The sequence below is a fragment of the Bufo gargarizans genome, chromosome 6 (genome assembly GCF_014858855.1).
Source record: "Bufo gargarizans isolate SCDJY-AF-19 chromosome 6, ASM1485885v1, whole genome shotgun sequence".
NCBI lineage: Eukaryota > Metazoa > Chordata > Amphibia > Anura > Bufonidae > Bufo > Bufo gargarizans.
In genome coordinates this window covers 292,940,632-293,012,720 of record NC_058085.1, presented here as the reverse complement: position 1 = coordinate 293,012,720, position 72,089 = coordinate 292,940,632, and positions in this window count along the sequence as shown.

The following is a 72,089-nucleotide window of genomic DNA, read 5'->3' as shown; positions in this document are numbered from 1 at the left end:
TACCCCGTTGGTTCCTGATTCCGGCTTCGTCTGACTACCCCGTTGGTTCCTGATTCCGGCTTCGTCTGACTACCCCGTTGGTTCCTGTTCCTGGCTTCGTCTGACTACCCTTCTGGTTCCTGACCTCTGTCTCCGCAAGACCCTGCTTCGGTTTAGCCATCCGTTCGGACTTTGCTACGGCTTGCTCTTCAATAAAACCTTCTTATTTTCCACTTATCTCTTGTTGTACGTCTGGTTCATGGTTCCATGACATTAGGACCAAGCCATGAATTCTGACGGTACAGGGCCACCCTCGCTACCTACGCTGGTTGCCAGACTTGATCAGCAGGATCACCTGTTGGGTCGGTTCGCTGTGGCGTTGCAAACCCTGCTTGAACGCACGGCTCATTTAGCTTCCGTTGCCGATGGGTCGGTTGTCGCTCCTGGGCCCGCTCCTACTGCCGCTCCGGTTGTTGCGCCAGAGTCTACCCTGACACCTGTTGCTGCGCCTGTGGTGTTTCAGGGTATGACCGGTTCTGCCCCCCTTCCACAGCGCTTTGGGGGAGAGCCAACTCAGTGCCGAGGTTTCCTTAACCAGGTGGGCATTTACTTCGAGTTGCTGCCACATGCCTTTCCTACTGAGAGATCAAGGGTGGGCTTCTTGATCTCGCTGCTCTCGGACAAGGCCTTGGCCTGGGCCAGCCCTTTATGGGAGAACAACAATCCGGTGGTTGCCGAGTTTTCCGGTTTTGTTGCTTCTCTTCGGAAGGTATTCGATGTGCCGGCTCGTGCTGCCTCTGCTGCGAAGCTCCTTATGTCCATCAGACAGGGTTCACGATCCGTAGCTGAATACGCCATTGAGTTTCGTACCCTGGCAGCAGAGGTGGGCTGGAATAATGAGGCTCTGGTCGCTGCTTTCTCTCATGGTCTCTCGGATGCCTTGAAGGATGAGGTTGCAGCTAAGGACCTACCAGTGGAGCTCGAGTCTCTTATTTCTTTCCTGATTTTGATTGACACCAGACTCAGGGAGAGACCTTCCTTTAAGGAGAGCCTGCGGAGGTCTCCTAACAGATTGGCGCCTACGTTTGCTGTCCCACCCGTGCCTCCCTCTCCTCCCACGCCTCCTGGGGATGACTTGTCTGGGGGTGAACCCATGCAGCGGGGGTTTGCTCGCCTGTCTGAGGGGGAGAGGGTACTCCGGAGACGCGAGGGCCGATGCATGTACTGTGGTCTCGGTGGGCATTTTCGGTTGGCATGTCCGAACCGTCCGGGAGAACGCTCGCACCTGAGGTCCTGTCGGGGGCAGATCTTGGGTGGAGTCTCCTCGTCCCCGGTTTCCCGTGTTGACAAACCACTGATCACGGTTGTCCTCTCCTGGGTCGGGGGCTCGGTGACGACCCAGGCGTTGGTGGACTCTGGTGCTGGTGGTTTGTTCATTGATAGAGTGTTCGTTGCCGCCAATTCCATTCCTCTGCAGCCTCGAGGTTCCCCACTGGCTCTTGAGGCGATAGACGGCAGACCCCTTCTGCCGCCACACGTGACTCATGAGACCCTTCCAGTGGGGATGGCCATTGGTGCCGTTCACAGAGAGTCGGTCTGTCTCCAGGTTATTTCGTCTCCACACTACTCAGTGGTCTTGGGGTACCCCTGGCTCCAGAAGCATAATCCGACTTTCGATTGGAGATCGGTCGAGATCCTCTCGTGGTCACCGCAGTGTGGGGCTAGTTGCATCCATGGGCCTGTCAAGTTGCTGTGTACTTCCTCGGACTCTCTGTTGCCTCCTGAATACGAAGAGTACCGGGATGTATTCGATAAGGTGCGCGCGGTTGCCCTACCTCCGCACCGCCCATACGATTGTGCCATAGAGTTACAATCCGGTGCCGTTCCTCCTCGTGGCAAAGTCTATCCACTGTCGGTAGCGGAGAATGAGGCCATGGAGGAGTACGTGAGGGAGGCGCTTTCACGCGGACACATTCGCAAATCCTCGTCCCCGGCAGGGGCTGGATTTTTCTTTGTGAAAAAGAAGGGCGGCGAGTTGAGGCCTTGCATCGATTACAGGGGTCTCAATCGCATCACGATCAAGAACGCTTACCCGATACCCTTGATTTCCGAGCTGTTCGATCGCCTCAAAGGGGCCACGGTCTTTACCAAACTCGACCTGAGGGCGGCATATAACCTGGTAAGGATCAAGGCGGGCGATGAGTGGAAGACCGCGTTTAACACCAGGACCGGTCATTATGAATCCTTGGTTATGCCCTTTGGGTTGTGCAATGCGCCCGCAGTCTTCCAGGAATTCATCAACGATGTTTTCCGTGACCTGTTGCAGCAGTGTGTGGTGGTCTATTTGGATGACATCTTGGTATATTCTGCATCCATGGAGGCCCACATTCTGGATGTCAGACGAGTGTTGCAACGCTTACGAGAGAACAAGCTGTTCGGTAAGCTTGAGAAATGCGAATTTCACCGATCCCAGGTAACCTTCTTAGGTTACATCATTTCCGCTGAGGGGTTCTCCATGGATCCTGAGAAGGTTTCGGCTGTCTTACAGTGGCCCCAGCCCAGTGGGCTTCGTGCCCTGCAGCGCTTTTTGGGCTTCGCCAATTATTATCGGAAGTTCATCAGGGACTTTTCCATGCTAGCCAAGCCTCTCACGGATCTGACCAGGAAGGGCAGTAATCCTCAGGTCTGGCCGCTCGAGGCCATCCGAGCTTTTGAGGCTCTAAAGTCCGCCTTTGTGTCGGCTCCGATTCTGTCGCATCCCAACCCTGGGTTGCCTTTTGTCCTCGAGGTGGACGCGTCTGAGACGGGAGTAGGCGCCCTCCTGTCTCAGCGTAGAACACCAGAGGGTCCTCTGCTTCCTTGTGGGTTTTACTCCCGGAAACTGTCTTCCGCGGAGTGCAACTATCAGATTGGTGACAGGGAGTTATTGGCCATCGTGCAGGCCCTTAAAGAATGGAGGCACTTGCTCGAGGGCTCGGTGGTTCCGGTTCTCATCCTGACGGACCACAAGAATCTGACCTACCTCTCTGAGGCCAAGAGATTGACACCACGTCAGGCCAGATGGGCTCTGTTCTTGTCACGTTTTAATTACGTGGTCTCCTACCTACCCGGCTCCAAGAACATCAGAGCGGATGCCTTATCACGGCAGTACTCCGAGCTGTCCGGGGAGGAGTCGATTCCGACTACGGTCATACCCCCGAATCAGATCCTGGCCGCTATTCGCACCAGCCTGACTTCTCCTCTGGGTGAGCAGATTTTGGCGGCTCAATCTGGTGCTCCCTCTGGGAGACCCAACGGCAGATGTTTTGTGCCTGAGGAGTTGCGCACTCGGTTGTTGCGAACCTACCATAACTCCAAGGCCGCGGGGCACCCTGGAAAGAATCAGCTGTCCTGGGCGGTTTCACGTCTGTTCTGGTGGCCTTCTCTACGTTCCGACATCGCCGCATATGTAGCGGCATGCTCCGTTTGTGCCCAGAGTAAGTCCCCTCGGCACCTTCCGTTGGGCCTTTTGCAACCCATAGCCACCGGGGAGCGTCCATGGTCACACCTGGGGATGGATTTCATTGTGGACCTCCCTGCATCCCGAGGCCATACGGTCATTCTCATGATTGTGGATCGGTTTTCCAAAATGTGCCACTGTGTTCCTCTCAAGAAGTTACCCTCTGCACAAGAGTTGGCCTCGATTTTTGCCAGGGAGGTCTTCCGGTTGCACGGTTTGCCCAAGGAGATTGTGTCGGATCGGGGGAGTCAGTTTGTGTCCAGGTTCTGGCGCGCCTTTTGCTCCCAGTTGGGGATTCATCTCTCTTTCTCCTCGGCCTACCACCCTCAGTCCAATGGGGCCGCAGAACGATCCAATCAGGCCTTGGAGCAATTCCTTCGTTGCTATGTCTCCGATCACCAAGACATTTGGGTTGACCTCCTGCCTTGGGCTGAGTTTGCCAGGAACACGGCGGTGAACTCTTCCTCTGGGACGTCTCCCTTCATGGCCAATTATGGGTTCCAACCTGCCGTGTTACCGGAGGTATTCTCTCCCCAGGATATTCCGGCTGTGGAGGATCACCTTTCCGTCCTACGTGCTTCTTGGGTACAGATCCAGAGGTCCCTTGAGGTCTCTGCGCAGCGCCAGAAACTCCAGGCTGATCGCAGACGAGCGCCCGCTCCTTCCTACCAGGTCGGAGACCGCGTATGGTTGTCCACCCGCAACCTCAACCTTCGAGTGCCCACTCCCAAGCTGGCGCCTCGCTTTGTTGGTCCCTTCCGAGTGCTTCGCAGGGTAAACCCGGTAGCCTATGCCCTTGCGCTTCCTCCTGGCATGCGGATCTCCAACGTGTTTCATGTCTCCCTGTTGAAGCCACTGGTGTGTAATCGTTTCACTTCCTCGATTCCTCGGCCTCGTCCGGTCCAAGTGGGCAATCGTGAGGAGTATGAGGTGAGCAATATCCTGGACTCACGCCTGGTCCGCGGCCGGGTGCAGTTTTTGGTCCATTGGCGTGGTTATGGTCCAGAGGAGCGTTCCTGGGTTCCCTCCGCAGATGTCCATGCTCCTGTCTTGCTCCGAGCCTTCCACGCACGCTTCCCTCAGAAACCGTTCCTTACTCCGCGGAGGAGGGGTCCTTGAGGGGGAGGTACTGTCATGGTCTTACCTCCTTGCTGTTCCCTTCGTTTGACATGTGCTGGCGGCCATCTTGGTTTCTGGGTTTTCTTGTAGCCTCCCACCCTGCGGCTCCTCCTTCCCACTGGGAGGAGCTGGATGCCTAGCTCATATATATAGGAGGTCTGTGGCTTCAGTTCCTTGCTTGGTCCTCCTGTGTTCACATGCTTCCAAGACTGCTGCTGCTTCTGGTTCCTGATCCTGGCCTCATCTGACTACCCCGTTGGTTCCTGATTCCGGCTTCGTCTGACTACCCCGTTGGTTCCTGATTCCGGCTTCGTCTGACTACCCCGTTGGTTCCTGTTCCTGGCTTCGTCTGACTACCCTTCTGGTTCCTGACCTCTGTCTCCGCAAGACCCTGCTTCGGTTTAGCCATCCGTTCGGACTTTGCTACGGCTTGCTCTTCAATAAAACCTTCTTATTTTCCACTTATCTCTTGTTGTACGTCTGGTTCATGGTTCCATGACAGTCCTGACTGCATATAGCATCAGGCAGTAGTGCACGTAGGTCCGCACTATGACCTGACGCTATGCAACACAGTGACATGTTGTCACGGAAGGTGTACGGGAAACAAGACAATACAAAATGAATATGAGACTCACTGGATCCAAAACTAAGGAACATAAAGGGAGACCCCTGCATAAGACCTGGCACTCTCCCTGACTGCTCAGCCTATGCGAACACCCCAATGGTGGATGATCGCATATCCTCGTACCTCGACTATATAACACCTGAACACCCTACAATAGTGAGGGGACACGACCACCGGCTCCCTACACTAGACACGGAGGAAGTCAGGGTCACCTGGGATCCAGCAAACAGAAAATCACAAGTTAATGTACAACACTTGTAGAATGTAAACGCTTGTAGAAGACTGGGAAATAGGATCAGCATGCACACACACCCCAGGAAGTTGTATAAGCCGCACACTAATGCATTATGGGGAGGAATTTAAAGGGATGCAATCAGTCCAATTACAAGACAGCTGAGAGAGGCTAACGAGATGAGGAACTGAAAACCCAAACAAAGAAAACTGAAGGAGGAGGTTCTGAAAGGCATCTGTCAGAGCTTCTCAGATGTCTGGTTGTGACACATGTCTGGTCACATTCCTCTCCATTAGTGGTCATCTTATGGATGGGAACTCCATGTATGTAAATGGTCATTAGTATGCAGGAGGCACGGGGAGTGGTGAGCGTAGCGCTGCTAACACTGGCTGTATTCACCTCTCCTGGGTCTTCTCCCGGGCACCACGCTATGTCCTTACTGCATATAGCATCAGGACGTAGTGCACGTAGGTTCGCTGTGCGACACAGTGACACGTCTGGTCACATTCCTCTCCATTAGTGGTCATCTTATAGGTGGGAACTCCATGAATGGAAATGGTCATTAGTATGCAGGAGGCACAGGAAGTGGTGAGCAAAGCGCTGCTAGCACTGGCTGTACTTACCACTCCCGGGTCTTCTCCCTGGCACCACGCTATGTCCTGACTGTGTATAGCATCAGAAAGTAGTGCAAGTAGGTGCGCACTATGACCTGACGCTGTGCGACACAGTGACACGTCTGGTCACATGCCTCTCCACTAATGGTCATCTTATGGATGGGACCTCCGTGTGGATGGCACAGAAGATTTGCTGAACATGGGTGACTTTTAAAATATAGAGATAGCTGGAGAAAATGAACAAAGGCTATATCAATGACTTATATTCATGGTGCATGTCCGTTGGTTAACAGTTAGTGGTCACTCCGTTTAACATGCTTCTGTGGCCTTGATTTCATTACGGTCCTGACCTTGACCTGTCAGAAGCAGAGATTTTGTTACAAAGTACAGATAAAAGCTTTCATCCTGAAGTACAAAAAAAAGTATAAGTTCTGTGCTGCTGCCACGTTCATATCCTGGGGGTCTACACTGATACACTGAGACAAACCCTCAGCACTCCAGATTACACATATGAATAGTTTTTACCTGCAAATGTTCTATAATATAATCTCTTATGTTTTTAATAAATCTCATTCCTTTTTTTTTTTTTTTTTATAAAAAAATCATTTTGTGGAAGCAAATAAATGAGTTCCTCTATCAAATACTTGATGATATAGTCAGCAGTGTGCTTCATGTGTAATGCTGACAAATCGACCTGCCATTACATCACCGCCTTTATTATCCCGGCATTAATTACTTCATGTTGTTGTCTGTCACTTTGACTAAGAAGCCTAATTGCCTCCTGAAGTTTATGTATACTGAATTGTGACATCTTATAGTAATGGCCAGAACTCCCTGTACTAAATGGCGCAATGTATTCCTTTTGCTGTTTTACATATACCAGTAGTGAAAACATCAACGTGAAAGATATATTATATATTATACTACTAGCTGTATTGGACGTGGGCTAGGTAGGTTCATATGGAGATTTTTTGAGGTTTTGAGGTAGATTTTCCTGCAGGTTTTTCAGCCAAAGTCAGAAGTGGATTTGAAAGAAATTGAAAATATATAATAAAGGACTTATACTTCTCCTTCCTACTGGATCCACTTAAAACCTGAAGGAAAATCTGGTGTAAAGTAGAACTGGCTTAGTTGCTCATAGCAACCAATAAGATTCCACCTTTCATTTTTCATCTTTCAGAGCTCCTTTGAAAAATGAGAGGTGGAATCTGATTGGTTGCAATGGACAACTAAGCTTTTTCCCCCCTATACACCAGTTTGAAAAATCAGGGCCTCTGTGTGAACCTTCTTAAAGGGGTTGTCCCACCAAAAATATTCTACAGTTTTTTTTCAAACCAACACCTGGATCTGAATACTTTTGTAATTGTATATAAGGGTGGGTTCACATCATGTTTTATGTGTCCATTTGACGCATAAAAGGATACAAAAATGCAGAAAAGTCCAGTAAAAAAAAAAGGATACTTTTTTTTTTTTTCACAATGAAACTATGCTGAACGGGTGCTACTGTATGGCATCAGTCTGAGGCATCCGTTAAATGTATAGGCTTTTGTATACATTAAACGGATAGGAAAACTTGATGTGGACCCAGCCTAATTAAAAATGTATTATAGCTACTGAGTTATTCAATGAAAGGTATCTGTATAGCACCACCTGCTGTTTGTTTTTCTTATTTCTTTGTCCTGCTCACTGAGATGGCCGCACATGCTCAGTTTCATCCTTCAACTGCCTCCTGAGCTGTGATAGGGAGAGCATGGTCACGCCCCCTGAGAAAGGACACGTCCCCGAGCTGCAAGCTTGATATCAATCTAGTAGAACAATTGGAGCAATGAATGTTGAGATCTCTGGATCCATGTGAGGTACAGGGCTGGTTCTAGCTTTGTTAGAACATTTTGTCATGTCCTATATGATGACCTGATTTTCATGATTTACTTTATTCATGGGATAACCCTTTTAAGAGATCTGCCACACATTCAAGATTTTTTATGCAGTTTTTAAAGCCAAAACCAGAAGTGGATTCGAACAAAGAGAAGAAGTCGTATCTGGTCTTAAAGTTTTTCTCTCATTTTAAGGTACACTCATTTTGTCTTCAAAAACTGCATTGAAAACTTTCACATGTGGAAGCACCTTAAGATATGCACAATCAGAGCTATCACTTGTGCACACGGTTGTATCACAGCTTTGTACTAGCGCTGTCCTAGAAGTCCATGATCCAACTACTCTACCTTTGTTTGCTTCTGTACTTTGTGGAGTGTTCTATACAAATCTGACATAAAAGAATGTTGGCCTACTCCATAGGACTCTGTATATGTATATGTTCGAAGTCCAATGGATCCTGTATGGCAGTGTGCATTGCCGGAAAGGTTCTATATTCAAGTCTCTTCTCTGAGCATGAGTCTATAAAGCAGTTTTCCCACAAGTAATATTTCTCACTTATCCACAGGAGGAATGTCCATGATCAATAGACGAGGAGTCCTGAGCCCCTCCCATCCCTCTTGCATGACCACAGTAAGGAAGAGTTTGCAGTCACTTTATTATCTGTCCCAATCCCCTGAGGGACAAGATATTTAAGTGGTAAGATGATTATGTTTCCTTTTTAAACATGTACTTTAAGCGGACTCAAAATATACAAGATGAAGAATGGGACTATTTTGACTGCTTTGCTTGCCCAACTTTCACACTGCCAGCCCTAGAGCAGTTCATAACTCCAAGGATGTGCACTAGCCCAACAAGTCATAGTTACATACAGTACAGACCAAAAGTTTGGACACACCTTCTCATTCAAAGAGTTTTCTTTATTTTCATGACTATGAAAATTGTAGATTCACACTGAAGGCATCAAAACTATGAATTAACACATGTGGAATTATATACATAACAAAAAGTGTGAAACAACTGAAAATATGTCATATTCTAGGTTCTTCAAAGTAGCCACCTTTTGCTTTGATTACTGCTTTGCACACTCTTGGCATTCTCTTGATGGGCTTCAAGAGGTAGTCACCTGAAATGGTTTTCACTTCACAGGTGTGCCCTGTCAGGTTTAATAAGTGGGATTTCTTGCCTTATAAATGGGCTTGGGACCATCAGTTGCGTTGTGGAGAAGTCAGGTGGATACACACCTGATAGTCCTACTGAATAGACTGTTAGAATTTGTATTATGGCAAGAAAAAAGCAGCTAAGTAAAGAAAAATTTGTGGCCATCATTACTTTAAGAAATGAAGGTCAGTCAGTCCGAAAAATTGGGAAAACTTTGAAAGTGTCCCCAAGTGCAGTCACAAAAACCATCAAGCGCTACAAAGAAACTGGCTCACATGCGGACCGCCCCAGGAAAGGAAGACCAAGAGTCACCTCTGCTGCGGAGGATAAGTTCATCTGAGTCACCAGCCTCAGAAATCGCAGGTTAACAGCAGCTCAGATTAGAGACCAGGTCAATGCCACACAGAGTTCTAGCAGCAGACACATCTCTAGAACTGTTAAGAGGAGACTGTGTGAATCAGGCCTTCATGGTAGAATATCTGCTAGGAAACCACTGCTAAGGACAGGCTGTGTAAGGGCTATTTGACCATGAAGGAGAGTGATGGGGTGCTGCGCCAGATGACCTGGCCTCCACAGTCCCCGGACCTGAACCCAATCGAGATGGTTTGGGATGAGCTAGACTGCAGAGTGAAGGCAAAAGGGCCAACAAGTGCTAAGCATCTCTGGGAACTCCTTCAAGACTTTTGGAAGACCATTTCAGGTGACTACCTCTTGAAGCTCATCAAGAGAATGCCAAGAGTGTGCAAAGCAGTAATCAAAGCAAAAGGTGGCTACTTTGAAGAACCTAGAATATGACATATTTTCAGTTGTTTCACACTTTTTTGTTATGTATATACTTTGTACTTTGTAATTCCACATGTGTTAATTCATAGTTTTGATGCCTTCAGTGTGACTCTACAATTTTCATAGTCATGAAAATAAAGAAAACTCTTTGAATGAGAAGGTGTGTCAAAACTTTTGGTCTGTACTGTAGGTAATACGGTTTCAAAAAGACATAAATCCATCAAGTTCATTATTTAAACCAAGGGATAAGTGAATCCCAGAAGGAAGTGAGACTCAGATTTCTACACATTTTCATAAGCATTAATCTCATTTACTTTTAAAAATTCATCTAAACCCTTTTAAAAACTGTTCCTGCTGTGACCATGTCCTGAGGAAGTCTCTTCCACAGCTTCACAGTTCTTACAGTAAAGAAGCTTTGACGCTTCTGGAACCTGAACTTTTTCTTCTCCAGTCAGATGCAGTGTCCCCGTGTCTTTTGATGGCATTTTACTTGGAATAGCTTTTTAAAGTATTTTTTGTATGGCCCATTTATATATTTGTATAGGTTAATCATGTCCCCCCCTTAGACGTCTCAAGACTAAATACATTTTATTCTTTTAATCTTTCTTCATGACTAAGACTCCCCCTGCTCCTTATCAGTTTAGTCGCTCTCCTCTTAACTTTTTCCAGCTGTAGTGCATCCTTTCTATGTTCTGGTGCCCAGAACTGGACTGCATATTCCAGATGAGGCCGCACCAACGCTTTGTAAAGTGGTAATATCACATCCCTGCCCCGCGAGTCCATGCTTCGTTTAATGCATAACAATATCCTGGTGGCCTTAGAAGCAGCTGATTGACATTGCATGCTGTTATTTAATCTACCATCTACAAGGAAATCTTTATAAAGACCTATCAAATGGTGTACTTCTTTACTAGTCACTTAAGGTTGTCTTGTGGCACCCATAAATGTGAAGACTGTCACATGAGTCTACTGATTCTATTTGATGGATCCAGTAATCATTAAGTATACTAAGGCCTCAGAAAACAACAGGGCACCATAAAGATTTTTTGATGTTTTATGGGAGAGGTCTTGGTGTAGAGGTCCCCCCCCCCCCCCCCCCCCACACACACACACACACACATGCAGTGCTTTTAACACCAGTTTGTTTAAGAAAAATGTTTTCTATAGAATTATTGTGCTCAATCAGTGTCAGTTCTATTGAGTTTCTATTGTGTTGACCGAGAATACTATAGTATGCTACGCTGTTTTATCTTGTAAAAAAAATCTGGAAACTATCAAATCCCATTAAAGTCAATAGGAACAGTTTGCTTCCTCTTTGTTGGAAATAGATATATCATGGATGGTAGAGCGTATCCTCTCTTTGCCATGTTCATTGCTCCATAGAGCTGGGTATTCAGTGATACTTCTTGGAGATGGCTACCAAAAATTGCATTGAAACGCTTTTGTCTTCTAAGGGGTGTTCTTCTCAAAGAGGATGGCTAGTATGCATAATATATTGGGGGAACAGAAAATCTGTCACAGTGGTAAGGGGGTAGTCTCAAAGAGGTGGTCTGTTTATCATTAGGTTTGGTTCACATGAGGGTTTAAAATTCTGGATTTGGCATATATCAGGCACCACCAGTGCCGAACAGATGGCATTACACATGCAAAGGTATTTAGGGCACAATGATGGTATTCATGGCAGAAACCCAGCAGAACCCATTAGGCTGCAGCTACACAGCAAAAAAGTCATGCAACATTGCACCTAATGATTGTCACTGATGTTGCAATGCGACATATGACATGCTACGACTGCAACACGACAGTTTAAAAAAATACAGACCTGATGGATTTTGTTTCAGAGGTTTCGCATTCAGCTTTTTTTCCATTGAGTTTAATGTAATTCATGTGCGACATGTGAATTGCCTATGACTTTTCTGCGACTTGTCTATATTTTACAACCGAATCACAGCTCTAAAATAGTTGCACGACAGCAAAATGTAGACAAGTGGCACATATTTTTTGGTCACTCTACTTTTCCTGTGGCTTGCTGTAGTGAGACACATGTTGTCATAGTCTTACGGAGGATGCGATGGTACCAGATCCAGCAATTCCGGTATTCTGTTTCTGTGCTGGAACATAATGTTGGAATTTAAAACAATATGAACCATTACATAACTTTCATGAGATGTGAAATATATAAATTTTATAGTAAAATAGAGGTCTGGCTCCACAATATATAATTACTTAACCTTTTAATCAGTATATTGTACATTGTTACATCATGATAGGTAATTCATGGGGGGATCTTCTTATTGTTCTTAAATTGCTTCCAAGTGTCAGCAGACGTATCTAACTCATAGATTATTAGATTTGTTTGTAGATTGATCTACTGCAGCAGAAGATACCAGTGTAGTCCACTTAGGTATGTTTTATTGTATTTGCGAATGTCTCACAAAAAAAAAAAAAATATAATCTTTGTGCGACAGTCGCTTTGTGGAGCCCAATTGACTTGAATAATGAAGGCTACCTGTCAGGCACAGATAATGGGGAAACCCTACTGAATGATCTCACAGAACCTGAACAGTCATAATGAGGCAGATTTACTAATGAGCCTTCTCTTTTACAAGTGATATTAATTGTGAGACTGTCACAGGACGTGCACATCCAGATAAAGCAGTCAACGGGAATGATTCTCTTCTGCTTATTCAGTTATGATGCGCACATTAAAGAGAAGGCAGCAATGGATTGCTCTGCTTACAAAATGTTCTTTGTTGTCTTAGAGGTCTATATTCTTTAAGATAGTCCCTGGCAGAGATTTATGAAGCAACTTGCTGCAATTTTCTGGTGGAAAAGTTAGGAAATTTTGGCACACACCTGATCTGCAACGTTTTATTTTTTAAGCAGCTCACCACTCACCACAAAAATTTTTGCTCAAATCTACACATGGCTGGTATAGATTTGATTTTATGGTACATGGAATGCCAGAAGCTCATAATAATTTTGGCGCATCATACTCCAATTTTCTTTTCACTAATTCTGACAAATAAAAAAATGCAAATTGTGTTAACAAATCTGTCCCAATGTTTCTGCAGATATCATTAATCCTTTAGCAGTGAACCAGGGGTCACTGCACACTCCCCAATTTTAACAGAAGCCGTCCCTGGCATCAAACATGCTGATGTCGTGCGACCTATATGTCCAAGCATATGCACACAATTCTTTTCTTCAACTTGCAAGACATAACAGCAAAGCATATGCATATCAACAATGCAAATCAATATAGCAGGTGTGACTAGGGCTCAGAATTTCTCTGGCATGGTGACATGGGGCGATGTTCTCACAGTAGGGTATAGTCCAGGACTATTGCAAAATAGTTAATTGTGAATGCAACAACTGAAACAAATGGGCATAGTTCATGGAAAAAGTTATTGGATAAGGCACAGGGGGCTTATGAGCAAAGTTCATCCCTGAGTACAGGATTTAAACATTGCAGCAAACATCTTCGAGGGGTTTCGTACGTGAAAGTCTCTCTCTGGGCACAAAGTTCTTGAAACGTTGCAGAAACACATAGTCAAAGATGGCTTTAGGGTAGAAAAGTCCTTCTCTGGCCATAGGTACTTGAACATTGCAAAAATATCTCCGATTGGGGCTTTAAACCAGAAAAGGATGGGAAAGTGCAATGGGCACAACTTGGATGAGGGCAACATGAGAGGAATTCCTTGGAGAGAGTCCATGAGGCAGGCTTTAAGGCAGGCAACAGAACACAACATCCCACAGCCAGTCACTTACCCCATGCTCTAGGCTTCAATGTTTTTGCTTGAGTACTTAGGGAGGGGTGGTGTTCCTGGCCTCTGGATGCTCAGCACACTCCTCAGTTGCACAGTCCACTATGTTGGATTTGGCAGTGTCAGCTTTTCCAGGTGTCAGCTGCACAGAGCTGGCGCTCCCTAGTGATCTGGAGGCCTTGCGGGAACAATGGGTCACTTTATTGGAGTGTATTGCACCTTTTCTCCAGGGTGTAGGTTGTGCATATGCTCCAACAGATAGTTTATGTTGACAGAGTAATGGCTGAAAGAGTTCCATAGCAGCATTGTCATCATGGTGGAACCCATAACCCCTCTCTATGGAGAACAACAGGACTTTGCACCTGGAGCACGCCAACCAGGGGACTCCATCCCCGGGTTACTATAGTGGATTGAGCACCCTCCACTCTGCTCTATTTCATCCTCCACAGCATCATCAATCCAAACCTTCATCGGGGCTACAAGTAGGTGGCCCCTTCTTCCAGGGGTAAAATCACATTCAGAGATATGTTTTGGAAGGGTGATCGAGCAGGTGCTCTGAACGCAGCCTAAGCCCCAGCCAGTGCAGGCCTTTTTGGTTGTGCAGGTGGCCAGTCCTCTTCCAAAGCCATGTTTAGCTTCACCATGAAGGTGAGGAGCTCCAGCTCATATCGCCACCATATTTGGGACGATAAGTGTGATGATGGGCTTCCACCATTTTGTCTTACCTCCATCTGCAAGAGACAATATGCCATTGGGGCTGGGTTTGACCCTTATTTAGCGGGCTTCTCCTTGACTTAGTCCTTTTATCCAACAACTTGGTATATTCTACTGTTGTCTCCTTCTTATTTTCAGTGCATTGCTTTTTTAGGGTGATGGTTCATTGCTTGTGCTGAAGAACTCCAAGACTTACTTTCTTGGCAAGTGGGCGCACTCCAAATGGGTGGTGCCCTCTGACTTCCGGCAGGATCCGTCTTGTTCTTAGTTTCCCCTGTGGATGATAGACAGGCGTTTTGGTTTGTTCTTGGTGGGCGGACTGTTCTTTTTCCTACTTCTACTTCGGGCAGGACATGCTCAGCAGTCTTCTCACACTTGACGGAGCGGTTTCACATTGGTGATGGTGCAGCACAAATTCTGATGGCTAACCCTTGTGGGCTGATGATCAGTCTTGTGCGGGTTTCATTTCAGCGACAGCAAGCTGGTTGGTCAATAGTACACTCAGCAGTTATCCACAGCATAGGGTGCCCAGTAGGCTACAAAATAACCATTTAGCTAAAAAAAGTCTCTTTTTAGTGTCTCAGCATGGCATAAGATGTCTTGTTCAGCAGGACACAGAGGAGCAATCTTGTTCATGAAGCCAATTCTTAGGCAGTGTAAAGGCCCACAGGGAGTGGAGAGCAGAGAGAATGGGAGTGGTGGCAATATGGGTGGTTGTAGTCCACACAGCACCTAACCCCTATGTTCAGGGGTTTAGAGAACCACTGAAGATATCTTAAGTGTACACAAACAAGACACAGAATATGCACAAACGAACGCTTTAATAAACAAATGGTATAAGATACAAACATAATCAGAATCAAACTGGACATAAAGGTAGGGAACAGTGCAGACCTAGTCTCACCCAACCACTGTCCCTACCTGCTTGGACAATCTGTCCTAAATGATAGCCCCCAACTAGTCAAAAGTCCCTATGCTGGCTAAACGCAGGGACCTAGTTCAAGCACCTGAAGTTATAACTATAGGGACCTGTTCATACAGCCTGAACCCAAACATACCAAACAGACAAGAATCAAGGTCACAAGCAAACCAGATCAAAGACACAGAATCAGGATTAAGGTATAAACCAGAACCTATGTGGATCAGGATACATACAGGAAGCATGACGTTCACATTCAGAACAGAAAATAAGACATATCAGATGCTGATAAACAATGAGGCTGACCACACAAGTCAGGACAAAGTTACAAACACTCTGGTCAGAATAGCCAGCACCCTGCACACAGCTTTCCTGGAGACAGAAGACAGACTGAACTCCCAGACATACAGCTCACAAGTCTAAATAAAAGAGTGATTAAGACACCTGACCACCTTATGTTCTATAGACCAGAAACATTAAAAGAGACAGAGAGCATACAAGTCACAGGGAACTGTTCAGCCATCCTACATGCCAACACAGTATCACAGTGAACAGCATTTTGACACCCTGTTCCAGTGCTCTTCTAGGCTGGGAGTACAGTGGTTGGAGGGGTGCAAACCTTCTTCCCCTCAGGGCACACCCTGGATTTTGGGGTCTCCTGCCTGCTAGTGGCTAGGGTGCCATTGATGCTGCGTGATTTGGTAGCAGGGTGCAAGGCAGGAGTGAAGTGGACCAGATCGGATGTGGAGACCAATGACCAGGTCAGCTTGGTTATAGTAAAATAAAGTCTCTTTTTTGCCAAATAGATGATGGGTGTCACAGTGCAGATACAAGCAGTAGGCACAGTGCTCAAGTAGATTACAATGTAGACTAGTTATGTCCAGTGATGAGTGGCAGCGGCAATATTCAAATTTGCAATATTTCGCAAATATTTGGGCGAATATTCGTCATATATTAGCGAATTTGAGAATTCGTGATCTCCAGTCATTATTTTCTTGATTGCGAAAATCGGCAATCGTGAAATTAGCGATAAAAAAATCTCTATACGAAAATTTGCGATCAACACTACTCCTAAAGTCAAAGATATTGCAGCCTTCTCATTGGGCCACAAGCAAGAAGCAGTGAGAGATCATGGGTACTGAGGAAATAAAATCTAGAATATTTGCGATTACGAAGATGTAGCACTATATTCTAGGTATTCGCGAATTCTCGAAGTGCCAATATTCGCTATAAAAATTTGCGATCGACACTAGTTATGTCTAGAAAATGGTTATGGTGGTGGTCCTCCCTGAGTCTCTTGCCACAAATACATGCAATCTTCCCAAATGATTAAAGGTATGCAATGACTCTTAATGTCCCTCTGCGATGTCCAACTGCCGGGTGCAGTCCTATATTGAATGTTCAGCCCATCTTGGCAGTGTGGTGGGTGCCAGAAGCAGTATAACCCAAACCATGTCCAGTAAAGTCTACAGTCATATGCATGTGTTACCTTTGCTGTCTCTGTCCAAGCACTGTCCGTTTTGGTCCTCAACCTTCTGTAAAAGTTAGGCTGGTTTCACACAGGCATTGCGGGAAAAGGTGCGGGTGCGTTGCTGGGAACATGCACGATTTTTCCGCGCGAGTGCAAAACATTGTAATGCTTTTTGCACGCGTGTGAGAAAAATCGGCATGTTTGGTACCCAAACCTGAACTTCTTCACAGAAGTTCGGGTTTGGGATCGGGGTTGTGTAGATTGTATTTTTTTCCCTTATAACATGGTTATAAGGGAAAATAATAGCATTCTTAATACAGAATGCATAGTAGCGCTGGAGGGGTTAAAAAATAGTAAATAATTTAACTCACCTTAATCTACTTGCTCGCGCAGCCCGGCATCTCTTCTGTCTACTTCTTTGCTGTGTACAGGAAAAGGACCTGTGGTGACGTCACTCCGGTCATCACATGGTTCATCAGATGATCTTTTACCCCCTCCAGCTCTATTGTACTATGCATTCTGTATTAAGAATGCTATTATTTTCCCTTATAACCATGTTATAAGGGAAAATAATAATGATCGGGTCTCCATCCCGATCGTCTCCTAGCAATAGTGCGTGAAAATATAGAGCATGCTGCGATTTTCATGCAACGCATAAGTGATGCGTGAAAATCACCACTCATGTGCACAGCCCCATAGAAATTAATGAGTCCGGATTCAGTGTGGGTGCAATGCGTTAACCTCACGCATTGCACCCGCGCGGAAAACTCGCCCGTGTGAAAAGGGCCGTAAATGAAAAGCTGAGTGATCATGTACAGATTCATAGAAAGTATATAGTAATAATAAAAATCTCTTAGTATTTTTTTCTAATATGATTTTCTTTTCAGATAATTTTTTTCACATTCAGAAAGCCATAACTTTTTTATTTTTGTGTAGATGCATCTGTTTGTTGTTTTGTTTTTGTGTAATGATTTGTCCAAAGGCACCATTTCAGGGTACATATAACTTATTGACAACTTAATAGTAGCAAGTTACCTTTATTCTGGGGGTTAATACGATTTTGGCAAATGTATTTATGTTTTACTGTGCTTGCACAAAAAATACTTTACAAAAAATGATATTTTTTACTTATATTCTGAAAGCTGGAATGTTAAAATTGTTTTACTTCAATGATGCTGTGTGATGGCTTATTTTTTTGCAGGACAACTTTTAGTTTTCATTGGTACTATACTGGAGTTCATCTGACTGTGATTTTATGACATTTTTGTAGAGTTAAGTACGGGCACAGAAATACTTTTTTTTTTTTTTTTTTACATAATAAAGCATATTATTGAATATTTTACTTTTTTCTGTCCCTTTTGGAGACTTGAACATGCAATTCCAATTGCTGATATACACTACCATACTTCTGTATTACAATGTTTTATTTGTTGACACTTTAGCAGGACCCAGTAGATGTACAAAGATGGCAGAGCCAGGAGCCTTTATCAGGTTTTCTTCAGGTACCGTGATGACCCATCAGCACCCTGCAATTGTATTCCAAGCTCTCATCGATCCTGACCATTGGAAGAGCTGTATGTAACGGTTCAGACCTGTTGCTGATGGCGTGGGCACAGCTCCATCACTGTACAGTGAATGTATGGTGGGTTGTGCAAACTGGCAGCCTCCTGTGCTATACACATATAGTGAAGGTTGTGTAGGAGTTAACCACAATGTAATGTTTAGGCCCCCCAGAGCATTTTGGCTTGGGGGACACATGGGGGCAATGGCACCATTAGTTTTAGTTAGGCAGGGTTTTTTCTGTTTGTGTCTCTGTCCTATCCCCCCGTTCGTTTTCCCGCTTTTTATTTTTCGGATTTACCTGAGGTAATTTGCCTGGTTTACCTGGGACCGGTTCCAGCTGGTTACAGCAAGATGTTTTGAAGCAGCTGAAGACCTGGTACTGATTGGTGGAAGTGGTTGCTGGGGGAGAATACCGCTCCCTGATTCATCTTTTGGCCTGTGGTGGGAAAGCTCTTCCCTTTAAATTGTGGGTCTGGCTGCGCTTCTGGGCCAGTTTAAGAAGACCGGATTCGTCGCTGGACCTGCATGATGGAAGCCACCCTGCGTCGCCAGATTAACAAGGCTGAAAGTCTTGCCTTGAGTTGTCTCCGCTGCTGCCACCTTCAACATTGTCGCTGCCGCTGCCCCTGTCTTCAGCATCGCCGCTGCCTATGATGCCTCTGCTGCCCTCTTCTCAGCCGTCGGTGGAGCTGCCCCTGGATCGCAGCATTCAAGAGCCGGAACTTAGCTTGCTTGCTCCTGGGAGGAGGGGCTGTCAGTGCGCCCATGCAAAAGAGCTAGAAGAGCTAAGGCTGCCTATACCCCTCCCCCGGTATCTGGTCATAGGCAGAGACTCTGGCATACCTCCTTCCTCCAGAAGGCGGAGCCAGCGGTCCTCCAGAGCAAGAGAGCCCAGTGTGCAGAGTGTCCACACCTCCAGGGATAGAGCGTCTATCAGCAACAGCCGGAGTCCTCAGAAAGCCTGCAGCATCCTGTAAGAGCTACAGCCTGAAGCCATTGGGGTTACCTGTTGAGGGGTTTCCACGTTCTGTGGTAGAGCCACCTCCGGGTCCCCATGGAAGTTCAGCCCAGCAATTCTCAACCTCTGGTGGTGTCCAGGAGGATCAGGATTTGGGTTTGGATAAATGTGGGGTCTGATCCCCTGTCGTCTGGTCTTTTTAAATTGATTGTTGATTTAGCTGGAAAGCAATAGGTTAAAGCAGCTTCAGATATAATTCTAGTAAAGCCACTAAATCTCTTAATGCTGATGTGGTTGTTCATAATTTACCATTGCTTGATAAAGGTTCTGGTGTTAAAGACATTTATGTTAAAGAGGCGTTGACGTGTGAGGTCTCCCCTTTAAATATCAGCATTAAGGAGAGGATTTGGCGCTCTGAATACGTGGATATTATGTCACTTTTGCCATCAGCTGAAGAGCAGGTGTCTCGTGCTGGCAAAAAAGATGAAAAGATAGAGGAAGAAAGGAAATGTTTTTTGCCCAGGACATTTAATAATTGGTTACAAGTTTTTTGTGTCAATGTTTAATCATCTAATCCTTCTCAACCTACTATGTTTGTTTTGCCTTTAACGAGTCAACTTGTAAATGGTTAAATAATTGCCGTTGCAAACACGAATGTTCCTTTTGTGGAGGCGGTCACCCCATGGTCCGTTGCTTCAAAAGGAACTCCCAGTCCGGCCAGCAAGAGCTCGGTGCCGGGGAGCAGGTTTTCAAAAGCATTGAGTCCAGTGAATCTGGCCGCAATGCTCCCTTGTTTAGAGCGGTACCCAGACCGCCTGAAAGCTAAATACATTTTTGACGGATTAAATGAAGGTTTCTTTATTCCTGAATTCACTGGTAAGGGTTGTTGCTGGGTTAAAAATCTTAAATCTGTTTTTGTTCATAAAGAGGTTGTAAGTGTTAAGTTACAGAAGGAACTGGACTTAGGCAGGATTGCTGGCCCCTTTAGCAGCCCGCCTTTTAAAAATTTTAGGCTTTCCCTCTAGGGATTGTGCCTAAAAAAGAGGCTGTTGAATTCAGGCTTATCCATCACTTGTCATTTCCCCATAAGGATTCTTTAAATGACATGGTGGATAAGTCTTGTGCCACTGTTGAATACGCCTCTTTTGATAATGCCTTGGACTTATTTAGGCGGTTTGGGGCCTGTGCATTGCTTGCAAAGGCTGATATCAAATCAGCCTTTTGCTTGCTACCAGTTAACCCTTTGGGCTTTAATTCTTTGGGTTTTCAATTCAATGGTTTTTATTATTTTGACAAATGCCTACACATGGGTTTTTCATTATCTTGTTATTATTTTGAGGCTTTTTCGATGTTTGTGCACTGGGTTTTATTATGTTTGTTCCCATTTGGCGGTATTCTGCACTATCTTGATGATTTTTTATTTGTTGGCCCTCCTGAAGTTAGTGTTTGTTCTGAATTGTTGTTTGGGTTCTTAGATATCTGCAAATATGGAATTTAGGTTGTTAGAAGTTAAATTAGATAAAATCAGGTTGTCAATAGTCTCGTTATTAAGAAAAATGAAATGTATATTGAAAGAAATGCAATCGGTTTTGGGGTCATTTAATTTTGCCAGCAGGATAATACCGATGGGTAGAGTTTTTTCTAAGCGCCTTTATTTTGCTACCAGGGGTCTCAAATCCCCCATTTCCCATATTCAAAATGTTTAAAAGAAGATTTATCAATTTGGTATGAATTTTTGGATGTTTTTAATGGTGCGAGTTGTTGGCAGGAAGAATTTGTAGATTCTGTCGCGCTGGGTCTTTTAGCTGCGGTTATGGCGCATTTTGAAATGGTAGTTGGTCAGCGGAAAATGGCCTGTATCCTGGGTTAGTTCTGGTGTTACTACTAACATAGTGCTTTAGAACTTTTTCCTGTGGTGGTAGCAATAGTGATTTGGGGTGCTGAATTCAAAAATAAAAGAATTTTACTCCATGTGGACAATAAAGGGGTTCATTTTGCTATAAATATTTTGTCATCCAAATCTGAGCTAGTAGTGAAATTATTGAGACATCCTTTATTGCATGCAATGTAATATTTGGATTAAGGCAAAATATGTTGCAGGTGCATCCAATAGCTTAGAGGACTCTCATTTTCAGCTCGCAAAATTCCAGGAACTTGCTCCGGATGCAGAGTAGGAAGGAATTCCTTGCCCTTGTCATCTTTGGGACCTTATTTGGGACTAATCTCTGAAAATATTAAAGGTTCACTGGCGTCAAGAACATGGGCTGCCTCTGCAGCCGCATGGAGGGACTGGTTATTGTTTAAAGACTCGTGTCAGGTTGTGGCTAAGTGTGATGATGTTAGTTTAGGTTTGGTATTTGTTGCTAGCTTATGTGAAAGGAATTTGTCGTTTTTTGCAGTTTCTAAATAAGTTTTCTGTGTTTCCTTTTTTCAGAAACTATATGGCATATTACCGTTATCTTCCTATTTTCAGATTAACCAGATGTTAAAAGGATACAAAAAACATTTCTGCAATATTGATGATAGAAGGCCTATATCGATCAAAATATTGTATGATCTGTATAATGTGCTGCCAGAGATTTGTGTTGATTCATTTGAAGTGTTATTGGTAGCTGCTAATAGGTCAGTCTGCTCTTGGTTAGAGTTTTCGGACGTATCAGTTAAATATAGTTTTGTTGAAATTTTTCTTAAGCTTTTAAAAACAGACCAATTTGGTAAGTTTAAAGGATTTAATGAATGGGCTGGTTCAATTCTTTGTCTGGTGGCCATAGCTAGGGCCCGGATGGCTGCTTGTCCATCAAGATCTGGTCCTTTCCTTTTGCATAGTAACGGTTCTCCTTTAACCAGATTCCAATTTTGCGCTGTTCTTAAAAAATGCCTAAATCGGTTGGGTTTGAATGATGTTAAAATATCATCCCACTCATTTAGAATCGGTGCTGCTACTGAGGCAGTAAGATGGGGCTTGGATGAGTCTGCGATCCGTAGAATGCGTTGGGATTCTCATAGCGTTAAGCTGTATGTTAGACCAGATTTAATGTTATAGGACTAAATTAATTTCTATTTCACAGGCAGTCATTGGGTGGTGTGGATTGTGGGCCACTCGTATATGTTTTGGGCACAGAAGGGAGCAGAACAAAGATCTTATGCAGCAAATTTATTATTCAACAGCTCGGCTTTTACAATTCTTTTGGTGGGGTGCTAGGGGACTAGTTTGGAAGCGTTTAATTGTTGAAATCCGTAAATTAATTCAAAGGTGACCCGCTCCTGATCTTTTGCTAATTCATGCGGGAGGTAATGAGATTGGTAAAAGGAAGACATGTGAGTTGTTATGGGAAATAAAAAGAGATTTAGCTTTACTTCACTGCATGCTACCTAATACTAAATTATTTTTTTCAGAGATTGTCCCAAGGCTTGTTTGGGTTAGAGAAGAGTTTAAGTTCTGTAAAAAAATTAGAAAACGGATAAATAGGGCGATGGAAAAATTTCTTCCACTGCTCGGTGGCATTAGTTCTAGGCATGAAGATTTGAAGGGTTTTGTTACGGGTTTGTACAGAGCAGATGAGGTGCATCTGTCTGATATTGGCATCGATATTTTTAATCTCGGCCTGCAAAATGTAATTGAAAAATGGCTGCAATGTTTGTGGGGGGCCTCGCCTTTTAAGGCTTGGCTTGTGGGGCTGTATCACTCAGTGTTTCTGAGTGGATGTCGGTATTTATTTAATGGTTATGATGGGTCATTAATTTATTAATGCTGATGAATTTAAAATATTTATTATATCCCTTAATAAGGCAGGGCTTTTTCTGTTTGTGTTTCCCCCCCCCCCCCCCCCAATTCGTTTTCCCGCTTTTTATTTTTCAGATTTACCTGAGGTAATTTACCAGGGACCGGTTAAAGCTGGTTACAGCAAGATGTTTTGAAGCAGCTGAAGACCCGGCGCTGATTGGTGGAAGCGGTTGCTGGGGGAGAATACCACTCTCTGATTCGTCATCTGGCCTGCTTTGTCACAAAGCGCATTTCTTTGTAAGTAGTGGGTGCAATGACAGGGAGAGGCGATTGCACCGCTCCCCGTCATTGTGCCCCCCAGATGCCGCATTCATACATGTTTGCGGCATTTGATATGCATAACACGGTGTAAAATTAAAAAATAAAACAAAAAGAAAATCATACCTGATCTATTTGCTTGCGATGGGCCTGCGGTCACCATCTTGCTTGGAGATCTGGTGCGAAATCTCGTGCGACCCGAGATATCGTCATACGTCATCGCGCAGGGGATTTCATGAAATATCTTCAAGCAAGATGGCGGTGGCCGGCCCATCATTTTTGCATTTCAGGTCAAATCGATTCGCTACCACAAAGCACGAGGAAATTTGGCTTTGCAGCGAATCAAATTTATCCTGAAATTCAGATTGAAGTCCATTTAGTGGACTTTGATTCGCTCAACACTACTTATATACTTCATGCTAAAATAAAGATATTCTTGAAAAGACAACATCATAGTTATTTCTTTTGTTTTGACATTTTTATGTTTTTTTTTTTTTTTGTGCTTTTCTTGTATGACCAGCAGGCTACGTCTTCCCGCTTTCTTACCATTTTTTTCTAGACTGGAAAATAATCTCAGGGATTCTGCACTCCTTTAATTGTATTGTATTATAATATTGCATGTATTCTAGGGTAAGGATCTCTCACACTTCACAATGAGACTGACTTGTTCACTGAACGAAGTGCACCCACACATGTAATGCATGTTAAAGATAATCCTTTTGTCATTGGCACTCCAGTATCACGCCATACCAAAGGACTGGTTCCATGGTAATTAATCAATGGATGCTCTCACAAATGTGGAAGCCTCTTTTCCCTTTTCATTTCACAGAAAACAAATCCCATCCGAGTTGTTCCTCTGCCCCAACTTAAGTACATCATACAAAGTAAGGGCATTGCAGTTGACATGCAGGTCCACGCAGTCATCACATGGATAGAAAGTTGACTTGTTTTAGGTCTTGAAAAACGTATTTGCATCACTGCATTCCCCATCATGACAGAGGGAAACTGGTAAACCCTAGAGTTGCTCTTTATAATGAGGGAATCTCTCAGACTTTAGTTGTGATGGTAATTAAGCAGCCTGAAGATGATCTGGAACAAAATGAAGCAACGGGATAACGAGAGGGGAACGCTACCCCATCCAACCGCGCTAAAGAGGCATTGGGAGAAGTGAACAGTAAGTCAGCAGGAATAAGTCAGTACAAGCAGGGCAGCTATCGAAGGAGAAGGGTTTGAACCTTTACTTGCCAAAGTATCCAAATGTAGTGTTTCCCCCTTTCTTTAGAGGTGTTGTCCCACAAAAATAGTCACCCAGATCTGAATACTTTGCATGTAATTCAAATGTAGTATAGCCACTGAGTTATTTAATAAAATGTATATGTACAATGCCATCAGCTGTTTAGTCTTTTCCTTATTTGTTTGTCCTCCTCAGTAACATCGCTGAGGTGGACGCACATGCTCAGTTCCATTCTTCAATTGCCAACAGCCCTACCTACCGTGAGAGGACTTGTGACAGTTACAGGAGGAGACATGCAGCAGGAAGGAAACCTTCCGATAAAAGACATGGCCCACGAGAAAGGGCACACCTTCTGGCTGGGTTCTAGGTCAAGGCTCGCTGTCTGTCCCTACCTACAGGAATTACAGACCTGTTTATGAGACAAAAAGATGTCCTTGGCTCCTGTGGAGCATAGAATTAGGGCTCTTTCACATGTCTGTGTCTGTGATGACAAATATTCTAATCGTGAATTTTCGCAAATATTCTAGATTTTGTTTTCATCAGTAACCTCCCTTCTTGCTTGTGGGCCAATGAGAAGGCTGCAATATCTTTGTCAGTGCTTAGCAACATCCCTAGCAACCAATAGGAAAGCTGCCTACCCCTTACTATGTAAGAACCTCCCCAGCAGCCATTTTCTACAGTTTTATTTGCAGTTCTGAGAGAGAGCAGTGACATTGCTGTGCTCTGTGCTGTCATCTGGATCCTATTCCTTATCCAATTACATTAGATAGTTAGTTAGCTCATATATATAATACTGATAGTTAGTGGGAGATAGTCAGTGTAGGTTAGATCGTGATATAGTGTAGCTGGTAGGTTCCAGTGCAGGGTGTTAGGCAGTGTGATAGGTTCTGCTGTCCATACAGACATGCTACAGACATGCTGTGATGTCCCAACAATACTTAGGATCCATTCACACAGATCCGCAAAACACGGACACCGGCAATGTGCGTTACGCATTTTGCGGACCGCGCATTGCTGGCACTAATAGAATATACCTATTCTTGTCCACAATTGCGGACAAGAATAGGACATGTTCTATTTTTTTCGGGAACGGAAATGCGGACCCGGAAATGCACGTCCGCATTTTCGGATCCGGGCCGCACATCGTGCGGCCCCATAGAAATGAAATGGGTCTGCAGTTCCGTTCCGCAAAATGCAGAACAGAATTGCGAACGTGTGAATGGACCCTTAGTGCATCAATCAGTAATATCTACTCAGACCTGATAAAATGTAAAGTTGCATGTATTGCACAAAAAATATGTGCATCATTAGTGCCGATTTGTGCAATCGCGAAAATAATGACTGGAGATCATGAATTCTAGAATTCGTGAATTTATTGTGAATATTAAGCAAAAAATTAGCTAAATATCGCAAAAACGAATATTGCCTATGCCGCACATCACTAGTGATGACATCCGTGACAAGATGCCATCCGTGTTATATCAGTGGATTCTAAGCACCCATAGACTATAATTTGTGTGAAGGATCCGTAATATGGATAGAAATAGGGCATGCTTCTGTGGTATCAACAGGGACCCACGGTCAGTGGATAATCACTGATGTATGAATACATACATTAAACTCAATGGTTACGTGAGCGGGTCACGGAGACCATTGAAAGCAAACATCCACATGTGAAAGAGGAAAAATTATTTGAAGAATCTTTTTTAGGTGGCTTACCTCCCCAGAGTACAGAAGAATGGCCATTTTTAATTCCAACTGCCTTATGCTTCTATTCCCCAACATTACTGTTAGGACAGATTTGTGAGGCCCCAATACACATGAGGTGGATGTTGGGGGAGAGAAGAATCTAATAGTGGGAAATTAAAATGGTAGATCCTCCTTTGGAGTGCGCAATAGTTGGCGTCTTTGTTTACGCCACAAAAGTGGTGTAAAAGCTTAATACACGCGCCTCACTTTGTTCTAAGAATTTATCATGGACAATTCCACATATTCTGATTTATACAGCCAAGTGCATGTAATGAAAAATTTTGCATAGCTAAAATGTATCTGTATAGCTCCACCTGTTGTTTGTTCTTTTCCTCACTTGTTGTCCACCTCACTGAGATGGACGCACGCGCTCAGTTTATTCATCTTTAACTGTCACCAGTCATATCCTCTGTTACAAGCTGTGTCTGTTACAGGAAACGAGCTACAGCAGAAATTACACCCAGTCAGGTTCTAGCTTTGTTAGAAAAAGATTGTCATGTGCTGAATGATCTCTGAATTTTCATTTTTTACATCATGGCATAACCCCTATAAAGAGGAGCTGTTACTTCTCCTGTCATGTCTCAGTCTGTCATGTTTTAGTAACTACTTGCATTCCTCATGTAATAACAATTCTGGATAGCATTTTTTATGACTCTATGTTGTGCTATTACTCATTTGTTCCTAATTGAAATGTATGAATAATTTGCCAGCAGTCTGCAATACAGGCCCAGCTGAGTGTTAATAGATGGTGTGGGCCCCTGCGCAGTCTAACACGCAGTGACAGCACTGATTGAATAGTGTTAGGCCTCTTTTACACAAGCGTGTCCAGATAAGGTCCGCATGCGTTGCGGCAAACCCGCGCGAGTAGGTACCCAATTGCAGTCAGTTTTGACTGCCATTGCGTTCCGTTGTTCAGTTTTTATCGCGCGGGTGCAATGCGTTTTGAACGCGCGTGATAAAAAACTGAATGTGGTACCCAGACCCGAACTTCTTCACAGAAGTTCAGGTTTGGGTTAGGTGTTGTGTAGATTGTATTATTTCCCCTTATAACATGGTTATAAGGGCAAATAATAGCATTCTGAATACAGAATGCATAATACAATAGGGCTGAAGGGGTTAAAAATAAAATAAAATAAAAAATTATTTAACTCATCTTAATCCACTTGTTTGCGCAGCCGGCATCTCTTCTGTCTTCTTCTTTGAGGAATAGGACCTTTGATGATCTCACTGCGCTCATCACATGGTCCATTACATGATCCTTTACCATGGTGATGGATCATGTGACGGACCATGTGATGAGCGTAGTGACATCATCAAAGGTCCTATTCCTCAAAGAAGAAGACAGAAGAGATGCCAGCTGCGCGAACAAGTAGATTAAGGTGAGTTAAATTGCTATTATTTTTTTTAACTCCTCCAGCCCTATTGTACTATGCATTCTGTATTCAGAATGCTATTATTTTCCCTTATAACCATGTTATAAGGGGAAATAATAAAGATCGGGTCCCCAACCCGATCGTGTCCTAGCAACCGTGCGTGAAAATCGCTTGTTTGCGTGAAATTCACTTCTATGAGGCCTGCGTTGCGTGAAAAACGCACAATATAGAACATGCTGTGATTTTCACGTAACTCAAAAGTGATGCACGAAAATCACCGGTCATGTGCACAGCCCCATAGAAATGAATGGGTCCGGATTCAGTACGGGTGCAATGCGTTCACCTCACGCATTGCACCAGCACGGAAATCTCGCCCGTGTGAAAGAGGCCTTAGGCTTCTTGCACACGAACGTTGTGCATCCGTTCCATGCATTGGAATGGGTCCGTGATCTGTCCGCACCGGAAAAAAAATAGAACAAATTCTATTTTTTGCGGAGTGGAGGCACGGAGAGAAACACCACGGAAGCACTCCGTAGTGCTTCCATGGGGTTCTGATCCATACTTCCGTTCCGCATCTCCTTGATTGCGGACCCATTCAAGTGAATGGGTCCGCATCCGTGATGAGCAGTGCACACAGGCCGGTGCCCGTGTATTGCGGACCCGCCGTATGCAGGCCGCAATACTGCCACGGGCACACAACGTTCGTGTGCAAGAGGCCTTAGACTGTACAGGGACACACCCCAAACTGGTAACACCCAGCTGGACCTTTATTGCAGACTGCTAGAAATTCATTCATAACTCCTGGCAGGAATAATAGATTATTAAAACAATACAGAGTCATAAGAATAAATGCTTCACTGTTGTTATTACATGGGGAATGCCAGTAATTACTAAAGCAGACATGTTAGGAGAGATGAAAGGCCATCTTTAAAGTTACTATATCCTGTGTTACTTTTAAGGTGGATTGAAACACAATGGGGGAGAATTATGAAACTGGTGTAAAGTAGAACTGACTTAGTTGCCCATAGCAACAAATCAGATTCCATCTTTCATTTTTTCCCCAGCTCCTTTGGAATATGAAAGGCGGAATCTGGTTGCTATGGGCAACTAAGCCAGTTCTACTTTACACTAGTTTGATAAATCTCCCCCAGTGTTTTTATGAATACACCACAAAATGTTGTGTTTTTTTTTTCTTCAGACTATAGGGAGATTGAAATCTTCTACAAATTAAGGGTACTTTTACACTTGCGTTTTTCTTTTCCGGCATAGAGTTCCGTCACAGGAGCTCTATACCGGAAAAAAACTGATCAGTTTTATCCCCATGCATTCTGAATGGAGAGTAATCCGTTCAGTTTGCATCAGGATGTCTTCAGTTCAGTCGTTTTGACTGATCAGGCAAAAGAGAAAACCGCAGCATGCTACGGTTTTCTCTCCGGCCAAAAAAACTGAATACATGCCTGAACGCCGGATCCGGCATTTTTTCCCATAGGAATGTATTAGCGCCGGATCCGGCATTCAGAATACCGGAATGCCGGATCCGTCGTTCCGGCATGCGCATGCGCAGATCGGGAAAAATGTGAAAAAATGTACAAGACAGATCCGTCTGTCCGCATGACAAGCGGAGAGACGGATCTGTCCTTGCAATGCATTTGTGAGACGGATCCGCATCCGGATCCGTCTCACAAATGCTTTCAGTCAGCGACAGATCGGCGGATCCGGCGGCCAGTTCCGACGACGGAACTGCCCGCCGGATCACACTGCCGCAAGTGTGAAAGTAGCCTAAGCTTATTGTGATGTGTCTGTTTTTTTTTGTTTTTTTTGTTCAAAATGCAGCATTCTCTAGGCATGGAATTTTTTATAGATTTTTCCCTAAGGGTCCATTCACGCGCCCGTTGTTTCTTTCCTGATCTGTTCCGTTTTTTGCAGAACAGATCTGGACCAGATCTGAACCCATTCATTTTCAATGGGTCCTGAAAAAAATCGGACAGCACAATGTCAGATTTTTTTTCAGGACCCATTGAAAATGAATGGGTCCAGATCTGGTCCAGATCTGTTCCGCAAAAAACGGAACAGATCAGGAAAGAAACAACGGACGTGTGAATGGACCCTTATAGGTTTCCCTGTGCAGCAGAAAAGACGCATGTTACAAAAGTTAAAAATAATAACAACACAATAAGCCTACCTGCACACATTGCAGAATATGTGCAATTCCTTGCAGAAAAATGGCAGCATGGTACATTACCAGCAAAGTGTATGAGATTACACAAATGTACAGTTTGCTGATTTTTGCAGAAATTGACCCGCTGTGTGAATTTTCAAATCTGAAGCATGTCGATTATGTTTGCGGTTTTAGCTGCGGATTTCACCCTTTTCAGTGGAAGGGTGAGATTTGTTACAAAACCGCATCTAATCTGCAATTAGAAATTGCATAATTTAGTGCGGATATGCTGCAGAAAAACATATAAATCCCCACGGAAATTCGGATGTTCTGTGTGTTCATCCACATTCGTGTACAAATGGCCTAAAAACTGTTCAAATTTGTGTGTATTTTTTACAAGCAAAATAAGTGTGCGAGGAGCAGTTTTATTTCTATTAAAAATGCACAAAAAACTTTTATGAGCATGATGTAGAAAGTGTGACACTCCACTATACGCTGGTCGTTGGCATATGCTTGAGCGTTATGCCTCAGTATACTTTGTTCTTACTGCTTTGAAAAGTTCACTATCTTTTCCAATACAAAACGACCCCCCGCAAAAGGTTATTTTACAATGAGAGTCAATGGTCAACGTATAGAACTGTATCGTAAACCGTTCTATACATCAGGGCTATATACAGTATTTGATGTACATGTTGAAACATTTTGATGGGTCTGAGTATTTTCTCTCCACATGTATATATTATACACTATATAAATATATATTATACACTATATACAGTATATACATACATTATACACTATATATTTTATACACTATATTCAGTATATATATTATACACATATATATAAATATATTATACACTATATACTGTATATATTATACACTATATACTATATATATTATACTCTCTCTATATATATTATATACTATATATATTATACACTATATACTGTATATATATTATACACTATATATATATATATATATTATAATCTCTATATATATTATATACTATATATATTATACACTATATACTGTATATATATATTATACTCTATATTATACACTGCATACTATATATATATATATATATATATATATATATATAATTCCTTTGTAACCTAAACAGACCCAAATAATTTATTTATTTATTCTACTCATGAAATGGCAATAATTTAAAAATAATATAATTCATCTATTGCTATGGGATATATAGGGGAGTTTGCATCTGAGCCTATACACTCAGTACAAACAGTCAAAGGGGCTCATAGGGCATAAGGAATATCTAGATTTTTTAGCGTAATGAAATCATCATTTTCTGAACAGCTGTGCAAATTCCGCACTGACACCCTTATGAGATTCCCTATAACAATAAACCATCACAAAAGCATGAAAGAGCCGCGCTGTTCACTTAGGCAGAATGTCACCTACGGTAACAATACATAATGTAACCCTGTCAGATTTCCACCCACAAACTTCACTCTAAATTGTGGAAGCAAGCATGCACACTCCCAGGCCTCCTGCTCTCACACAACACCAATTCTTTCAATGCAGTCCGCAGAATATGCCGAGTGCTTTCTTCTCCTCCTTCCATTTCAATACACATTAGTTAAACAGTGCAACTTCTGACAATTTTGCCAAAATGTTCTTCCAACATTAAATTGCACGGAAGTCTTAAGTCTCCTAAAAAGTGGTCATTAAATAACACATCTAACCTTAATTATTCCAAACCAGCTTTATTTCACCCATTGTGCGCAGTAATGAGTAATCTGAGCCATTAGGTTCCCAGGGCATACAGACAATTTCAGTCGAAAGGCTTTTATTTATTTCGTGCAAAATAAATAAACCAGGATTAATGAGCTGCTGAAAGAAATTAAGTAGGCACATTAATCGGAGTGCGTAATTGTTGTTTAGTAAATTACTTGTCATGGTGCAAGTACAAATTGCAGCAAGAGATGTATTCAGCACTTGTAAAGTAGGACATATAAGGCAAGAATGGTCCAAACTGTTTAGTTATGTTTTTCTATTGAGGCAATTACAGAAATAAAAAGAAAAGAAAAAAAATTCTAAAGAAATCATGGCAATTATAGGTGTATTTATGTATAAGTATTACATAAATGCAGACAAAATATATTATAAAAGACGATGAATAGATTCCCCAAAATAAAAAAAATTAATAATATTTATTTTGAAGTTAGGTCATAAATAGTGTGTGTAAGTATATATAGTGGAAAATATATAATACGTAAAGCATATAAAGATATAATAATAATCCACAAATTGAATTTTATATTAAAATCTTTTAACTATTGCCATACAAATAAATAGGAACATAAATAACATCATTAGAAGTAAAAATACAAGAGAAAAAATATATAAAAATAAGGGGCTTACCTATGTACATGCATATGGTGACTGAAGAATTGCAACCCTTGTAGTTGATTTCTCTGCCAACTCCCAGGAATGGATTCTCTCAGCCCTGGACAGAGCAGGCGAATTAACAATCCTGAACACCACACATTTCACTCCGCTCACACCGCCAAGGAGAGTAGTGACTGGATACTACCTTGAAGATAACAAGTACTACACCCTTTATGATAATAGGTTTTGACATTGACATTGTCATGTAAATTGGGCCATTGCAAACAGAAAAAATGAAGGCAACAGAACCTCTTGAAATACAGCCAATGCTTGAATTGTTGCTAAAAAGGCAAAGAGAAAACGCAGAGTCAAAAATTTCACACAAAAGCAATAAATACAGTCAATGCTGAGATGCCTTGTATAGGTTGCTAATAGAATTATCCATTGTCTTTTTATTATGGATTTTCTATATTATTAATCGTGTTTTTTAAGCGGGAAATTATAAAAGCATTTCCTCAGTGTTGACATGTGTGGTATATAATTTGTGAAAGATTCCTGCAAGAGGTGGCGAGTGTTGTTTTTACCATTTCCCATATGTCGTAGAAAACATTTATGGGTTTTTCTGATTTCTAAATGAAATGCCATTTGATTTCGGAATAAAAGACAACCTGACCTATTAACCTGCCGTCTGAGGCCTTTCACATCACCAAAAAAAGTACCCATGTCCTTCCTGCACCCTCTTTTTAAAAGTTTAAAATAAAACGCCCACTCGCACTTCAATGATTTATGATTCCTTCTGGCCTGGCATTCTCTGGAACATACAGTGCACACAAAATTCCCAGTGATCGCTAAGAAGGTCCCTTGCTCCATGCTGGGTTGGACCCTTTACACGTCTGCATGGTGATTAATCAAGACAGGCCCACTCACACTGTTCCCAGTGTCAAACTGGGTGGGCCTTATTAGATGGCGATTCAGAGCACCTGGAAATGCACCCATCCTAGTCTGAAGCTTTGATGTTCCTCACATGTTCCCCATGTTTTGCCCGCCAAGCTAGGAAAGATTTTTGAAACCCATTTGATTTTCACATAAAACTTATTTGCCTGCCAATCTTCCTGGTTGAGTTATTATAGTATGTTAGTTGGATATCGGTTGGACAACGACTTCTCAAGACCCTTTTCGGCCTTTCAGAAGTAGTTGGGAGACCCTATTCAACCTAAAACTTAAAGGATTTTAAAATTGATAACCTGTTCTCAGCCTATGTTATCAATATCTGATTGGTGGGGGTCTGACTCGCAGCACCCCCTGTCTGCCTGCTATTGAAAGGGCCTGCAGTGGTCAGGTAATTGCTGTAGGAAGAGCCTCAACACCACATCAGCCATATCACACCATGTCTACTGGTCACTTGGCCATTCTGAAGCTAAGTCCCATTCAAGTGATTGGGATTGGACTGTAATCTCAAGCACTGCTACTATAGAATGGACAATGCTGACCTTGGTATACTATGAGAAAAAAGAGTCTACAGTGCTGCCCCTTCAAACAGCTGACTGGGGGGAGAACCCATCGATCAGATATTGATGACCTATCCAGAGGATAGTTTATCAATATTTAATTCCTAGAAAGACCCTTCAAGTTGTAGAGTGGTTTGTTGGCACCCTGGCACCTGACACCTAGTATATAATCCCCACCATTCCCTGAAAGCTGCCTTTACTAATTCTAATATTAGCATAAATTTAGGTTAGACAATGGTTAGACGATCTAAAGATGATCCACGTTGCTTGAAGCTAGACACTCTTGTCTAATTTTAATACCACTAACTGATTGCCTTTTAGCAAAATTTTGGTGCAATTTTGGTGCAAATTAACACATTTAAGCCATGCCCTTGTCTAATAAAGTGCAAAGAATGTTTAAATCACATGCTAGGCAAAAAGGAATGCATGCACGTTTTTTAGCGCATACATTTACAGGGCTCTAAAGATGGGGCCGTGTGCCAGCTGTTTTACACAGCACACACCTGGTGGCAGAGTGGTGAATTGAAACCATTGCACCTGAGCGGTCTCCTGGGCACTGAACAGCTCCCCAGCTCCGAAATTTGTTTGGATGCTATGGCAGCCCTGGGCCTTCCTAAAGAGATTGTCTCACTAGGATATGTCACCAATGTCAAATAGGTGCTGGTCACACCTCTGGGACCTGCACCTATCTCTACAACAAAGCCCCTAAAGTCAACGAGAGTGCACCACACATGTCCTCTTGCTCTGCTATTTTCAGAACTCCCTCAGAAATGAATGGAGAGCGTGCTGCACACGTACGATGCACTCTAGTTCACGTTGGAAGCCCCATTCTAGAGATAGATGTAGGTCCCAGACGTGCGACCTATGTGGCATATCCTAGCAATATGCTGCCAATGTGTGACGTCACACAACCTCTTTAAGGCTGTGAGGCCTGTCATAGCTAAGTTCTTATCAATCTCTGCCGGTGGCAAAACTTTATTGGAGTCTGTGGGAGAAGCGATCAGACAATCATATGTTCAAGTCCCCTAGGGGGACAAAAAATTTGAAAATTTAAATAAAATAAAAATATACATAAATTCAAGTCATTCCCTTTTCCCAATTTTAAAAATAAACAATAAAAAAATACCACTTTCCAAAATACCCCTACTATTAAAATATAAAAGTATTTATCCCATACCTCCCACAAAAAATTGAATACAAATTATTCAAAAAGTCATACACCCCCCAAAATGGTATTAATAAAAACTACACATCACCCTGCAAAAAGAGCCCTTAGACATAAACATAAAACAGTTCCAAAAACATAAACATAAAAAAGTTATAGGGGTCAGAATACAGCCAATGTTTCCCCTAAGGCTACATTCACACAACAGTGAAAAAACGGCCATTAAAATTGGTCTTTGCCCGTCTGTTTTAAAGGCCTTATCCATTTTACATCCATTTTTAATGGCTGTTAAAAAAAAGATTACAAATGTATGATTTTTTTATATTTTTGTATATTAGTGCGCCCTAATATTAATAATGGCCCCTATAGTGCCCCCAGTGCGAATAATGGCCCCATAGTGTCACCCAGTATGAAGAATGCCCCCATTAGTGACCCCAAGATTATAAATGCCCGCGTTAGTGGCCCCCAGTATAATAAATACTCCCATTACCATTTGGAGACACCTATGCTTTAACAATGAAGGCATTACGCGAGGCAATCAAAGAAAAACAGTGGGAATTTGTCAGAAGGTGTGTTGCTGCTTCACGACAAGCCTCGCAAATCACAAACAGCTATCAGGGAATGCGGTTTAACCATCCACCCTAAGGTCCAGACCTGGCTCCCTGTGATTACTTTCTCATTCAGAACCTGAAGAAATTTCTGTGCGGGCAACGATTTCCTGATGATAAGGAATCTGCTCCACAAGTTTGCGGAATGGTTGCAGACCCATTCATTTCAACGGGGCTGCAAAAGATGCGGACAGCACACCGTCGGCACGGTCGTCTGAATGCGCTGCAGTCAAAGAAATGTTAAAAGGGTTCCTGCAAGAAGTCTCCTATTCTGAGGGCCTCCAAACACTGGAGGTGGAGTGAAATAAGTGTGATGAAGTCAAGGGGGATTACATTGAAAAGTAGTAAGATCAATTTTCTCACAATTTTTTTTTTCATATTCAGGTAGATAACTTATTGTTTACCCCTCGTAAGAGTGCAGATAATATGGTAAGTTGATGTCACCTGCAGTCCTATGTAACCCCACAGATAACACAATGATAACTCTCTGAGGGCAGATCTCTTGGCCTCTCCCGCAGTGGCGGATCCAGAGCCTGGTCTCGGGAGGGGCACTTTCAGATTATTTTCTGTCCGCCGCCACAAAACAATGGTGCTTATAGAACAGACTACACAGTGTAGGCTATATGTGTATAACAAACATATTCCACATGAACACTTACAGTCACTTGGCCCTTGGGGATCTCGGACGCCACTTCCACACTTTGGCCGGGGGCTCGGCGGAGCTGATGTGTTTTATCCTAATGAGAAAGATTTCATAATAAGTATTTGGAGAAGGGGCAGAGGGAGAGCAGAGCAGGGAGAGGCCGGTGCCGCTACTAGGGGGTCATACCATGGGGGAGTAATAAAGCCCACCATAATGCCCCCCCCCCCAGTAGTAATAATTCTCCTTATAATGTGACAGTGCAAAAAATACCCCCTTGTAATGCCCCCAGTTGAGCTAATGTCCCCATAGTGCCCCCATAATGTGCCAGTATAAAATACCCCTATATAGTGCCCCTAGTAAATGACCCCATAGTGCTCCACACCCTCCTTCCTCCTAGTGCCCCCCATAATGTACCAGTATAAAATGCTCCAGTAGATGCCCTCAGTGTCCCCCATAATTTGCAAGTATAAAATACCCCTTCTTAGTGCCCCCCGTAGATGACCCCATAGTACTCCTCTCCCCCCTTCCCCATAGTACCCACCATAATGTGTCCCAGTATAAAATTGTACTGTACAGAGAGCCCATATAAAATACCCCTTCTTTGTGGCCTCAGTAGATGCCCCTATAGTGCCCCCAATCATGTGCCAGTAATAATAGCCCCCCTGTGCCAGTAATAGCAGCCCCCCTGTGCCAGTAATAGCAGCCCCCAGTAATAACAGCCCCCCCTGTGCCAGTAATAATAGCCCCCCTGTGCCAGTAATAGCAGCCCCCCTGTGCCAGTAATAGCAGCCCCCAGTAATAACAGCCCCCCCTGTGCCAGTAATAACAGCCCCCAGTAATAAGAGCCCCTCTGTGCCAGTAATAACAGCCCCTCTGAGCCAGTAATAAGAGCCTCCAGTAATAACAGCCCCAGTAATAAGAGCCCCCCTTTGCCAGTAATAACAGCCCCCCTTTGCCAGTAATAACAGCCCCCTTTGCCAGTAATAGCTCCCTTTGCCAGTAATAGCCCCCCCTTTGCCAGTAATAGCCCCCCTTTGCCAGTAATAGCCCCCCTTTGCCAGTAATAGCCCCCCCTTTGCCAGTAATAGCCCCCCTTTGCCAGTAATAGCCCCCCCTGCCAGTAATAGCCCCCCCTTTGCCAGTAATAGCCCCCCTTTGCCAGTAATAGCCCCCCTTTGCCAGTAATAGCCCCCCCCTTTGCCAGTAATAGCCCCCCTTTGCCAGTAATAGCCCCCCTTTGCCAGTAATAGCCCCCCCTTTGCCAGTAATAGCCTCCCTTTGCCAGTAATAGCCCCCCTTTGCCAGTAATAGCCCCCCCTTTGCCAGTAATAGCCCCCCTTTGCCAGTAATAGCCCCCCTTTGCCAGTAATAGCCCCCCCTTTGCCAGTAATAGCCCCCCTTTGCCAGTAATAGCCCCCCCTTTGCCAGTAATAGCCCCCCTTTGCCAGTAATAACCGCCCCCAGGTGCCAGTAAAAGTATTGTATATAATGGAAAAAAAAAACACACACATACTTACCTCCATGTCAGCGATGCGATGCAGGCCTCTTCTGGCCTGTGTCCCACGCTGTATGGCTCAGGCAGCGCGATGACGTCATCGCGCCGCCTGCGCCGGCCTCTGATAGGCTGCAGGCACTAGGCCGGCAGCCTATCAGAGGAAGGGAAAGGGACACGCCTCTCCCTTCCCTGCCGCAGCACAGGCAGGCATCTGTATCGCTGTCCTAAGGACGGCGATACAGATGCCTGGAGATGAGCGCTTTCACAATGGAAGCGCTCATCTCCCTGTGCCCAGCCGCCGCCCGCCGCCAGCTCGGGGGGGGGGGGGCAATTGCCCCGTTGCCACCCCCCCCCTGGATCCGCCACTGCTCTCCCGTGGGAGAAGTCTGGGACCTGGCCTGTGGTCTGAAGGAGTGTGCCTACAGAGGCCCTGGTCAGAGGCACAATGAAAGCTGGGCTGCTGCGCAGCTTAAATGGTACAGAGGTTACGGCCACCACTGCAATGCAAATACGCGGTGGCTGGGACAGGAGCTGCTGCGCATGTGCGCAGGGTCCCAACCACCGGAGAGGCTGGAAATTTTTCCTATAGTGTGCAAGCACGACTGCAAATGCTGGCCTGCAGGGTGGTTGTAACCTCTGGATACGAGCAATGTATAATGTGATGGAAAAATGAATCCAGCCAGCAAAGGAGGCAATATGGACAATCACAATACATTAGTAAGTGCCTTGTATTAAAGGGGGTTGTCCGAGTTTTTTTTTTGTTCTTTGTATGTTTCTAACTAGGCAAATGAAAGGACTTTACAATTCACTCACTTTATCTCCAGTTGCTGCTTTCTCAGATTTCACTGAGGGTCACGTGACCTGTAATGTCAGCCTGAAAGAGCAGAGTGTCTGTACACATCACTGTGCTGGCCACACCCCCTTCACTGCCGTCTGTTGCTGTCTGCTCTCTCCCTGGATTCTTAACCCCTTCAGCTGCATAGACTGGAGGCTTTACTGAGTAGCTGCAGGCAGTGAGGAGACAAATGCTGGGCACAGGAGCTCACAGACTAGAGGAGTTCTGCACAAGAACAGGTAGAGGGACAATCCTGTGTGTATCAGCAGTGTCATTGTACAGCTGGGACTTGTAGTCCTACACATACAACATGCTGGGGAGTCTCCCAGCAGGCAGACATGTCACTCAGGGCAGTACTTGTATTCACTCCCTTAGCAGGTTCATTATACAGCTGGGACTTGTAGTCCTACACATACAACATGCTGCTGAGTCTCCCAGCAGGCAGACATGTCACTCAGGGCAGACTTATTCACTCCCTTAGCAGTGCAGGGGGAGGTGCAGAGATTGTTGTTATTGCAGGTAAACAAAGGGCCAGAAGAGAACTAGGAAAATGAGGAAATATATCTATTTTTTACCTAAAACTTTCTTAGCTCGGTTATATATTGCTGCCCATCAGATTTACAGTTCTATATATTTTTTTTTTTCATAATTCGGACAACCCCTTTAACTTTCTCTACATAATAAATGTCACTTGCTGAAATGAGAAAACCCCTTTAACATGTAATTTTTAGCTCATAAGGAAAACCAAAACCTATAAAACTATGTCGGAATTGCATTATTTTCCCAGCTTTCCACTACATTGTACGCAATACTAAATGGTGACATTAGAGAGAACAACTTGTCGTGCGAAAAACAAGCCCTCATACGGCTATGTTAATGGAAAATTAAAAAGTTATGACTCTAGGAAGGCAGGGAGTCAAACATGAACAGAAAAGGAAGGGTATAAACGCTTTGTGTCTGAGCTGCAGGCAGTATGAGCAGGAGGAGCTGAGCAGATTGATACATGGTTTTATGGGAAAAGATTCAGTAAAACTTGTATTTTATACATTAAAATTCCTGCTCATTCTGGGATTTGAAGTCAAGGTCCTATCAGTGATTCACAGCCTGCCCTCTATGACTGTGTATACAGAGAGAGCTGTCAATCACTGATAGGACCGCCTCCTGGACTTCAAAGCTCAGAATTAGCAGGAATTTAAATCAATGAAATAAAAGTTTTACAGAATCTTTTCCCACAAAACTATATATCAAACTGCTCAGTTAATCCTTCTCTATAATATCCTGCCTGCAGATTATTTTGCATTTTCATGGTGACAGGTTGTCTTAAAGGGGTTATCCAGGTATTGATAATGGTGACCTATCCTCAGGATGGGTCACCTTTATCAAATCAGCAGGGGTCCCAGTCCTGGCATCCCCCACCAATCAGCTGTTACAGGGAGCCGCCACACTCTCCACATTCACTTCAATGCGGCTGCGCAGCAACTAGGCCATGTGACCGATGTATGGTGACATCACATGGCCGGAGCGCCGGCCTCTTCTAACAGGTGTTTGGATGTCGGACCCCTGCCGATCTGATATTAATGTGACCTATCCTGAGTATAGGTCATAATTTTTTCCATATAACCCCTTTAAATTTTTTTTAAAGTTGATTGTTTAGTGACCGAATAAGTAACTAAGAGAAAGTCTCAGTGACCCCAGTCAGATATGACAGATCTTCTCCTTGTTGCTTCTCTATATTCTTGTCAGTAGAGCACCCTATTGTAGTATTTGGTGCTAAGTAGAGATGAGCGAATTTCTCAAAAATTCGATTTGGCAGGTTCGGCAAATTTTCCAAAAAGATTAGATTCGATCCGGATTTATTTGCGGTGAATCACGTTAAAAAACTGCTTTTTCCTGGCTGCAGAGAGCCTGTATAGTGGTGTAGAACACTGTGCCTTGCAGTAACACGCATAGTGAGTCTGCTGTTGTAGTGAAACAATACTGTGAGTCAGTATGACATGTAGATGACAGGCGTCGCTCTTAGAATCACTGCACACTTTACTTATTTGGGCAGTTAGGGGGCCACATAGATGTCTACAGAACCTGTTCTATTAAACGCTTATACAAGTAGAGCCCCCCTGACAGAGTGGAGAGGGTGTCAGCAGTAAGTTTGTGTTGACATCACTGATTATTTTGCCCTTCCTCGGATCCGTCAGAACAATAACCCCCCAAAAAACAGATCCTGTCTGTTGAGCATCCACCTTCACTCGGTCAGCATTTGGTCAGTAATCCATCAGTATTGCTAAAGCCCAAAAAAAACAGTAGTGGATCCAAAACAGAGATGACGCGTGAATGGGATATTTGCATATCTTCTGTGTTTTGTACCCACTCCTGCTTTTGGCTACCAAATCATAAGCCAATTCTGATGGGACCATACAGGCCTTACAGCTGCTACACAGACAGGATCCGTTGTGCGTCTCATTTTTCCTTCCTTCGGACAGATCATAAGTAGGGTCAAATAAATGATAATATCAACCAGGCCCAAAAGGCAAAATTGTGGCCCAGTCATGGAGTGGGGAGGGTGGGAGAACAGCTTGAGAAGTCCACAGAGTTGCCCAATGACATAGTGTTGAGGTAGCAGCAGCATGAGGAGACCACAGAGTGTCCATTTACATAGTGTTGAGTGAGGTGGCAGCAGCATGAGGAAGCCACACAGTGGCCGAGTGACATAGTGTTGAGCTAGCAGCAGCATGGGTAGGCCACTGAGTGGGCCAATGACATAGTGTTGATTTAGCAGCAGCATGAGGAGACCACAGAGTGGCAAGGTAACATAGTGTGGAGGTGGCAGCAGTAGCAGCATGAGGAGGCCACAGAGTGGCCCAGTGACATAGTGTTGAGTTAGCAGCATCATGAGGAGGCCACAAACTGGCAAGGTGACATAGTGTGGAGGTGGCAGCTGCAACAGCATGAGGAGGCCACAGACTGGCAAGGTGACATAGTGTGGAGGTGGCAGCAGCAGCAGCCTGAGGAGGCCACAGAGTGGTCCAGTGACATAGTGTTGAGTTAGCAGCAGCAGCATGACGAGACCACAGTGTTGAGGTGGCAGCGCATGAGGAAGCCACAGAGTGACCCAGTGACATAGTGTTGAGTTAGCAGCAGCATGAGGAGGCCACAGACTGGTAAGGTGACATAGTGTCGAGAGCACAGCAGCAGCATGAGGAGGCCACAGAGTGGCCCAGTGACATAGTGTTGAGTTAGCAGCAGAATGAGTAGACCACATAGTGGTAAGGTGACATAGTGTGGAGATGGCAGCAGCAGCATGAGGAGGCCATAGATTGGCAAGGTGACATAGTGTGGAGGTGGCAGCAGCAGCATGAGGAGGCGACAGATTAGCAAGGTGACATAGTGTGGAGGTGGCAGCAGCATGAGGAGACCACATAATGGCACAATGACAGAGTGTGGAGGTGGCAGCAGCAGCATGAGGAGGCCACAGACTTGCAAGGTGACATAGTGTGGAGGTGGCAGCAGCAGCATGAGGAGGCCACAGAGTGGCCTAGTGACATAGTGTGGAGGTGACAGCAGCAGCATGAGGAGACCTGAGTGGTGAGGTGGCAGCAGCATCAGGAGACCACAGAGTGACCCATTGACAGAGTAGGGAGGTGAGTGGCAATAACAGTACCTACTGACAATGGTGGGTGAAAGAAGGAGCACTTGGCATCAGATGTGTGGCATCAGGCGGGTGGCAGCATCAGAATAGTAGCTGAGGCAGGTAGCTAGAAGAAACCGGTCTCTTGTCAAGGTTTGGGTGAGGCAGCATGGATGATCTAATCTGATGCATCAGGCGCTAGTGGGTGGAAATCCTGGCTGATCCACGAGATTCATCTTGACAAAGGTCAGTCTCTCCACATTTTGGGTGGACAGGCGAGTTCTCCTTGGGTTAACTATGGCCCCCTCCGCACTAAACACCCGCTGCTACTACTACTGGCCGGGCAGGACAGCTTTTCCAGCACAAACTCGTCCAGTTGCGGCCACAAATCCAGTTTGGCTGCCCAGTAGTCCAGCGGATCTTCAATGTGGGGTGGCAGGGTGCTGTCCAAGTATGCCACCACCTGCTGGGTTAGGTTCTGCTCCATATCTAGCTGCTGCTGCTGGTGAGTAGTTTCTTCACTAGGTGGGTGAAGAAAGCTGCTCATCTGCGACCCAAGACTCAAGTGGCTGCCGATGGAGCTGGTACTGCTCCTACCCCCCGACTTCACCACAGCAGCCATGGTAGTGGAATGTGAGCGCAGAGGCCCCCCGGTCAGACCTGCGAGAGGATGTAAGATGGCGCAGATAGGCAGTGGCCAACTGACTACATAGGATGTCTCTATAGTAGTTCAGTTTGTCCTCCCTCTCAGCGGGTGTAAAAAAGGCCCCATTTTGGCCTTTTAACATGGTGGAGAGACAGTAGTTATCCCTCTGCCGAAATGTGACAATTTGGCTGTCACTACGCAAGCAACTGAGCATGCATCAGGCCATTTGCGCAAGTGACTCAGAGGGACTCCCTGCCTCCATCTCCACTGCATACTGCCACGGTGTGTCTGGGTCCTCTGCCTCCTCTTCCTCATCTCCCTCTTGCTCCTCCGGCTGCTACTGCTCCTCCTTTCCTCTCACCTGTGTAGAAAAACCACCCATTTCGCTATACATTGCATGTGCTCCAATGTCCTCCTCCTCCTTCTCCAGTTCAGCCCCCACAGGGCTTATGTGGCCATGAGATGTAGACGCCACGTCTCCAGTCCCCTGACCAGCCAGATTTACCAGCATCTTTTCCAGGACATGAATCAGTGGAATGGCATTGTTCATCCTGTAGCCAAATAAAGTGGCCTCTTCAAAGGGCACAAGCAAACGCCAGGTGTCACGCATGAGCTGCCACTGGCTAACATCGAAGTTACACAGGGGAGTACCTCTGTCCACCTTTATCATTAAGAAATTGTTTATGGCCTTTCTCTGTTCGTATAGTCGGTCCAACATATGGAGGGTGGAATTCCAACGGGTGGAAACGTCACATATCAGCCTATGTTGGGGGATGCCGTTCTGCCACTGCAGCTCAAGGAGGGTGTGCTTTGTGGTGTATGAATGGCGGAAGTACATGCAAAGTTTCGTGGCCAGTTTTAGGATGTCTTGCAGATGGGTGGAAGACTTCAGGAAACGCTTGACAACCATATTGAACATGTGCGCCATGCAGGGCGCATGGCTCAGCCCTCCTTGACGAAGCGCCGACACCATGTTCTTCCCATTGTCGGTCACTATGGTTCAGATTTTGAGTTGTCACGGAGAAAGCCAGGATTCGATTTCTTGATGAAGGATGAGGAGCAGTTCCTCCCCTGTGTGACTCAGTTCGGCCAGGCAAACTAGGTGCAGAACAGCGTGACACCGCCATGCCCTGCACATGTGGTATGCTGGTGGGGCACTGTGAATTGTCCCTGCACTGGAGGCTGAGGACACAGTGGGGGTTGAGGAGGCAGAGGCAGACATTGTCGCAGGACCAACGGCGTGAGAAGGTGGAGGCGGAAGCGGCGTCACTTGGCCAAGTTGCTGGTTTCGCTGGGCAGGAACCACATTTACCCAGTGGGCCGTAAATTACATATATTGTCCTTGACTGTAGTTACAGCTCCACATGTCAGCGCTGCCCTGCACTTTGGCAGACACCTACAGGCTCAAGGACTGGCCCACCTTCTGTTCTACATATTTGTGCAGGGCTGGTACTGCCTTTTTGGCAAAGAAATGACGGCTTGGGACTCTCCACCTTCGGCTCGGCACAAGCCATCAGTTCTCTGAAAGGTGCATAGTCCACCACTTGGAAAGGGAGGGACTGCAGCACCAGCAACTTGGCTAGGAGCACGTTCAGCTTCTGCGCCGTTGGATAAGTGCACGCATACTGTTGTCTCTTGGCAATCGCTTCGGTGATCGATTGCTGATGGAATGACTGACGAGGAGTAGGAGGGCAAGGAGCAGGAGCATTAGGACCGGTAGATGATGGGAAGGACAGACAGCTCCATTCAGCTGAGGTGGTGTAGCCTTGACTGCTTAAACTCAGGTGCGTGCCGCTGGGTGATGTAGCGGTTGCTGCAGCATTTTGGACCACCACATTGGAGCCGCAGTTCTCCCAGGCCACTTTATGGTGACGCTGCATATGTTGACGCAGGGCCATGGTGCAAACATTGGCACCCTGCCCACGCTTCACCTTCTGACCACAGATTCGGCAAATGGCCATGTTTACCTCCTCCGACGGCTTAACAAAAAACTGTCACTCTGCCGGGTAGGTGATTTTACCCCAAACACTCTGCACTGAGTAACTGCACCACTGCTTTTTGGGCAGATAGGCTTCTGCGAAGTTGTTGGTCTACCCCGGGCATGTTTGGCTCCTGACCTCCCACTGCTGCCACCCTGCTGACTCCCGGCCACTCTACCGACTTGCTGGCTCCACCGCTGCCTCACACGCAAGTTGCCACCCTCTTCTCCCGATGATGATGAAGCCCCTTTGTCACCCGGTTCCCAATTGCGATCGGCTACATCATTATCGAGTACTGTCTGCACGTCACTGATGTCCTCCTCAACGGTCTCTGAGCCAGGAGCCTGACCTCTCGCAACACCAGCTCCCATGCCACTCTCCTCATCACTACTTGCCTGCTTATCGGAGTAATCGGAGGATGTCTCCTCCACATCGTGGCTGGCCAGTAGCTGCTGTCTGTACTCTAGTAGCTTGTCCTCGCTGTATAGTGGGGCTGAACCCACAACATATACAGTCAGGTCCATAAATATTGGGACATTAACACAATTCTAACATTTTTGGCTCTATACACCACCACAATGGATTTGAAATGAAATGAACAAGATGTGCTTTAACTGCAGACTGTCAGCTTTATTTGGGGGTATTTACATCAAAATCAGATGAACGGTGTAGGAATTACAACAGTTTGCATATGTGCCTCCCACTTGTTAAGGGACCAAAACTAATGGGACAATCGGCTTCTCAGCTGTTCCATGGCCAGGTGTGTGTTATTCCCTCATTATTCCAATTACAATGAGCAGATAAAAGAGCCAGAGTTTATTTCAATTTTGCTATTTGCATTTGGAATCTGTTGCTGTCAACTCTCAAAATGAGATCCAAAGACCTGTCACTATCACTGTCACCATCATTAGGCTGAAAGAAAAAAAAATAAAAAAAAAAAACCATCAGAGAGATATCAAAAACATTAGGCGTGGCCAAAACAACTGTTTGGAACATTCTTAAAAAGAAGGAATGCACCGGTGAGCTCAGCAACACCAAAAGACCCGGAAGACCACGGAAAACAACTGTGGTGGATGACCGAAGAAATCTTTCCCTGGTGAAGAAAACACCCTTCACAACAGTTGGCCAGATCAAGAACACTCTCCAGGAGGTAGGTGTATGTGTGTCAAAGTCAAAAATCAAGAGAAGACTTCACCAGAGTGAATACAGAGGGTTCACCACAAGATGTAAACCATTGGTGAGCCTCACAAACAGGAATGCCAGATTAGAGTTTGCCAAACGACATCTAAAAAAGCCTTCACAATTCTGGAGCAACATCCTATGGACAGATGAGACCAAGATCAACTCGTACCAGAGTGATGGGAAGAGAAGAGTATGGAGAAGGAAAGGAACTGCTCATGATCCTAAGCATACCACCTCATTAGTGAAGCATGGTGATGGTAGTGTCATGGCGTGGGCATGTATGGCTGCCAATGGAACTGGTTCTCTTGTATTTATTGATGATGTGACTGCTGACAAAAGCAGCAGGATGAATTCTGAAGTGTTTCGGGCAATATTATCTGCTCATATTCAGCCAAAAGCTTCAGAACTCATTGGACGGCGCTTCACAGTGCAGATGGACAATGACCCAAAGCATGCTGCAAAAGCAACCAAAGAGTTTTTTAAGGGAAAGAAGTAGAATGTTATGCAATGGCCAAGTCAATCACCTGACCTCAATCCGATTGAGCATGCATTTCACTTGCTGAAGACAAAACTGAAGGGAAAATGCCCTTAGAACAAGCAGGAACTGAAGACAGTTGCAGTAGATGCCTGGCAGAGCATCACCAGGGATGAAACCCAGCGTCTGGTGATGTCTATGCGTTCCAGACTTCAGGCTGTAATTGACTGCAAAGGATTTGCAACCAAGTATTAAAAAGTGAAAGTTTGATTTATGAGTATTATTCTATCCCATTACTTTTGGTCCTTAAACAAGTGGGAGGCACATATGCAAACTTGTTGTAATTCCTACACCGGTCACCTGATTTGGATGTAAATTCCCTCAAATTAAAGCTGACAGTCTGCAGTTAAAGCACATCTTGTTCATTTCATTTCAAATCCATTGTGGTGGTGTATAGAGCCAAAAATGTTAGAATTGTGTCGATGTCCTAATATTTATGGACCTGACTGTAATACTTCTTTGGCTGAGGGAACAGAAAAGTACATAGGCAGGTTAAGGACAGGTGAGGGCACAGGGCCTGCTCCCAGGCCATGCCAACTAAGGGTTGTGTCTGATGAACCCACCGACTATTGGCTGGGGGTGTCTGATGTCACTTGGGACGAAGTGGATGACCGAGTCAACCATTCAAGAACCGCTAGGTTGCTGGTCAAGACACGACTGCTAGATGACACCGGGAGCTCAGGCCTCTCAAAGTGACCCCTGCTGCCATGCCCCTTACTCTGCTGTGACCTGTGCCAGAAACATTTAGGCCTCTGCCACTCCTTTGTGCAGGGCCTGGCACTTCTCTGTCTGACATATTGTTAGATCAAATAAATAAAAAAAAAAGGAAATTAATACATGCCAAAAAAGGCTGTCATTTTCTCACTTCAGCACACAATGCCTAATTAAGCCCCACTAATACTCGCCAAAAAAGGCTTTAGAACATATATATATATAACTGCACCGTTGAACGGAAAATAATACTATTTGTTTTTCACTAATACAAACCAAAAAAGGCTAGAATTTTCTCACTTCACCACATAACGGCTAATAAGCCCTTCACTAATACACCACAAAAAAAGGCTTTAAAACATATAACTGCACCGCTGAAAGGAAAATAATACTTTTTGTTTTGCGCTAATACACGCCAAAAAAGGCTGTAATTTTCTCACTTCACCACACAACGGCTAATAAGCCCCCTTTTTTTTTTTTTGCACTAATACACCCCAAAAAAGGCGTTAGAACATGTAACTGCATTGCACAAGAGCTAATAAGACAGACAAATATTTCCTAGTAATCCACCCTGTTAATGGCTGTATCACACAGCACTTGCACCCCAATAACAAGCAAGGTTTGCTAGAATTACAGAGGTATCATCTATTGCAAACCTAAAAGCAGTATACTTGTAATTTGGATGCCCAGTCAGTGCAGCAAGCTGTAATAGGATTTTTCCTATTACCCAGGCTGTAACCTTCCTTATTGAACCCTGTTCTGCTTTAATACTGTGTAATAATTCCTCCATATCCTTTCCCTACACTTCTAATGATCTTTCCCTGAACTTCTATTCAGCAAAATAAAACATTTTAAGTCTTTCCTAACACTTTCCCTAGTGCCTGCTAATGTCTCTCCCTGCACTAAGTACACTGGAAAATGGCTGAATCCAAGATGGCTGAGGCTATTTACAGGGCCCGCTGGCTGCTGATTGGCTGCATGCATGGCATTGTGGGTGATCCCTCGTTCCCAGAGTTCTTTGCTCCATGTCCTAACAGCAGCCATTTTAGGAAAAAATACGATTCGTTACCACGAAGCGTCAGGGAATTCGTATTCTCTCATCTTTAGTGCTGAGCTAGAAATATGCTCTCTTCATCCTGATACTCTTGAAAAATACATCACGCAGCAGAGGGCGCCAATGAGCTCATGAAAACCTAAAATTATAATGAGAGTAAAATTCACAGGAAAAGTATTTAGCAAAGTCTATTTAATAATTTCTGGTCGGGATACCTTTTTCATCAGTCATTCCCATGATTCCATGAGATCATAAAAGACCACTGGTGAACATTCACTCTTTACAATAATTTTTTACTTTGCATTTTTCTACTGCAACTGGGACTTCCATAGGAGCACCGGTTATAGGTGGAAACAGCCCCCCAGTAGTGAGTTTAGTCCCTGACAGAGCTGATTTGTATATACCAAGACCCATCAGCTCTGCCATACCGATGTGGATTCACCAATCACATAAATGCTGAGTGCTGTATAAGCTGCAGGGAGTCCACTTCTGTCTTCTCCTTGGCTTTCTCTGACCTGGCCTGTTCCTGCTAGATTGCAGAAGCTTTAAACCTGCGCCATACATTAATATAAAACTGGGAGAACCCCTTTAAGGTTTTTTTTCTATTAATATTCCTTGTTGAGTTATTGTGGTTTGTTAGTTTGGCATTGGTTGGACAATGACTTCTCCAGACCCTTGTTGGCCTGTCAGAGGTGTTGGGAGACCCCCACTCAACGTTAAACTTAATTGATTGATAACCTGTCCTCAGGATAGGTCATCGATATCTCATTGGTGGAAGTTCGACTCCCAGCAACCCATCCCCCACCAGCTATTGGAAGGGCCTACAGTGGTCAGGTGATCATTGTATCCTCTTCCTTAACCTCTCACACCACATCCATTGGTCACTTGGTCTTTCTGCAGCCCAGTGCCATTCAAGCCTCTTTAAACAGTTGATCGTGGGGGTGCCGGGTGTCAGACTCCCATTGATCACATACTGATGATCTATCCTGAGAATAAGTCATCAGTATTAAAAACTTGGACAACCCTTTAAGCAAATACTCTATATGTATGGGAGTAGCGTATTGGAATGATAAAGTACCCTCACGTGAACATACTGTAGCTTGCATTTTACCTCTATATTTTGCTCTTTTTGGAGCACCAGGTCAAGTGTTCGTTTTTACCTCAAATATATCGAGGGGCGGATTGGCCATAGATTTTACAGGGAAATATCCTAGTGGGCCAATGCCCAGGGGGCCGTCTGGGCTCTCATCATGGCCGGCTAGTGGAAGTTTTTGGGGATGTGCTGCTGGCAGCAGTATGTTGTGATGGACTATGGTATTTGGCTCTGTTGGGGTGGTATAATGCGCCACAATATGGTATTGCTGGCCCCGCCTACTTGTGTTGGCCCTGCCTTCCATGAATTTGGACCCTACCACAAAAGGAGGCCACTTTTAGTATTTTTTCCAGGGCCACTTTAAGTTCCCAATCCACCCCTGAATATATCAAGTATTTTATTCTGTTATTTATGCGTGTACATACAGGTGAAACTCGAAAAATCTGGATATTGTGCGAAAGTCCGTTTATTTCAGTAATGCAAATTAAAAGGAATCACATTAATGCAGCTTAAAATTAGAATTTTGTGAAAAGGTTCAATATTCTAGGCTCAAAGTGTCACACTCTAGTCAGCTAATTAATCCATACCCCCTGAGCAAAGGGGACCTCAAAATTGGGACTTTGGGGTTTCATAAGCTGCAAGCCATAATCATACAAATTATAACAAATAAAGGCTTGAAATATCTCGCTTTGCATGTGATGAGTTTATCTCATATGTTAGTTTCACCTTTTAAGTTGGATTACTGAAATAAATAAGCTTTGCATGATATTCAAATTTTTCGAGTTTCACCTGTATGTGCAGCAGATAATAATATGTACATAAGTAATGCAGACATATCAGTTTTACTTATGTCAGTACTGTACCGTATTCTTTTGATCAGCAATTGGCACCAAGTCTTCTTGTGTCATATTCTGTAAGCAATTACAATGCACGTGGGTATGACATCATATTTCCTCATTATTTCACCAGGGAAGGGAAACGGCTTTGAAAATACTAGCGTAAACCATTACACAGGCCAGTTGTAGAGTGTAGGAGAAGACTCTCCGGGATATTTATTGTTGTCTTACAATTACACTGCTGAAGTCGCTCAATGTCACTTGCTTGTTATCCACGTGCCACCTAGCTCACATGAGATTTTGTAATTGTGTAGCACGGCTTGCCTTCTGGTCTGAAATCTCTCGGTGACATTATGATGACTGGTGCATTATGTACTTTTTCAGAAGGAATTATCAGTCCAGTTACGCTTTGTTCTGAGTAAAGGAGTTTTGAGGGTGGAAGTCACTTGATGAATACAGATGATGCATCTAACTGGGGTATGCCAAGAATGACGCCAATTTAATAGAATACCATTGTTATTGATGAACAATTATATGATTTTTTTAAATTATTTATCCCTTTCAGTCAACACAAACATTTCTGAACTTGCCATGCATGATGAAACATGTTTAGCCCATTATAACCTATGAGTCAATTATTGGGCATTTCCAAAACAGCTGGTCTTGACGGGTGTTCCCGTTATGTAGTGGTTAGTATCTACCAAAAGTGGTCTAAGAAAGCTCAAACAGTGAACTGGCAACAGGATCATGGGCACCAAAAGCTTATTGATTTGAGTGCGGAGTGAAGACCCACCACTCCAACAGTTTCTTAGTCCACCACCATCTTTGAGGTCACCATATCCCTGCTGTCGCATGGGTGTAGCTACTAAATATAACAGACATGGCACTGGTATAGAGCCCATTTCCACTGAGACTAGCTAATGATGACTATAGACGATGGAGGGGGTTGGGAAATTGAATGTCAGCCCATGCTAAATTTGATTATGGTGCCCCATTGTTACCCCATCATCCCTTCCTTGCATCATTAGTTTTTGTATGATTCCTGTGCTATAACATCATTGAATTATTCCTCTATTGGGACATGATATGCATGTGACATTACCATGATTTGTCCTCTGCTGTGATGTCACAATGTATATGGTTGGTGTTAGTTTGCATTATTCCTGTGCTATGATGTAATAGTCTCCATTATCTGTATACTATGACATCACTGGTCATAATTCATTTGCTGTAACATCACTAAGTAGATTATTGCTGTACTGTGACATTACTATGTGCATTACTCATGTTCTGAACTTGCTGCTGAAGGTGGTCATGGTAGTGTTAGGCCCCATTACAAGTTTTGCCATGAGACCCTGTGGAAATCTGTTTTTGCACTGTATATGGCCGATAATTGGCTGCTGTAGATATGTTGAGAGACAACACTTTATCACCAGAGGGAGGCAAGGCATCGGTTGCTGCAGGAGCTTAGAAAGATGAAGGTACATTGGTGGAGATTCATCATGAGGGAAGTCAGTTTCTCAGGAGTCTGCATTGCTGTAATGTGCCCTAAATTTATGAAATGTTGCATGATGTTGAGCAGTTTGGTGCATCTTTAAGTCTAGCACTTCTCTCTTGAGATGTTACTCCAGTTTCTATGCCGCCACTTTACAAAGATTTCAGTAATTTCAGCGGCCTTCATAATACTCGTAGTTGATAAATCTGGCTTAAAGAGGTTCTGGCGACTGTTCGTATTAGTGACCTATTCAACACCCGGCACCTCCGCTGATCAACTTTTTGAAGAGGAGGCGACGGCATTCCATTCAAACTCTACTTTCTGTTCATTACACTACCCAGCATCTCGGAAGTGCAGTGTCATCAAAAGTACTCGCTCCATTCACTTGAATATAGTGAGTACTTGTAATTACACTACGCCACTGCTACAGGGAAGACGTGTAGTGTAATGAACAGGAAGCAATGACCGCATGGAGCGCCACCTCCTCTTCAAACAGCTGATCGGCGGTGGTCCTGGGTGTCGGACCCAGGTCATCAATATAAACAGGCTGCACAACCCCTTTAAAATAGCTATCCACGCCCACTTTCTCACCTGCTTTTCATAACTGGAGCGAGTGGTGTAAAAATTAAAAATGTTGCAAATTTTTTTCTAGCTTTTTTAAGCCAGAATTCGGGAGTACAAGGCTTGATAAAATTCTCCCTTTTTATTTTTGTCATTTTAACCCATATTCAGTTTCTTTTTTAGAAACGAGTTAGCTGCCAATCACTGAGTAGAACCGACCATATGACTCCTAAACATAGAAAGCAGAGATTTAAGTGAATAAATTACAGGTTTTACTGAATCTTTTCCTGTGTATATGCACAGTATCAATCTGCTCAGCTCCTCATGCTCTATAACATGGTGCATTTTCATAGTGACAGGTTCACTTTAAGATATAGCTTTTTTGCACTTGGTTCTTGAATTTATTCATGTTATAATTTTTACAATTGTGATGATACATCTGTTATAAAGCTGCTTCTTTGAGAAGAGTGGACCTTTTATATACTGCAGATTTTATAAACTTTTACAATATCCACTTATTTGTTACTTTTTGTCGATTATAGACTTAATTACAGGATGATCTGACCATCAATTATAAGTACCAAGAATGTTTATAAGAAACGTTTATTTCTCCCTGATCTTCATTAGGGTCTGATTACCTCTGCCATTAGCATATGGCTCTTCTATTATTAGAGACACTTGCCTTTCAACCTAATGGACAAAAAGTTCAGAGTAATATCTTGATTATCTCATCAATAATCATTTAGAATCATTTTTCTTCATCATGCAAATAAATCCATCAAACCCCTTTCAAAAAGTGAGTAGAATTAAATTACCTTCCAGGTTTTATAACTACTGGGAATATGCATTTTTGTAGGAATGTGTGAAATTAGAGCAAGAAAATACAGTTTATTCCTAATTATATGCATAATACAGTTTTATGAATAATTTGCAGAATATGTTGGAGAACTGGCTTTCTGTGCAAGCCATGGAAATTATTTTCTATTCCCAGGCATCTATCAAGATGTGTTGTGTTTTATTTCACCCAAGCACCTATATACACTGACCAAAAATATAAACGCAACACTTTCGGTTTTGCTCCCATTTTGCATGAGCTGAACTCAAAGATCTGAAACATTTTCTACATACACACAAAACCCATTACTCTCAAATATTGTTCACAAATCTGTCTAAATCTGTGTTAGTGAGCACTTCTTTGCCGAGATAATCATCCCACCTCACAGGTGTGGCATATCAAGGTGCTTGTCAGACAGCATGAATATTGCACAGGTGTGCCTTAGACTTCCCACAATAAAAGACCACTCTGAAATGTGCACAGTTTTGCCTTATTGGGAGGGGGAATCAGAAAACCAGTCAATATCTGGTGTGGCCAGCATTTGCCTCATGCAGTGCAACACATCTCCGTCGTTGTCCATAACATACGCCTGCCCATACCATAACCCCACCGCCACCATGGGCCACTCGATCCACAACGTTGACGTCAGCAAACCGCTCATCCACACAACGCCACACACGCTGTCTGCCATCTGCCCTGAACAGTGAAAACCGGGGCTCATCCGTAAACAGAACGCCTCTCTAACTTGACAGACACCATCGAATGTGAGCATTTGCCCACTCAAGTCGGTTACGACGACGAACTGCAGTCAGATCCAGACCCCGATGAGGACAACGAGCATGCAGATGAGCTTCCCTGAGACGGTTTCTGACAGTTTGTGCAGAAATTCTTTGGTTATACAAACCAATTGTTGCTGCAGATGTCCGGGTGGCTGATCTCAGACAATCATGGAGGTGAACATTGTGGATGTGGAGGTCCTGGGCTGGTGTGGTTACACGTGGTCTGCGGTTGTGAGGCCGGTTGGATGTACTGCCAAATTCTCTGAAATGCCTTTGGAGACAGCTTATGGTAAAGAAATGAACATTCATTGCACGGGCAACAGCTCTGATAGACATTCCTGCAGTCAGCATGCCAATTGCATACTCCCTCAAATGTTGCGACATCTGTGGCATTGTGCTGTGTGATCAAACTGCACATTTCAGAGTGTTCTTTTATTGTGGGAAGTCTAAGGCACACCTGTACAATATTCAAGCTGTCCAATCAGCACCTTGATATGCCACACCTGTGAGGTGGGATGGATTATCTCGGAAAAGAAGAAGTGCTCACTAACACAGATTTAGAAAGATTTGTGAACAATATTTGAGAGTAATGGGTCTTTTGTGTATGTAGAAAATGTTTCAGATCTTTGAGTTCAGCTTATGGAAAATGGGAGCAAAACCGAAAGTGTTTATATTTTTGGTCAGTGTAGAATGTTGAAATTTAGTGTCTGCTAAATCATTGGTAGCAAATGCTCTATGTGGAATAAAAGGTACATGAGAGGAGGAGATGAGTGGCTGTGAGCATCCCCTGCTGGAATTGAAGAGTTACAATTGACCATTTTACTATTCTTTTGGTCAAAAACTAATATTTTGTTAGTCATCATATGATGGTATCAAAAGAAACAAAGAAAAAATGAGAAGGAGACGTTTCGCAGGTGCTGCTTGCTGAAGTAACTTTCAACTGAGTAGTCTTGGTATATCCGTTTATTTGTGCAGAATAGCAACGCGTTTTGGGGCTGCACCAGACCCTTCCACAGTTGTGTGTCTCCTTTTTATTTAATTTCTTTTGATGCTCTTTAACCACATCTTCATCTAGTGAGACAGTGAGGCAGCAGCTTCAAGTACTCCGATTTGGCACATCGTGTTGTTGTGCGCCTAGCACAGCGCCCCAAGGTGAGTGGTTTGAATACACTCCCCCTTCATCTTTTCGTTATGCCAGGTGTTCATCTGTGCTCCTTCTGTGTATTTATTTCAGAAATTTAGAAGATCATATGATGTGATCTTTCAATGACTACTAAAGCTGGGGAAGGTGGTGGTTGTCGACCATGATCTCATCAGTAACTTATTGATTAGAACAGCATTTAACTAGTATTTTTCAAAGAGGTCCCATTTATCTGTCAAATGGGCATGATAACTAGATAACTTACCAGCAACTTCATACAATATTATGTGCATTCACATTTTTGCTACACACTATTCACTAAGCTACTCAACACAGTAGATAGTTCTCTGTCATCCAACTGTGTATACGAACATAGGGTGACCATATTCTAGCTTGGAAGCCTCAAAATATCACCGGCCTCTATTGTGAGGATCTTGGCCTCCTAACCTCGTGACAAACAAGTGCCCAGGACTCAGTAAAACAGTCTTGTATTACAGACACTGTCTTGGAGCTCCACACTACTGCACTGGTAGAAGATATCAATTGTAGATTGTGTCAGTCCAAATAACTTTCCAGTGCTAAATTTAAAGGGGTTGGACACTTACAATGGTTATGTAAGATGGCTATATGGTACATTACTAGTATAGACTTTGTTGATATTCTGCACCATTTTCAATTTTTTATAAGTTATGCCCTCTAGTTGGCCAAGTCAGTTGTGCTGTTTGCATGAAGGTATTGTCCATAAAATGGCTGCTGATGGAGGGTCATGTGACCAAGCAGATCACTCAGTTTCCTCCATTCAAATACATAGCACCTACCATCTGCATTTGCACTGTTGGGAGTTTGGTGCAGGTGCACTGCATTACAATGTAAGAGGCTGAGGGATGTTTCTGGTCACATGACCCTCCAATAGCTGCCATCTTATGGACAGGACCTCTATGAGGACAGTACAGAAGATTTGCCAAACAAAGTCATATAGCTTATGAAATAGAGCAAATTGCTCAGAATATCAACAAAGAATATATTAGTAAGTGCCATATAGTCATCTAACCTACACATTGGTCAACATTGGGCCAGAAAGGGACCAACTCTTTTAAATGGTTTCTAGCAGACTGCTCAAATTTAAGTTCCTATCATTGGCCACTACTGGGAATAATTTATGGCTAGTAATAGGCGCAATGGTATAAGCATTTTCAATTGGATGATATTACATTGCAGGCATTACTATTGCATGTACACTTCTGTATGGGCATTGAAGTTTGAAATATGTGTAAGGTAACATCACTGTTCAGGTGTTATGTGGCTCTCGTGTCTGATATCAGTGATAACATTTGATGTTGCTTGACCTGGATACTAACAGATTTCAGATAGCAACCTGGACTATTTTTGGGAGATGTGATGAGAGTAGTAAGAGGTAGAGCATACATCTAAAATATTGCTGCTTTTATTTCTGTGTTTTCATCATTAAGGCTGTCAAATAGTAGCTAGTCATTAGTGTAGGCCAGGGATGTCCAACCTGTGGCCCTCTATAACTCCCAGCATGCCCTGATAGCTGTAGGCTGTCCAGTCATGATGGAAGTTATAGCTTTAAAACAGCTGGAGGCCCACAGGTTGGACATCCCATTCTAGACCTTTTGGTTAGGATCGAGTATAGTGCTCTATCTTTGCTTATCAGTGGATAGTGCTGGGGTTATTGATAATGAATGGGTACATTTTACGCACACAGGGAGGTTTAGTTCTGGGGGTATGCAGGTTGACCTTACAGCAACCTATAGGAAAAAACAGGCCTCTTAATCTAAACAGGAGTTTGGGGTGTTTGAAAGTCTGAGGTTAAAAAAAAAATGTTCTTCGATTATATAAATGGTAAAAAAGTATAAATCTGAAGGTGTCAACCCTCTACAGAGCAATGAGGGGGGAGTTGCAGAGAGCGACAAGGTGAAAGCAAAGCTATTAAATATTTTTTTCTCCACTGTATTCACTGAGGAAAATAAACTGTCAGATGAAATGCAGAATGTAAAAGTAAATTCCCCATTAAAAGTGCCCTGTCTGACCCAGGAAGAAGTACAACAGCGACTTAAAAAAATTAAAATAGGCAAATCGCCAGGACCAGATGGCATACACCCCCGTATCCTAAGAGAATTATGTCATGTCATAGCCAGACCATTATTTGTGATATTTACAGACTCTATGCTGACAGGGAGTGTTCCACAGGATTGGCGCATAGCAAATGTGGTGCCAATATTCAAAAAGGGTGCAAAAACAGAGTCCGGAAACTATAGGCCGGTAAGTTTAACATCTGTTGTGAGTAAACTGTTTGAAGGTTTTCTAAGAGATGCTATCTTGGAGGATCTCAATGAAAATAAGCAAATAACACCATATCAGCATGGCTTCATGAGGGATTGGCAATGTCGAGCTAATTTAATCAGTTTCTATGAGGAGGTAAATTCTAGACTTAACAGTGGTGAATCAATGGATGTCGTATGTCTGGACTTCTCCAAAGCATTTGACACTGTACCACATAAAAGGTTAGTATATAAAATGAGAATGCTCGGACTGGAAGAAAATGTCTGTATGTGGGGAAAGTAACTGGCTCAATGATAGAAAACAGAAGGTGGTTATTAACCGCCTCTGGACCGCCTAACGCAGGATTGTGGTCCGGCGGCGGTCGCTTCAGGCACCTTTACGCGCCGGCGCGTCATCTCGCGAGACGAGAGATTACGCTCACAGCCGGCCCGCGCTTGCGCATCGCGGGCCGGCAAAAGTTAGAGGACAAGTTCGTCATCAGCCTGCCAGCCAATGATCGTCGCTGGCAGGCTGATGATTTTAAAAAACCGAATCAGAAGCCATCTAACACCTTGTATTTATAAATATAAGGTGTTAAATGGCTTCTGTGTTCCTCTGCTGGTCCTTTTCGTCGGTTAGTCCCAGCAGAGGAGCACACATCACTGTAAGTACACACCAACAGTACACTTAGCCCCAGATCATCCCCCATCACCCCAATTAACCCCTTGATTGCCCCTGTCAATCACCTAGTGAAAGGGAAAAAAGTGATCAGTGTAAACTGTCATTGTATTGACGGTTAGGTTTAGGATAGTTTAGGCCCCTTTGTTAGGCAGTTAGCGTCGGTTAGCGCCCAGCCCACCGCACCGCAGTCACTGATTCGCTGATTAGCATATCACTAATCAGCATTGGTACTTTTATAGTATCTGTAAGTGATCAGAACTGATCACAGTCAGATCTATAATAGTATTAGTGTCACCTTAGTTCGCCCTCCACCCAAAACGCAGTGTTTGCCCGATCAGGCCTGATCGGTCGCCCACACGTGCGTTCACCCACGCCCGCCCCGCCGCAGTGGCAAAAAATATATATTTTTTTTGATCACTGCACAATCACTTCACAAGCGCTGCGGCGATAAAAAAAAAAATCTGTTTTGATATTTTTTATCAATCGCAGCGGCTTCCGGTACTTCGCTAGCCTCCCATTTGTAAGACAGGCTTGCTTTTTTTCTTGGGTAGTCTCAGGGAATACCCCCTAAATTTAGTTGACCAAATGTAAAATAAGGGGTATTCTTCTGAAGAGGCCTATAGGATTCTGACCCAGTCGGATGAGGAATGGGAACCCTCATCTTACGAATCCAGTGGGTCAGAATATGAACCTGTAGAAAGCAGTGGCAGTCTGACCCAAAGTTCGGACGAGGAGGTTGAGGTCCCTGATACCACCAGGCGTACCCGGCCCCGTGTTGCTAGACCACAGGTTGCGCAGGATCCGCTTCAAGGGCAGCAGAGTGGGGCTGGCGCACCATTACGTGGTGAGGCATACACCAGCAGCTCAGCCCATCCTGGACCTAGTACCAGCACTGCCGTACAACATGGTGAAGTGGTGAGCACCAGAAGGGCAGTTGAAGCTGGTACAGTGGCACGTGCATTAGTTCCCTCGTCGCAGCCACCGCACAGACAAGCCTGTAGAGCCCCTAGAGTCCCTGAGGTGCTGGCAAACCCTGATTGGCAGCCCCCAACTTCAACCGCACCAGTAGTTCCCCCTTTCACCGCCCAGTCTGGAGTTCGGGTTGAGACAGCTCAGATCGGTTCGGCACTGGGATTTTTTGAGCTGTTCTTGACTGCGGAGCTCTTAGACTTAGTCGTGGCAGAAACAAATCGGTATGCCACTCAATTATAGCCGCCAACCCGGGAAGCTATTATGCCCAGTCTTTCCTATGGAAACCCGTCCAAGTTTCCGAATTAAAAAAAATTCTGGGCCTTCTCCTCAACATGGGCCTAACAAAAAAGCATGAATTGCGGTCATATTGGTCCACGAACCCAATTCATCACATGCCCATGTTCTCTGCTTCCATGTTCAGGGCAAGATTTGAGGCCATCCTGCGTTTCCTGCACTTTAGCAACAACAGCACCTCTAGTCCCAGAGGCCACCCAGCTTTTGACCGGCTCCAAAAAATTCGGCCCCTCATAGACCACCTTAACACCAAATTTGCAGATTTGTATACCCCTTAGCAAAACATCTGCATAGACGAGTCCCTTATACATTTTACCGGGCGCCTTGGCTTCAAACAATACATCCCAAGCAAGCGCGCCCGGTATGGGGTCAAATTGTATAAGCTCTGTGAAAGGGCCACAGGCTATATGCACAAATTTAGTGTCTATGAGGGAAAAGATCAGACCCTGGAGCCGGTCGGTTGCCCTGACTACCTGGGGAGCAGTGGGAAGACAGTCTGGGACTTGGTGTCACCCTTATTTGGCAAGGGGTACCATCTTTATGTGGACAATTTCTACACAAGTGTGCCCCTCTTCAGGCATTGGCTGCTGTGGCACCGCGCGACCTAGTCGCCGGGGCTTCCCCCAACGGCTCGTTACCACCCGTCTTGCAAGGGGGGGAGAGGGCTGCTTTGTGTAACGAAGAACTGCTCGCGGTGAAATGGAGAGACAAGCTTGACGTTTACATGCTCTCCTCGATTCACGCAGACACGACAATACAAATAGAACGAGCAACCAGTGTCATTGAAAAGCCCCTCTCGGTCCACGACTATAATTTGCTCATGGGAAGGGTGGACTTCAATGACCAGATGTTGGCTCCTTATTTAGTGTCCCGCCGCACCAGATGCTGGTATAAGAAGGTGTCTGTATATTTTATTCAATTGGCTGTATATAATAGTTTTGTTCTCTACAGTAAGGCTGGGAGAACAAGATCCTTCCTCAAATTTCAGGAAGAGATCATCGAGAACCTCCTGTATCCAGGAGGTTCCGTGGCCCCATCCACCAGTGTAGTGAGCCGTCTACACGAGCGACATTTCCCCAATGTCGTTGCTGGTACCTTAACCCAAGCGCCACCACGAAAAAGATGTCGTGTCTGTAGCAGGAGTGGAATAAGGCGTGACACCCGCTATTTCTGTCCTGACTGTCCTGACCACGCTGCCCTATGCTAAGGGGAGTGTTTCCGGAAGTACCACACACAGGTACACTATTAGCATAGGGATTACTTTACACAGGACAGGCACACAGGGCTGTTAGGGCCCTTTCACTCACAGCTGCTGCAAACCTCTCCTTTCACCTGGGACAAAGTGCATAATGTACTTTGCCACATCTCTGGGCGATTTGCGCTTTGCACATTGTCCCATGGGGAAGGAGAGGTTTGTCCTATAAAGAAAAAAAAAGAAAAAATAAATCATCGGTAAGCAAAAAAGTTAATGTTCTGTTCAAAAAGTTAAATAAAGTTAATAAAAGTTAATGTTCCATTCAAATGTTATATAAAGTTAATGTTAATAGATTTATTGCGTTGCGGCCTGGTTTTTTCTTTTTGTTTTTTTTTACCTTCTAGGTGGACCAACCGATGAACCAGCTGCAGCACTGATGTGCATTCTGACAGAAGCATTGCGCTGCTGTCAGATTACACAAAAGTCGGTGTATGCGGCGCTGCAAGACGAGATTTCTCCTCTGCAGTAAAATATATGTTTGCCGAGGCTTATGAGCTGAGGGGCGGTGTTCATATGATTTGGCAAACACTTTGTATATAAAAAAAAATTAAAAAATCCTGGCAATGATTTATTCATCCACATCGATTGATGTGAATGGAGAAATTGGGTTTGCAAGGGCATACGAGCTGAGTGGGTTTGGATGTTGGGCGGAGCTCCTATGTCCTGGCAGACGCCTTTCCCCTCCTTTTTTTTTCTTTTGGCAGAGATTTTTTTATCCACATTGATCGATGCGAATGAAGAAATCTGTGCCGTTCATTTTTTCTTTCAGCCCAGAGGCTGTACGGAAAAAACAATATATCATTACCTGTATGCTCAATATAAGGAGAATAGCAGAAACTCCTAATCCTGGCCATACATATAATGATTGCGGAGACCTTCAAATGCCAGGGCAGTACAAACACCCCACAAATGACCCCATTTTGGAAAGAAGACACCCCAAGGTATTCGCTGAGGGGCATATTGAGTCCATGAAAGATTGAAATTTTTGTCCCAAGTTAGCGGAAAGGGAGACTTTGTGAGAAAAAACTAAAAATAATCAATTTCCGCTAACTTGTGCCAAAAAAAAGAATCTTCTATGAACTCGCCATGCCCCTCATGGAATACCTTGGGGTGTCTTCTTTCCAAAATGGGGTCAAATGTGGGGTATTTATACTGCCCTGGCATTTTAGGGGCCCTAAAGCGTGAGAAGAAGCCTGGAATCCAAATGCCTAAAAATGCCCTCCTAAAAGGAATTTGGGCCCCTTTGCGCATCTAGGCTGCAAAAAAAGTGTCACACATGTGGTATCGCCGTACTCAGGAGAAGTTGGGCAATGTGTTTTGGGGTGTCTTTTTACATATACCCATGCTGGCTGAGATAAATATCTGTGTCAAATGACATTTTTGTATAAAAAAATGGGAAAAGTTGACTTTTAGAGAGATATTTCTCTCACCCAGCATGGGTATATGTAAAAAGACACCCCAAAACACATTTCCCAACTTCTCCTGAGTGCGGCGATACCACGTGTGTGACACTTTTTTGCAGCCTAGGTGGGCAAAGGGGCCCACATTCTAAAGAGCATCTTTAGGATTTCACAGGGCATTTTTAACACATTTGGATTTCAAACTAGTTCTCACGCATTAGGGCCCCTAAAATGCCAGGGCAGTATAACTACCCCACAAGTGACCCCATTTTGGAAAGAAGACACCCCAAGGTATTCCGTGAGGGGCTTGGCGAGTTCCTAGAATTTTTTTTTTGGGCAGAAGTTAGCGGAAAATGATTATTTTTTTTTTTTTTTTTACAAAGTCTCATATTCCACTAACTTGTGACAAAAAATAAAAACTTCCATGAACTCACTATGCCCATCACGAAATACCTTGGGGTGTCTTCTTTCTAAAATGGGGTTACTTGTGGGGTAGTTATACTGCCCTGGCATTTTAGGGGCCCTAATGCGTGAGAAGTAGTTTGAAATCAGAATGTGTAAAAAATGCCGTGTGAAATCCTAAAGGTGCTCTATAGAATGTGGGCCTCTTTGCCCACCTAGGTTGCAAAAAAGTGTCACACATGTGGTATCGCCGTACTCAGGAGAAGTTGGAGAAGTTGGGCAATGTGTTTTGGGGTGTCTTTTTACATATACCCATGCTGGGTGAGATAAATATCTCTGTCAAATGCCAACTTTGTATAAAGAAAATGGGAAAAGTTGTCTTTTAGAGAGATATTTATCTCACCCAGCATGGGTATATGTAAAAAGACACCCCAAAACACATTGCCCAACTTCTCCTGAGTACGGCGATACCACATGTGTGACACTTTTTTGCAGCCTAGATGGGCAAAGGGGCCCACATTCCAAAGAGCACCTTTAGGAATTCACAGGGCATTTTTTACACATTTTGATTTCAAACTACTTCTCACGCATTAGGGCCCCTAAAATGCCAGGGCAGTATAACTACCCCACAAGTGACCCCATTTTGGAAAGAAGACACCCCAAGGTATTCCGTGAGGGGCATGGCGAGTTCCTAGAATTTTTATTTTTTTGGGCACAAGTTAGCGGAAAATTATGATTTTTTTTTTTCCTTACAAAGTCTCATATTCCACTAACTTGTGACAAAAAATAAAATTTCCATGAACTCACTATGCCAATCACGAAATACCTTGGGGTGTCTTCTCTCCAAAATGGGGTTACTTGTGGGGTAGTTATACTGCCCTGGCATTTTAGGGGCCCTAATGCGTGAGAAGTAGTTTGAAATCAAAATGTGTAAAAAATGCCCTGTGAAATCCTAAAGGTGCTCTTTGGAATGTGGGCCCCTTTGCCCATCTAGGCAGTTAAAAACAGTGTCAGGCAGCTGCTGCCACGGCCAATAAGAAAATGGGTTGCATTAAAAGGGGCATAGATGCTCGTGATGAGAACATATTTCTTATTTCTGTGGTTTTCTTCAATAATATGGCAAGGGACATCCGCAAATTTGTATCATATCGTGCAGGATGTTTATATCTTAGTTTTTTCTGTGATTTTTTTGTTTATGTAGTGTTTGCTTGAGGGAGTGGCACCTTCAAGTGTGAATGCGCACCTAGTATCTTGGGAGTAGCATTCCTCTGCACTTTTGCCCCCCTCCCCTATCCAATAGAGCGCCTTAATTAGGTGGTACATATGGCTGTGCTTGCTCCTCCTCCCATTGGTTGCTTGATGCACATGGAGGTTACTAGGAGCAGCACACCATATGTGCGGCGTCTGCGCTCCTGAACATAGAAGCCCAACGGCTTAGGTAGGTTTAGCGTAGGACCCGCCTGACCTGAGACCACCTTGACGTTCGGTAGGCGGACTTAGATGTGTTTTGATCAAAATATATTGACTAAGTGTCTCAGACATTATCATATCAGAGTGAGGACTTATTCCATATATAGTGCTTGCATCTACTCTAATAAGTGCATTATTATCTTATTTCTGTGGTTTTCTTCAATAATATGGCAAGGGACATCCGCAAATTTGTACCATATCGTGCAGGATGTTTTTATCTTAGTTTTTTCTGTGATTTTTTTGAACATACACTACGTGCAGAATTATTAGGCAAATGAGTATTTTGACCACATCATCCTCTTTATGCATGTTGTCTTACTCCAAGCTGTATAGGCTCGAAAGCCTACTACCAATTAAGCATATTAGGTGATGTGCATCTCTGTAATGAGAAGGGGTGTGGTCTAATGACATCAACACCCTATATCAGGTGTGCATAATTATTAGGCAACTTCCTTTCCTTTGGCAAAATGGGTCAAAAGAAGGACTTGACAGGCTCAGAAAAGTCAAAAATAGTGAGATATCTTGCAGAGGGATGCAGCACTCTTAAAATTGCAAAGCTTCTGAAGCGTAATCATCGAACAATCAAGCGTTTCATTCAAAATAGTCAACAGGGTCGCAAGAAGCGTGTGGAAAAACCAAGGCGCAAAATAACTGCCCATGAACTGAGAAAAGTCAAGCGTGCAGCTGCCAAGATGCCACTTGCCACCAGTTTGGCCATATTTCAGAGCTGCAACATCACTGGAGTGCCCAAAAGCACAAGGTGTGCAATACTCAGAGACATGGCCAAGGTAAGAAAGGCTGAAAGACGACCACCACTGAACAAGACACACAAGCTGAAACGTCAAGACTGGGCCAAGAAATATCTCAAGACTGATTTTTCTAAGGTTTTATGGACTGATGAAATGAGAGTGAGTCTTGATGGGCCAGATGGCTGGATTGGTAAAGGGCAGAGAGCTCCAGTCCGACTCAGACGCCAGCAAGGTGGAGGTGAAGTACTGGTTTGGGCTGGTATCATCAAAGATGAGCTTGTGGGGCCTTTTTGGGTTGAGGATGGAGTCAAGCTCAACTCCCAGTCCTACTGCCAGTTTCTGGAAGACACCTTCTTCAAGCAGTGGTACAGGAAGAAGTCTGCAAGGTAAGAAAAACATGATTTTCATGCAGGACAATGCTCCATCACACGCGTCCAAGTACTCCACAACGTGGCTGGCAAGAAAGGGTATAAAAGAAGAAAATCTAATGACATGGCCTCCTTGTTCACCTGATCTGAACCCCATTGAGAACCTGTGGTCCATCATCAAATGTGAGATTTACAAGGAGGGAAAACAGTCCACCTCTCTGAACAGTGTCTGGGAGGCTGTGGTTGCTGCTGCACGCAATGTTGATGGTGAACAGATCAAAACACTGACAGAATCCATGGATGGCAGGCTTTTGAGTGTCCTTGCAAAGAAAGGTGGCTATATTGGTCACTGATTTGTTTTTGTTTTGTTTTTGAATGTCAGAAATGTATATTTGTGAATGTTGAGATGTTATATTGGTTTCACTGGTAAAAATAAATAATTGAAATGGGTATATATTTGTTTTTTGTTAAGTTGCCTAATAATTATGTACAGTAATAGTCACCTGCACACACAGATATCCCCCTAAAATAGCTAAAACTAAAAACAAACTAAAAACTACTTCCAAAAATATTCAGCTTTGATATTAATGAGTTTTTGGGTTCATTGAGAACATGGTTGTTGTTCAATAATAAAATTTATCCTCAAAAATACAACTTGCCTAATAATTCTGCACTCCCTGTAGTCCTACCACTTTACAACTCACTAGTCAGACCACACATGGAGTACTGTGTACAGTTCTGGGCTCGACTGAGTGGAGATCTAATTACTATCTATAAATATATCAGGGGACAGTACAGAGATCTCTCCCATCATCTATTCATTCCCAGGACTGTGACGAGGGGACGTCCTCTGCGTCTGGAGGAAAGAAGGTTTGTACACAAACATAGAAAAGGATTCTTTACGGTAAGAGCAGTGAGACTATGGAACTCTCTGCCTGAGGAGGTGGTGATGGTGAGTACAATAAAATAATTAAAGAGGGGCCTGGATGTATTTCTGGAGTATAATAATATTACAGTTTATAGCTACTAGAGAGGGGTCGTTGATCCAGGGAGTTATTCTGATTGCCCGATTGGAGTCGGGTAGGTATTTTTTCCCCCTTAAGTGGGGAAAATTGGCTTGTACCTCCGTTTTTTTTTTTTTGCCTTCCTCTGGATCAACTTGCAGGATAACAGGCCGAACTGGATGGACAGATGACTTTTTTCAGCCTTATATACTTTGTTACTATGTTACTATGAGATGTGATCCTTGGACTCCTGAACTCCAGCTCCCACTGAGTGAAGGCACATTTGCACACACATCACTTTTTTATTTTTACATCCAGTCACCTGTATTTGCCCAAACCTTCTAGGTAGGATGAATATTGTGGAACATTTATCATTATCATTAGATGTCCAAGCCAAATTGGCACAGTGCACATCCTTATTCTTTTAATTTTACTTCATGGTGTGTGTTCACTTTGCAAATTTTTTCACAAATGTCCTTATGAGATGTTCCTCTTGGAAGTCTAGGGTGAATGTAAGTAGCATGCAGAACTTTTTATCACCACTTGGGCAGTAGAAAGCACTTACTCTTGCTTTTAAAATAAAGTAAAAATTATTACGGCAGCTAAACGTGAGTTAGTCTTCCAATCCCTCTATGCAGCATCTATAGGTGTGATGACTACTCATAAATGATTTATCTCTGGACAGCTATCTGTAGTAAATTACATCTATGTGGCCAAATGAAGACATTAAGGCTAGGTCTACACGACGACATTTGTCGCGCAACATTTTGTTGCACCAATGTCACACAACAAATTTTTATAACGGCAGTCTATGGCATCGTACTGCAACATGCAGCATGCTGCAATTCGAGATGGATTTTTCTGCGACAGTCGCGTCGCAGTCGCAGCATGTCGCATGTTACAGTGCGACACCATAGACTGCCATTATAAAAATTGTCGTGCGACATTGGTGCAACAAAATGTTGCGCGACAAATGTTGCAGTGTAGTTGTGCCTTATCTGTCACGCGACTTATTGTCGCGCGACAAATGTCCTCGTGTAGACCTAGCCTAACAGATACAAACTTATAAGGTCAACCCTATGATACCTATTCCATGTTATGCACTGCTCAAAAATGAAGAGCAAACTATAAAATGGCCACTTGTCTCCTATAGGCTGTGTGAATTCTCATGTTTGATGTTAATATCCCCGTATGACAGCACAAGCTCTATGGGGATAGCTCATCTATATTAGGCTGGTGTCATAACTCCGGTGTGAATTCCATCAGGCTGTTTGGCAGACAATTCTGGGAATCGTTGGGACCCAAACCGCAGCATGTAGCGGTTTGTGTCCAGCAGATCCTCCGCATCGTCTGCCAGAATACGTATGGATCTCCATCAGACCCCATTATACACAATGGAGCTGGCGGACATTTCGTTGACATCCAGCACTGTCGGATCCAGAGAATTCCAGCAAGATGTTCTCTGCCGGAATTCATACCATAGGAGTGAAACTAGCCTTACCCATGGTATATTATCTACTGTTCAAGTTTTGTTTTTCGGAGCTGTCTAAAATGGCTGTTACAATTGACCACTGCCTTGAGTAATTTTATCCAGATGTCAAGGGGACCATGCACCTTCAATAGCTATTTCTCCTGACTCCCACATACAGGTTTGGTTTGGCCAAGCATGCATATTTTTGTTGAAATTTAACTTGCTCGATCCTTCTTTTACCCAACAGATGATGAGAGTCTGGAGTCCTCCATACACATTAGTCAGCCGGCCCAGCCATAAATGGTGTATTTGTCCAACAAAAACCTAATATGATGGAGGACATTTACTCCAAGTCAGAACAGACACTTTCTCTTGATTTTCAAACACCATTTAATAAGATATATGAGCACCATTGAGGGTGGCGAGTTCAAATACAAATGTACAAAGGTCACTGCACTTTATGGTGCAATGTAAAGAAACATTTCCTACAAAAACAAATGAAATGCTTTGCTTCTTGACTGTACAACATCGATAACATATGTTTGATGGACTTTGATATGTGAAAGCTTCATTGGCTGTCCATAATACATTTCCAGACAAACAAATTTTAAGAACATATTGATCTTTAAATTACGTCAGCAGAAGCCAATAAAAATAGGGGGTTGGGATTGAGCCGTGCGGCCGTGTATTTGTTTTCTTAGCAACCCACTGCTGTAACATTGTTGCAAAGAGCAATATATAAATTATTACTCTGCCCCCAAATTTTAATGATTTAACGACTTTGGCAAAATTCTAACCACGGTGATGAGGACCTGAGTACCTGTCACCATGAAATGCAGTGTGATCTGCAGGCAACCTAATAGAGAGCAGAGAGAGCTGATCAAATTGATATTGTGGGAAAAGCTACATAATAACTTGTAATTAATACATTGAAATCTCTGCTCTTCCTGAGCTCAGGAGCCCTGACAGCTATCTCTGTAGACACACTTATACAGGGAATGCTGAAGACTGCCCTGAGCTTATAAAGTGCAGAGATGTAAAGGTGTAAATTAAAAGTTTTTCAGAATCTTTTCCTACAAACCATGTATCAATCTGTTCAGCTCCTCCTGCTGCCTGCAGATTACTCAGCATTTCGAGGCGACAGGTTCTCTTTAACCACTTCAGTACAGGAAGCACTACTGTCACCCCCTCATTAACAAGCCTATTAACCCCTTTTTTTTGGGGGGGGGGGTGAGTTGTATTCTTCTGTGGCACCATTTTTGGGTACATGTTACTTACTGATTCATTTTTATTTTATTCATTAAATTTAAAAATTGTTAATTTTTATTAACTCTTTCTTGGGTGGAATGGCTGAAAAAAATGCAATTCCACAATTGCATTCATTTTTTATGCAGTTCTTTTCATTTGTGTCTTTCACACATAGCAACATAAATAATGTCTTACATTTATTCTGTGGGTTGGTATGGTGAGGCCGATACCAAATATTTGAACTTTTTCTATTTTTTACTTCTTTTACACATAATATGGTACTTCATTCCAAGAGCTATAACTTTTTAAATTCATATGCCCTTAAGAGCTAATTTGCACATGGACAAAGAGACTAGCCATAAGGAATGGATAGAGCAGCAGCGTGCAAGCTTGACTTCTGGTCTATTCATATAGGACAGGGATGCTCAACCTGCAGCTCTCCAGCTGTTGTAAAACTACAACTCCCACCATGCCCTGCTGTATGCTTGGAGTTGTAGTTTTCCAACAGCTGGAGGGCCGCAGGTTGGGCATCCCTGATATAGGGGGATACAGGAACCCTGTCTTCCCAGCAGTCAGACCCACACTGGTCAGACATTTATACCCTAACCTGTGAATAGGAGATATTATAAATCTTGGAACATCTTCTTTAAAGAGATTTTTCTAACGGAACAACCCTTTTCTCAATTCTATTCTGTACATCAGCTGTTATCATTAGAGGAATCTGTGCGGGATAAATTTAGCATTACGCAACTCTTCTTCAAATGAATGGAAAAACATGCCAACATTGTCATACCAAGTCCACCAGAGCGGGAACAGCAGCTCTTTGCAGCAGCTTATGATATAGTGTTCTCTTGGACACTTTAAAGGGATTGTTCACCCATGCACAGTTTTCTACATAGCTGCTCCCATCTTCATCTCTCCATCGCCAGCTCTGCAGGTCCCGGGTCTCCCCGTGTGAATATCTGGTCTTATGCCGGGCCACGTGACCACTGCAGCCAATGACTGGTCGCAGTGATGATGTGTTGCACGTCATCACTGCGGCCAGTCATTGACTGCATCGGTCACATGACCCAGTGTGAAACTAGATGTTGACATGGGGAGGCCTGGAACCTGCAGAGCTGGCAATGGAGAGAGGAAACTGCAACCCAGGGGTGGGGATTAGGGAGTTATAATTACCACCGCAGGTCCAGCCACACTGTGGAGTCTGTAGAAAGGTGAACAACCCCTTTAACGCCTGTATGCATGGACTGTATTCAACCTTCTTCTGTCTATTGAAACATATATAAATGGTTATTTTATATTAGTATATGATGCCAAGGAGAATAATAATGTCATTTAACATTAGAAGTCTTCCATGAAGTCAGGATCGTTTAATCAGTATGTTCTGGAATCACTGAATCAATTTTACACTTTGATTTGATTTTTACACTGTAAGTAATTTTCTTGATGAATATTTTATGACTTCATTGTATCACTTCATAAAATTGCCGTTTGGCTGAGTAGCACAATTGCATCTGCTGTGCTAAGTATCACTAGTATACATAGAAGAGGACAAGGACTACAAAACTGCAGGTGGTAAATAGCACCATATGTTTAACAGAGTGATTTATCTACAAGGCACAAATCCATCAAGTTACAGAGGGCCTGCCACTTTCTTCATTAGTAGTTCACAGTGCTAAGTACAATATGTAAGTGTACAACGACATTCATTATTTTTATGCTCCCTCTACTGAAATATGAGGGCATGCCATAAATTGCACTGTAGGTTAATATGGGGGTAAATATCATGAATATCTCATCATTAGGGTCCATACACACGTCCGCAAAATGGGTCCGCATCCGTTCCGCAATTTTGCGGAACGGGTGCAGACCCATTCTTTTGCAATGGGGCCGGAATGTGCTTTCCGCATCCGCATTTGCGGATCCGCAATTGCGGACAAGATTAGGCATTTTGCTATTATAGTGCCGGCGATGTGTGGTCCGCAAATTGCGGAATGCACATTGCCAGTGTCCGTGTCCGCAGAACACTTACGGACGTGTGAATGGACCCTTAGAGTTGAGTAAATCGATTTGGCACAAGTCAAATTTATTACAAATTTACCACAAGATTCAGATTTCAGCAAATCCCAAACTTTTTGGATTGTCCCTGAGCAAATATAATGGAGCAGAACAACAGAACTCCTGTTGTTATAACCCTGATCTGAAAGAGCCCTTGTAGATACAACCCTGTGTTCTTATTCTAGGTGGGGAGTCTTGTTACTAGATCCCAAAAAGACAAACTTCACAAAAACACTGTGGGGCACATGTGCTAGAGTTAATGCTATTTGTGCAAACAGCATTTTGTGCAAAAATTTGCGATCTTCTGGAGATTTTTCTACTTCTCACAGCAGTTAAAAAAGTGGGGGAAACTTCTCCGAAGGGTGCAGGCTTCCTCTGGCCAGCACATTTAGCATAACTTACAGTATGTCAGAGAACTAGCATAAATCATAGCCAAAATCTATGTCAGCCCATTGCTGGTGTAGATTTGGGCACATTTACAGCACAGGATTAAGAGCCAAAGAACTTTTAACTAGGGCTCACTTATGAAACACTAGTCTTTAGTAAATGTATCTTATAGTGCCCCATAAAGTCTACTAATTTAACACAAAACATTTTGTAAAAAAGAAATCTGTAATTGGAATGACTGCAAATTTTTTGGGGAGAAGAATCACTGTAACCACTTAATGGTGTCACTCACAATTATGAGAACTAAACAAGTCGCTGACTTGTCACACTTGCCAATCTCTTTGGCAGAATACAGATGCTACAAGTCTACCTGACTGTATTCAGAGTGTCATTTATTGACTGCTGAAACTGTGATTTGCAAATAACTGGGGCTCCACCCTAGTGTCATGGCAGAGTGACAGCTATCCCGTGGGAGGAGCAGGGTGCTCAGGAAAGCCATCAGCCTAGCAAACAGCAGGGCTCCTGAAGGGACCAGTGTCCTCCCACACACACCTTTGTCTATCCTTCTCTAAGTTCTTGCTGACATGCCTGCATACTGTAGGACTGCATGTGATTACTGCCAGCCACACCACATGAATGAAGAGTTGCCGACAGAGACATTTTAATCAGAACCGAAGCTCATGTTTATTATAGCAGTGAAGTTTGAATGCAATGTCCTCGTTTATGTGTCTATTGATACAATATGAATGTCCTGTATAGTACTCTAGCTGACTATAACACATATTGTTGATACCTAAGTTTGGGTTTACATGACAGTTCGGTCCCTATATATATATAGTGACCATTAGAGATCAACCCAAAATTCAGTTTGGGTTTGATTCGGCCAAATTGGATTACGATTTGGGTCTGAATCAATTCTAAGTGCCCTAATTGACCTGGAAATTTGTGTATGACACTATGGGGTCTCCTAGGACTCATATTTTTTCTATTTTGCCTCACTTTTTGAAAATAAAATGTTATTCATTTCCTGTCTTTCTCTCCCTCCCTCTCCAAAATTCACCTGAATCGAATGACAACAAATTGCAACCGATGCAACCGATATTTTACAAAATTCTGGTGAAATCCAGTTT